At 37.5% G+C, this 72089-nt stretch overlaps 1 protein-coding gene across 8 annotated transcripts in view; it reads left to right on the plus strand.

Moving 5' to 3' along the window:
- Nucleotides 1-1904, plus strand: part of NXPH1 (neurexophilin 1) — a 464434-nt gene extending 462530 nt beyond the window's left edge. For all 8 annotated transcript variants that reach the window (XM_043462712.1, XM_043462711.1, XM_043462713.1 and 5 more), the window contains one exon: nt 1-1904. This exon is cut by the window's left edge and continues 61 nt beyond it. In XM_043462712.1, coding sequence (XP_043318647.1) covers nt 1-701 — 701 coding nt within the window. In that variant the 3' untranslated portion in view covers nt 702-1904.
- Nucleotides 1905-72089: the final 70185 nt, after the last annotated feature.

Consider the following 72089-nt stretch of genomic DNA (forward strand, 5'->3'; position numbering starts at 1 on the left):
AATCCACACTAAAGCACATATGGACAGAAAGCAGCAAAGACTTGTCTATCAGCCGACTCCTGTCACAGACTTTTCGTGGCAAAGAAAATGATACAGATTTAGACCTGCGATATGACACCCCAGAACCTTATTCTGAGCAAGACCTCTGGGACTGGTTGAGGAACTCCACAGACCTTCAAGAGCCCCGGCCTAGGGCCAAGCGAAGGCCCATTGTTAAGACGGGCAAGTTTAAGAAAATGTTTGGATGGGGTGATTTTCATTCCAACATCAAAACAGTGAAGCTAAACCTGTTGATAACTGGGAAAATTGTTGATCATGGCAATGGGACGTTTAGCGTTTATTTCAGGCACAATTCCACTGGTCAAGGGAACGTATCTGTCAGCTTGGTACCCCCTACGAAAATAGTGGAATTCGACTTGGCACAACAAACCGTGATTGATGCCAAAGATTCCAAGTCCTTTAACTGCCGCATTGAGTATGAAAAGGTTGACAAGGCTACCAAGAACACACTCTGCAACTATGACCCTTCAAAAACCTGTTACCAGGAGCAGACGCAAAGTCACGTGTCCTGGCTCTGCTCCAAGCCCTTTAAGGTGATCTGTATTTACATTTCCTTTTATAGTACAGATTATAAACTAGTACAGAAAGTGTGCCCCGACTACAACTACCACAGCGACACACCTTACTTCCCCTCCGGATGAGGACGAACGTGGGGGTGGGACTGAGACCCGAGGAATTCAAGGTCACATGACAGGGCTGTCACCTCGAGAAGAAGGTCCCATCTGTTGCCTGGAATGTGTCTACACTGCTGCTCTCGTCGACTGACTGCAAATACGCTCGTGGAAAACAACCTGATGTAATTTCTGCCCAGTCAGCTTCATCTCTTGGTATAGTCGCAAAATCACCACAGATTCTAAAGCCACACCTGAAGACACGCTCTCACACATAGATGTACACCAACACACTCGCATACACATTTCAGCCGGCGTCTGTCATGATTCCTGTTGAGAGGGCTTTCATTGTCTGCCTCATAATGGTTCAGGATAAACGATCGTCAAGCAAAAGGATTAACTAGACAGTGAATGGTTTTTAGCACTTGCTGTTATGGAAATCTCTCTTTAATGTCTTGAGTACATGCTAATCAATAGTCCCCACTCATGCATTTCTACTGCTTGGAGTAGCTGTACTGGTAAATACTACTGTAGGAGTATAATGCTTGTTAAAATGGAAAAAAAAATGTGTTTTTAGAGCTCAGTATTCTTTATTTTATGAACACAACAAGTGTAGTAATTTTTTCCAGCATTCAGTAGGCACATTCAAGGTGATCCAAGATAGCTCTTTTTTCTGTGGAGGGAGCCTGTTCTCAGTAAAGATGAGCAAACATTTGGAATTTACATGTGGGCAGACACTGGACTACAGCGTTCATCAATAGTCATTGGACTTTTGCAAGGTCGAGACCAGCTAAGGCTGCTTAAAACAAGTTCTGATCATTATATAAGAAGGGAAATGCCTGACAGACACCATGTAAGTTATAAGTGTCTGTCTTATCTTTACTAAACATATTGTAACAAATTCAATATCCTAGTCTTCATTTGTATGAATGGTTTGTATTGTACATAGTTTAACCAAGTGTAATTTGAGCTGCTTATTAATATTAACTTGTACTTGTCTCTCTGCTTGTTATTGGTTTAAAAAGAAAAAAAAAAGGATATGAGGAATCCATTCTATCGACGTAGCTGTGAACTCCATTAAAAAGACAAACAATGTACAAAGCATTTATTCAGCTCAAGTATTGTTGAAACCTATACATATACAACATTACAGTCTGTCTGTATTTAGATATTTTATTTCTGGACAAAATGAAATGTACATAAAAATAAAATGCTTAAAGTTGAGTTTCAATATGTACTTGTGTAAGATGGTGATTTAAATGGTTCTGACAAGAAGAATGTGCTGGAAGACAGTCATGGTTTTGCACCTCATGTCTCTGAATTTGTATAGGACTATCTAAATTGTTATTAGTTGCCTAGTCAAAACAACTTAGGAGTCTCAGTCTCAAGCCTGGGAAACAGTTGTGGCATTCAGTATCACACACATTTTTGGTTTGTTGTCATGCTAGTTGTTCAAGAATACCAAAAATATCAATGAACATAAAGAGATAATTGAGGTCTCTTGAATTAATTGTAGCTAGTCGTTTTTTAATTTTCCTGTACAGCATCTTTATTTAGTAGGATGTTGAGAAGGTATTTTTTTTCTTAAAAGAAAGCCAAAATGTCTGAAGATTGTGGCTGATTTCCCCTGATTCTACCATATCGACTCAACTGAGGAAATGACAATAGTAGTGGAGGGCTTCGATGCTCAATTTACATATAGCAAAAGGGATCAATTTATGTATAAAGCATTATTTTTGGACACTAAACTTTATTTTTAAAAAGTAATTATGGTGCATAATCCCAGCGTAATAAACAAGAAGAAATACATTAAGGTAATATCCCATATTTAAGGTCACAAACTGGGGATTGGGATATGAAAAGATTCAAAGGTTAACCAAAGAAGTCAAATTAAGAACATTCACTGATTCTCATCTTCCCATCATGCTGCAGAGGAATAAGTATGTTTCATATAGAAAATGATAGAAGTACTACAGGGAACCCCATACTATAGAGTTCTAAAGCAAGAACTCAGTAACTGGTTTGACTAAAGAGAACCTTCAATTGCCAATTAAAGGCAAATCATCCTGTTCAATGTTGACCTCTCAAATCCCTCCAATATAACTAGACAACCATTTATATCAATGTATCAATTAATTTGCCATGGGATTTAGAAGCTAATGTTAGAACAGACTTCCCTGGCATGATTGGCAAGAAGAGCTTCTTGAGTCCCAGTTGCATAATATATTTTCCACAGATAAATCTTACTATTCTGGGGTTTATTTGTCAAAATGGTCAATTAGGAGTTAATTCTCTCTTAACGAAAAGGAGAGTAAGTCAGAAAGCAAAAATCTTTTATTTTTTTATCATTTGATTAGTGGCCTGTGACTTTCATTATGTGGCCTAATCTGCCCTGTGATCCGACATTCAAGATGAGAAGAAAATATGCTTCAGTCTTCACCCGTCTGCCCTACTTTCAAAGTCCCTTTGAAATATTGCTTTTGTTTTTATGAACATATAGAATGCAGCAAATAAAGCATTGAATTATCTTTCTGTAGTTTTTCTTCAGAAGAAAAAAAGAGAAAACTCCTAATGAAGATTTCAATTTTTAAAAATCCAAACTTTGGGGATTCTTTTTGGGACCTGTACTCACATATCCCAAACTCCTATATCACTAACACCTCCACCTGTGATATACATAAGTCATGATGACATAGAAGTATGATTCAAAAGATAATTTACTTGTATCTAACATACTCTTTCTGTTTTAGATAAGGAACTGGATGATGGACTGTGATGAATATGAAGGTTCAAAGGTTCAGATGGAAAACTATTACTAGACCAACTTGTTGCTTCAACAAACTGGTTACTTAAGTTTTAATTATGCTAAAAATCATTTGTTATTTGGAAAAAATAAATTTTAAGCTATACTAAGGAAATTGCTTTTTCTTACATTTGCTAAGCTATAGAAAAAAACACATCAAGGTGGAAGTAGATAGCATCTGGTGCAAACATGGGTTTGTCGCCACCTATTGTTATTTTCAGAAGCATTTTAGTATGATTGAAATTATTATAAAGAAATGATTATTGCAGTGATATTGCCTCATGAAAGGAAAATGATACATTACCGGTTTATATAGTTATGATAAAAACAATGAATTGTCATGGTATGGTTTCAACTGGGCATTTTGGGGTCACTGACTCTTGTGAGAATTTCTCTGCATAAGTAGAAGGGGCATAACTGTTAAAAGTACAGTACTAAATTCTGGAAGTCATTATTCTGAAAGAAATAGAAATACTTGTTAAACTTAAAACTGTGGACAGGAATCTTCAGGTTCCTACATTTCAGCAATAAACTGTAAGCCATATTTTTGCACAGAATAGATTAAAACAATCATAAGAAGCCTGAGAAAGTGTTTGTCTTTTCCCTTTTCCCCACTGCTTTACATGTAAGAAGCAGCTTAACCAATATGAACAGTTGTTTGGAAAAACAATTTGCATCTCCACCATCGACTCTGAATGCCAAGTTTTAGCCTGAAGCAAAATCAAATGTCTGTGTTTATTAACTTCTGAGAGATTAGGTTGATGTACTAGTTTCAGACATTTATTGGTATTTATTCAATTGGTCTACCTATTTTATCTTTAAACTTTTATTCAAATGAAATTCAGTAGATGCATTCAAAAATTAAAAATTTGAAAACATTAATTTGCATAGAAATGTTTACTATTTACTTAGTTTGTAGGTGACAAAAATTGAGGATCTTAACAGTCAGAATTGAATCCTAAAAAACTGATTGCTAGGTCAGGTTTGCTCAGGTGTCCCATGCATATCAAAGAAGGATTTCAGGGCTTGGGAGCAAAGGAAACAATCCTTCTCAGTTTAAAATTGTGATGTATCATTAATTTTTATTTCCTATACCATCAAATAACAAATAACCAAATAACAAATAAACCAAATTTGTTTTATGTAACAAATTTACAATTATTTTTATTTTTCCTAGAATGGCAAAGAGCAGACATCCCATGAGAGTTTTAGTTTCAATGTTTGTGTAAACAAAGTCTAGAGGAATCACCTTCAGATAGGAGACTACTACTGCCAAGTAACTGGCCAAGTGTCCTGAGTTTGATGAAAAGCAGTTTCATGTTTATAATTCTGCATTTACAGGATCATGCTTTGTATTGCTGCTGGATTGCAGGATGACGCTAAAGGCCCTAAAAGTGACAGATGAGAAGGCTTAGAGACTTCCTTTCCTTGACTGTAGTGGTTGTCCCTGTTGGAGGTGCCAAGAGTACATTCTCCTGAGATTAGACATATAACCAAAGCTCTTCACATCCTCATCACCTAGCAGGTGCCGAGTTTCTGTTTGCTATTTCTACTAAGGGCTCTAAATAGATCACTGGAGTTACTTCTGATACACAAATTCCTTGATTCAAACATAGGAATAAATTTGGCCATGGAGATAGTGACTGTTTAAAGAAATACTGCTAGAAAGTTGTAGAAAGCCTCTATTGTCAAATAAGTATTAAATCTATCTATATATCTATCTATCTCTGAATCTACTATTGTTTGTTTTTACTGCCAAAATTCATTTTGCCAATTTTCTGCAATCCAGATTTATTACTATAGTGAATTTCTTTTCTGCATTTTATAAAAATTTCAGTAGAAGGCAAAAAAGAAGCTAATTGTGTTTAGTGTAAGATAGTAGTCCAGTTTTTATTCTTTCATATGTGGCTGTCCAGTTTTCCCAACACCATTTATTGAAGTTTTTTTAGTAAAACTAAATGCTGCTGCTGCTGTTGCTAAGTTGCTTCAGTTCTGTCCGACTCTGTGCGACCCCATAGACGGCAGCCCACCAGGCTCCCCTGTCCCTGGGATTCTCCAGGCAAGAACACTGGGTTCGATGGGGGGGGGTTGCCGTTTCCTTCTCCAAAGCATCATGCATGCTAAGTCACTTCAGTCGTGTCCGACTCTGTGCGACCCCATGGACAGCAGCCTACCAGGCTCCGCTGTCCACGGGATTCTCCAGGCAAGAATACTGGAGTGGGTTGCCATTTCCTTCTCCAAAACTAAATGTGAACTTATATAAATTCAAGTTTCCCCCAAGTGGTTGCTATAATTCCAAATTATCCAAAAGTTCATCCGTTTTCCAAAAAGTCACAAGATTCTGATCCACAGTGGGTATATGTGCAGAACTCAGGGGTTTTCTGAGGCGGGTGGAACCCATCTTTGCATTTAGATTCCCTGTGAGGTCATAACTTCAAGGGGACCTGTATTTCTTAAGAGCTGTTGCAAAATACAGGGACTCATTTTTCTCACTTTTAAACAGAATAGGGTACTTACCAAAAAGAGTTAACAAAGAAAATAGAGGTATGCACAATAAAGTGGGAGAGCTCTAAATACAAAGGTCGCGGAGCCTGGACCCAGGAGAGACTCACTCTCAAATCCCAGAGTGGGCAAGAAAGCAAGGAACTCAGTGGACACTGTAGGTACCAGCATGAGTTGGCTCACCAGCCTCCTCGGAGTCCTAACGCCACCTTCTCTCAATCCCACTCTTGATGCTACAAGCTGCCAAAAGTTCAGAAACAACAGAAGTAAAACCAATAAATCCTTAAAGTAGTGATTAATAAAAGTTTATTGTGTACACACCAAAAGGACAGTTTGCAAACTGGAAGCAGTCAACCCCAAACACAGACCAAGGCTCAGGAGTGCCTTATTATAAAGCAGCTTATGTAGTGAGACGGCAGTGATTGTGAATCTTTCCTAGTGACTGGCTATCGATTTGTATTTTCTTCAATGATGGGAAATTAGTTAGAGGTTACCTCATAGCAATATTGGGAAACAGTTTTTAAGTTTTGCCTACAATTCCTAGAGCCATAAGCATGAAATGACCCAGGACAAGGTAGTATTGCAAAATAAGCTAACATAAGCTTTGTTTGGATGACTTAAGTGGTTTTATCCTCTCACAGAATTTTCAAAGCTGGTCTCTATTGGGGTTTGATTTTAACAAGAAAAAAAAGATGGCTCCCACCTGCTTTAATGAAGACAGTACCTACCACCTCTATTGTGAGAGAGGATTCCAGCAGGCCCTTGCCCCTCAGTCGACCTGCTTTAAAATTAGCAAATGAGCTTGTTTCACACAAAGTCTGGCACTTTTCAAAGGGCTGCTTCTGCGCTGGGTGCCATGGCTGGTGAGCCCTTTAAGAGTGGTTTCTCAGTCACCACGGTCCGTAGGTTTTGTGCCTATGGGCTTGAGCTCCCTCCGGATTTTTCCAAGCGAGACCTTCTCAAAGCTTATCTCTCAGGTGCAAGTTTTCATCGTTAGCTCGCCCAAACTGGAGTAGAAGCCCTTCCTTCCTCAGAGAGACCTTTTAGGTTTTGAGCTCACTCAGATTGTAGGCTGCCATGGAAAGACCACATCTCAGCCTTTCCCACCACTGCTAATGTGGTTTCCATCTATCTGTTCATATTACCTACTGGAGGGGCTCTGCTAGCTTTGTTTTTCCTCCAGAGAAAACTGTTCCCTAGGTAGACTCAGTTTGTCCATGGCAGGGGTAGAGTTCAGGGTTTTTCTATGTTGCTGTCTGAGCTGCAGTGCCTCAAACCTTTTGTGGAAGGAGAATCATTGTTACTGTCTTACTTTCTTCACCCACAAGAGAAAGGAGCGTAAGTTTCTGGTAAGGAGTGTTTGTCCACCACTTAAGGATGAGCCACTGACTTGTCCGTGGGTCCCCTCAACCTCACAGCTTGTTGAGGATATAGAAACTCTTTTTTTGGGCATCATTACAGTTAAAAAGTCTTAGCTCGGAAACCTGAAGTAGCTTCACCCAAGCTAGTACAGACCCTAAGCTATACACCCAGGAGTCAAACCCCGGCTTCCTGACTCCAAGCCTGACTTGTAAACTAGTACTTCTCTCTGTTACTCCGAGTTCTTAGTTTTCAAATTGTAGGGAAAAAAAGTCTTGGTATTTGCAAAATTACCGTACCTATTATGAACATACAGCACGATTATATAAAAAAAGATGAAGAATTCATTGAATCTCTTTGTTTTTCTTCAGCTGCTTGCTGTTTCTCTTACTGCTTCAGGACCCTGGGACTCCTATGGCCGGTTCAGCCAGCTCCAAGGGCCAACTAACCTGCGGTGGGAGCCAGCGTGGCCCCCCAAAGCAGAGAGAGAGAGAGAGAGAGAGAGAGAGAGAGAGAGTGTGTGTGTGTGAAGTCATTTTGATTTGAAGGCAGGGAGTCTTTGAGCTTGCTGAGTAGGGAGGTGGAAGGTCAGGGATGAATGTAATTTTGAGTTACCCAATCCCTGCATCAGAATCTCATTTCAGGGAACTCCTATGATATGGTTAGGAAATTTCAGATCATGGCTTCCATCTTTCCTCAAAAATGAGTCAAGTAACTTTAATTTTTTTTTTTTTTAATATAAGCCACCTTGGTAAAGTTTACTTTTAGTTTTTGGCCGGCTGCGTGGCATAGGGGATCTTAGTTTCCCAACTGAGGATTGAACCCAGGCCCCAGCTGTGGATCATGGAATCTGACCCACTGGACCACTGGAGAAGTTCGTAATATGGGGTTTCAATCACCTTTCTGTGTCATTTCCTAATATGTCTTTTTGCCTTTCTGCTCTGGGCTTTAATTCCTCCCCCTCCACCCCCCCACACACACCCACAAAGGGAAAACTACACATTTCCTCTCTAAAGCTTAGTGGATGGGGAGATTGGGAAAAATCTGCTCAATCTACTTTTCTGACATAATTTTTCCTTTGCCACATCTTATTCTTGAAACAAACACATGACAACTTTGTAACCGTAACCATTTTCCCTGCTTTAATTCCTGGACCCAGCTGTAAACACGTAAACAGGGACTAGAATACTCTGTTCTACCCTGGCCCTCTGCCTGTTGCAGAAATATGTGTTCCGTTTTTTCCCCTCTTACTCATGTTTTGCTCATGTTCAAAATTAAGATTCTTTAAGAGAACCTGTAAGTATGAAGGCAAGTTATACTCCATGGGTGTGACTGGGCTCCAGCTGAAATTCTATCATGTCACAAATTTATGAGCCCCTCCTTCATTGTTAATTGAACCTTAGCTCTTACCTTTTCATTTTCCCAGGTTTTAGAGAAAAAAATCAAATATATCATTAACACTTGCTTAAGTCTGTAATATTTATGATATTTTACTCTGTATAAGTCATGAAAACTAAAGGATAAGTTGAGTTTGCAAATGTGGTTCTTCATTTTCTTTAGTTCACAGGTTTTTCCACTCCTTTCCTCCCTTCCTCCTGTCCTTGGTATTTGTCAGGTATTACTCATTCAGGACCTTTTGAAGTATGTGCTCCCAACCCCTTCATACACTCATTTGCTCCTTTGGCTCACGTGGGCTTTTCTTGACTTAGTCAACTATAGCTTTCCACATTTAGTACTCTGCTGCTCCTGCAAATTTATTTTTGAAAATTTATCAGAGCTAGTGGGTTTGACCAAAGAAAAGGAAATTTGTTTGTTGCTTTGTTTAAGCTGGAGTTATGTATATAAAAAGGGAGGCCTTGGAGCATTAGATCACAAATTTTCGTATAATAGAAAAAGTTGTTTACAAAGAAACTGTCCCTTCACACTCATTACTCACATTCAGAATAGGTGTTTCTTATACACACTATGAAGAAAAGGAATTTAGTAGTGGAAGGTCAAATTACAAATGCCAGTATGATTTTGGGAAGAGCTGTGTGCTCTCGGGGTTTGTTCTATAAGAACTTTTTTGGGATAGAATCTAGGGAAGTGGCAAGCCTTGCGGCAGAGTTGAGATAGCTGTGTGCAATATCTAAGTCCATGGTAATGGCGTATGAAAACAGCAGAAAAGTTTCCTTTTGTTATGTAAATGTGCTATAAACTTGGCAGGGGTCAGTGTACCGACGAGGCCTTGAGTTTGGGGCAGGATTTGCAGGAGCAATCGACCAGACCTGAGCCCAGATGGATGTGTGTCTCTGGGAGGCCAGTGTGGGCTGATAATGAATGATGATCAGGTAACATCTCCTGCCAGCACTGTGTGAAAGTTGTTTGTAACCTTTGGAAGGGGTTGGAGAACACTTCATTGTTGTTGTTCAGTCGCTAAGTTGTGTCCGACTCTTTGTGACCCCCTGGACTGCAGCACACCAGGCTTCCCTGTCCTTCACTATCTCCAGGAGTTTGCTCAAACGCATGTCCATTGAGTTGGCGATGCCATCCAACCATCAATATTTCTTCACATCAGGGTCTTTTCCAGTGAGTTGGCTCTTCACCTCAGGCGGCCAAAGTATTGGAGTTTCACCTTCCACTTCTAGAACCTCTAGATAGACTGAAATTGGCTTTACTTGGCTGAGATTTAGTGTTCTCCATATGGCAGAATTTGGGCTTAAGATAAGCAGTAAGTTGTAGAAAGGTAAAATTACATCCATTCCACAATTGATTATGCAACTTGAAATGAACATCTGTTGGTATTTATTTCATTCATTTGATATCTGTTTTGTGGAGGATGTAGTCCTAGCACACTGATTCTGAAACAAACACGTTTTAATATAGAGATTAAAACCTATATTGAAGGACAAAGTAATTTATTAAAATGCAGGGAGGATTTTGTGACCTTTATGATGATTTCCATCCAATATAAATTTTTAATTTTATATTGGCTTAAATAACCTTTATAAATAATGGTTTTGGATGAAAGGGATAATTAAAGATATGGAGGAGATGGAGAGAAGGTAAATAATCTTTTCAACTGACATCTTTAATCATTTTTTAAATCCTCCTTTTTTCAGTCATGTTTTTACAGGTTGTGAAAAATATAGAATTTATTTCTAGGCACTGGCACTAAAGAAATAGAATGTTTAGTCTATATTACAGAACCCTGTCAAGGGAAATGCCTGGTAGTGGGCATAGAACTCAATCTAACTCAGGCTTCAAGCTTAAAACTCTTTTCCTTATACTCCAATTATACTTTTCCCACTCCATGGGGTCACAAAGAGTTATACATGCTGCTGCTGCTAAGTCACTTCAGTTGTGTCCGACTGTGTGACCCCATGGACTGCAGCCTACAAGGCTCCTCCGTCCATGGGATTTTCTAGGCAAGGGTACTGGAGTGGGTTGCCATGGCCTTCTCCGGAGTTATACATGACTGAGCGACTAATATTGACTCACACTTACTCTTACTGGGAACTCTTGCTTGTGTATTTGTTAAAAAAAAAAATAAAGGTATTTCTAGACTAGAGTCATAGTTTATGTTATCTGAGAATCCCTAAATTTCCAAAGAGATGCCTCCTGAGCCTTAAGATTGGGATACAGTGGCCAAGGGTAGGTGGTACTGAGCCATCTGCTGAACTTTTCACTCAGGTGTTCACTCGTTCATTTGACAGATTTATGGAATGTCTACTATATGTCATGCAAGACATGACATATAGCATATACATGCAAGACATGTATAAGAGCTGAGCATACATCAGTGAACAACACAGACAAGGTCTTTGTCCTCATGCAGCTTAGAATCTAGCGGAAGAAGAAAATGAAAGTGAAGTCACTCAGTCGTGTCCAACTCTTTGGGACCCCATGGACTGCAGCCTCCCAGGTTCCACCTTCCATGGGATTTTCCAGGCAAGAATCCTGGAGTGGGTTGCCATTTCCTTTTCCAGGGGATCTTCCTGACTCAAGGATTGAACCCGGGTCTCCCGCATTGCAGTCAGACGCTTTACCCTCTAAGCCAGCAGGGAAGCCCCTCCCCTGGAAGGGAAGAAGAAAGCCCCTTTCCTAGAAGAAGAAAGCATTCACAAATTAATGCATGTCTAGTAGTAATAGATGCTAAAAAGGCAAATGAAGCTGAGAGAGGTGTAGAGTTTAATTTATTTACTTTTTAATATTGGTGGTTTGGAAAACTGGCTCCTTTATGATGACATTTGAAGAAAGTGATGGAGGTAGTCATATGGATTTCTAGGGCAATATAATTCCATAGTCAAGGAAAAGCAATCGTTAAATGTCTGAGTCAAGGCTGGCTTGGTGTGATTTTAATGAAAGGCAAAATGGCTAGAGTGATTGCAAGAGAGTGAGCACTTAGTGAATCTTTGAAGATGAACCAAGAAAGAAAGCATGAGTTTGCCCTTACCTCAGAGTGTGAAAGGTAACTTGAGAGGGCTTAGAGCAGACGAGTGGTTTGATGTGATTTATGCTTTAAAAGGACCACTCTGACTGCACTGTGGAGAATGGGATATAGGGGGCGTGGTTGAAGCAGGGAGGCCAGGTGTGCGGCTGTCGAGGTAACAGGTGGGAGATGACGGTCTCACATTTAGGCCATAGGGGTAGCAATATTGGCAGTGAGAAACCGTCAGATCCTGGATATAGAACCTAGGATTGTCTGGACTGGTTCTGATGTGTGAGAGAAATCAGTGATGCCTTCTCTATTTGGTATCTTCAGGTTACACATAAAGATAGATGCTTTGTAAAGACACATGCTTTAAAACCTGTTTTGAAATTAGCTGAAGATCCAGATAAGCATGAATTATCTGATCCTTATTAACGAATAAGGTTGTTATAGCTCTTTAGAACCTATGGAATGGAAAGGAATTCATTTTATATTTTGAAAAGTCCGTGTATCTTCTTTATCCATTCTGACCTTATTGCTCTTAAAAGCATTGTGAGATTTGAAACTTTTCTTTAGGTGTTGCATTTAAAAAATACATAAGTCATACTATATGAAAGAGTTCTTTATTTGTACTGATCCGTTGTGAAAATCTGAGACCAAAAAAACAGCTTTTATGTAAATTGGAGGGAACAAGTAAATAGAAAAATGTAATATGCAAATCTCTTCATGTTCATTTTGAAGCTCAGTTCATGTCTAAGCAGACCTACCTATAATCTGCATGTAGGGCATGGATACAGAGCTGATTTTTATGGAAGCCAAGAAATTTCCCAAATTGTGTGTATGTTCTTTTTTTCTTATAAGAGGGATCTAATTTTCCACCATAGTTACAAAACAGTTTTTAAAAGTAAAAAGTCAAGAACAACAAAATTGGGTGATAAGAAATTTATGAACAGATAGGTTGGACCAATGTTATCAACAAAAAGAAATTCTGAAAGATGTTATGAATACTTTATGAGTGATTCTATTTTATATTTAACTACCTTCAATTTGACTCATTTGAATTTAAATGACTCACTGGAAAAGACCCTGATGCTGGTAAAGATCGAAGGCGGGATGACAGAGGATGAGATGGTTGGATGGCTTCACTGACTCAATGGACATGGGTTTGACCAAACTCTGGGAGTTGGTGTTGGACAGGGAGGCCTGGCGTCCTGCAGTCCATGGGGTCGCAAAGAGCCGGACATGACTGAGAGACCAAACTGAATTGAAAAACTGAAAAAACAAAATAATAAAGTTTTAAGCTATTACTTTATCCTAAAATGTCTGGAAACATATTTGAAGCATACTTTAAAATCAAGTGTTGCCACCAGAATTATGTTAATCTACAAGCTTTTTCACAATCTGAGTACTAACATTAGCCATGAACTCAGTTTTTCCAGAAATGTTCCATCAAACCTTTGAAAACTGAGAATCTACAAGTCACAAAATGGAGAGGCTGTAATAATTCATATGTCTAGAAACAATAGCTTGTGTAATTATTTATGTCATTAAGTCCTGGCTAATATATTAAATCCATATAGATGTACTATCATGGGACAGTTGATTCAAAAGTATTGGGCCTGGAGATTGAATGCTTAGAATTTATATTCATTTAGAAATTTAAATATATGTGGTAGTTGAGTAGCTAGTTATAGCTATTGGTTGATGCTGACTCTTGTCATTAAAAAAACAAAGCAATAATAAAAACTCTAATTGTTTCACTTTGTATGTTGGAATTTATATTCTCTTAGACCTCTGGGATAATGTTCAGTGCTCTTTTGTTGTAGAATAATAATTGTTAGCTATAACACTCAAGTGTCTCAAATACTATATTTAGAAATACATTGCTGCTAATGATTGATCCGGGGGAGGTAGTAGGTTTATGCCATATAAAGACCATTGCAGGGAAAAAGAATAGTACATTCTCTTCACAGTGATGTGTATTTAATTTGATGGTGACTAAATTCAATGGTTTTTACATTTTCCAGCATAGTTGAAGAGCATATATCTCTCTTTGTGCTCAGTTCCTGTGGCTTAGCCTCCATAGTTGTAAAACATGTGTTAGTCTTGAAAACAAAGTGGAGATAAATGTATAAAGGATCCAAAATTGTCTTTAACTCATACCGTAGGGCTAACATTTCTGAATCAGAAGGTATTTTGAACTGCTGAGTGTTCTTTTCTGGTAACATGTAGCAGGCACTACCAGTGTCCTGCCCACGGCCCTATTCCCCTTCCCACTTCAGCCCACATCAGCTCAACTTCCCGCTGTCAGTACCTGCATTTTTTTCTTCTCCCAGAGGCTTCTCTGTCTGCTGGAGTCTGCTCTGCTACTTGTGCATCAGGTCAAGGTGCCCGGGACCTAACGCTCTGCGGGAGCGCAGGGAACAGGCTTCCAACAGTGACCGGAGCGGCCCTCAACCGCTGACCCTCGGGGGGATGATTTTTTCGGGGTCTGTTGTACACTGGTTCACCAAATCCCACAGTAGTAACTTACTGCATGGAGCACGCCTTACTGAATTCCCTTCTCTGTCTCACTTCTTTACTGATGCCTTCTACAATCACCTCCAGTATTAACTGCTTTCATTCAAATCTTTATCTCAGGAAATGCTCTGGGGAATCTGCATTAGGAAAAAGTAGATTTTACAGCTTCAGTTGCAATATTTTCTCCTGGTCATGAATGTACAGTAATACCTTTTAATGAATATAGATTTTTAAATCACATTAATTGAAGTATAAAGTGCAATCATTTTAGGTGCATAGTTCAGTAGGTTTGTATAGAACTGTAATGACCACCATCACAATCAAGATACAGACCATCTCCCTAAATTACTTAAAAATTTCCTTCATAACTCCTTGCGTAGTCAGTTCTCCACCATGTTCAACCTATCCTCTCACTACAAATTAGTTTTTCTTCTAGTTTCACCTAGAAAAAAATCTTCACCTGGCTTCCTTTGCTTTGAATTATTAATATGTTTTTGAGATTTACTTGTTGTGTGTTCTATGAATCAATAGTTTCATTTTCATTGCTAAGTAATATCCCATTGCATAGAAAAACTACAATTTATCTATTCACACTTGGGTTGCTTCCAGTTCCTGACTATAATGGAAAAACTTGCTTTTTATGGGCCTGTTTTCATTTCTGTCAGGTAAATGCCTAAATGTGGAATTGTTGGGTTGGAATTGCTGGATTTGATGACAAAATTATGTTTACTTTTACGAAAGAGGTCTAACTGGTTTACAAAGCGGCTTTATGCATTTTACATTTCTGCCAACAGTCTCTGAGTTACAGTTACAGTTGTTGTATGTCTTCCCCAATAGTAGATATTATCAGTCTTTAATCTTAGCAGTTCTAGTGGATATGTATTAGTATTGCAGGATGATTATGCTTTTAATTTGCATTTTTATGATTCCTCATGAAGTTGAGTGTCTTTTCCGATGCTTATTGGTTGTTTAGATAGCTTGTTTTTGTGAAGTGTCTATGAAATATTTGCCCATTTTTAAATGATTGAGTTTAAAAGTTTTTTAATATATATTGGACACTAGCTTTTTGTTATATGTAATACAAATAATTTCATTCAGTTTGCCTTTTCATTTTCTTATTAGTTTCTTTAGAAGAGCAGAGTTCAATTTACTGTATTTTTTTATGGTTAGTGTTTTGCCTAAAAAATCTTTGTTTACTTTCAAAAGCTTTAGAGTTTTCTTCTGAAATACCTTTACTAGCTGTGATGGTTTAGTGGTTTTAATAGTCTGCATTGTGAATCTCCTTTATTATTCCACCTGTGTTTAGATGCTTTCATTAAATTCTATAGAAAGTCAAACAATTATCTGCAAATGTTTAAGAATTTTGAGAGGCACTTGTGCTATTAAGCTTCCTATTTTACATTAATCAATGGACTCTGGCCTTTATGTGAGTGTCATGCTGTTTGGGAGCCAATCCTACGTATCAATCTAGGAAGGGTCTTATTTTCTGTAAAATAGACCAATTCTCTTAAGGAATTGACTTGTATGAAACAGAATCAAAATGTCAAGCCTTTCTGGCAAAATCTTGTGGTTGAATCTCAACAGCAGCCTCAAAACAGATGCACATTTAGTTTATTCCTTTATCCTCTGAAAGTGTCACCCCAGAATACTTACATAGCATATATGAATTGTTAATTTTCAAAGGTGATCAATTTCAAATTTGATAGCCAAATTGAAAAGGTCTGAAACATGAGTATATGCAATGTCTCAGTCACTGTCACAGGTATTTTACATCACAGGTATTTTACTGTCACAGGTATTTTATCTCTTTTAAATCTAAAGGTAATGCTTTGAGGTGACTATTTACTATAGCATTTGCTTATATATATAAGTAGAAATGTGTACATAGAATAGTTTGGTATTAAGGCATACTATGCAAAACAACTTAGTGATCTTTAATGCAATGAAAACCAGATAAACTATTTCTTTTTGCCTGAGTGAATAAACTGCTTGAAAATACATATGTTAAAAAGATGTGGATTTTCACATAAAAGCAATTCATTTATGTTATACCACAGAATAACCTGGCAAGGCAAATGCACAGTTATAATTTTGGCTTAATACTGTTTCTCAACCATAGCTTAGCTTTATTCTACCCAGAATATATTGATCTTTTTCCCTTTCATATTAATGATTATTCACTTTATGAGAAATATTTGAAGAAATCAAATAGTATTTAAAATTCTAAGCTCTTTATTTATTACAGTTGTATTTTTTTAAATTTTTAACTTTATTGACTATTTTTTGAAAGTTTACAGGAAAATTGAAGGGAAAATACAGAGATTTCTCATAACCTTATTTGTACACATGCAAAGCTTCCCCTGTTATCAACAGCCCCTATTGAGTGGTGGTGGTGGTTTAGTCGCTAAGTCATGTTCGCTTTTTGTGACCCCATGGACTGTAGCCCGCCAGGCTCCTCTGTTCATGGGATTCTCCAGGCAAGAATACTGGAGTGGGTTGCCATTTCCTTCTCCAGTAATCAGAGGGGTACATTTGTTAAAATTGATAAATAAGTATTGGCACATTATTATCACCCAAAGTCCATAGTTTACATTAATTAACTCCTGCTGTTATACATTCAATGGGTCTGGATAAATGTATAATGAAATGTATCTATCATTATGGTAGAATAAAGAATATTTTCACTGCTCTAAAAATCTTCTGGGCTCTGCCTATTCATCCCTCTCTCCTCCCCAATGCCTGGTGATAGTTAATATTTTTTACTGTTTTTACAGCTTTGGCTTTTTGTATTTAGCATTGCACTTAGCAAGTAATTACTGAGCATTTTTAATATTCTAGGCATCATGCTAGGTGCTGAGAACATGAAGTTCAATATTTTTAAGAGTTGATGTATTATAGAAGTGTAAAACCAATTTATATCTCATGATTGGTAATATAATAATAACATGATATGATATGTAAGATGTGTTGCATGTGTAACCATGATGAAGAAATAAAATAGTTTGCCTGCAGATAGCAAGGGAGGACATTTTAAGTTTAGTATTTATTTGGGAGGTAGAGAAGTAAGATAGAGAGAAAGAACAGCCAAGAAAAGGGGCTTACAGGTAAGCAGAGGTAATTATTACACATGGGACTGAAAATAGCATAGAAATAAGCTGAGCATCTTCTGCAAGCTGTAACACTTCCTTGGGAACCTTAACTAAAGCGCTGACCTTGGCTCTAAGACAAAGAACAAAGGATTTGTGGGTGGGGGCCCAAACTGAAGACATTACCACAGAAAAAAGTCAACTTTGTGAGCTCTTTCTCAAGACACAGTCATTTCAGAATTTTCCTAATCAGTCCAATGCACTTTGAAGAAGCAATTTGAAAATATCAGAGATCAGAGATCATACTGGTCTCTCCTACAAACATCCCATCTGTGGGATGGTCTATGAAACATGTGGATAACTTTCATCATTTTGGTTAGAATTTGATGAGAATTTATGAGACACATTGTTGGAATTGATAAGAGAGCTTCCCAAAATAGCAATATTCTTTTCTACCCAGATTCTATATAATTTTTGAAATTAAGTAAATAATAAATTTGGAGGTCAAAGCTCAATTCTCCTTAATAGTGGCTTTCTATAAGAGTGTAATTTATTGTGAGAGCCATATCCATCCAGATAGTCACACCCTAGAAAGAGGTTGTTAACCAATGGCTGAGGCAGTCCCCTTCTCCCCATGGTTGGCCTGCCCGGGAAGACTGAGCGAGGTGAGAATAATTCCTACTCTTGGACAGTAAGCCTGTTCTCTAGTTATTTGTCAGATCTACTACTCTGCTCTTCAGGGGTGAGTATAGGAAAGGAGCAGAGAGAGACCAGGAGTTATCTTCACAATAGATTTTTCCTTATAGAAATCGGGAATCAGGATTTATTTTGGAGTAGTGGCAGGGGAGAGATGTTTCCTCTTTACAGGGATTATATAAAGATCATTAGAGGTTAAAAAGATGAGAGAATTTGATCTAATATTTTTCCCATTAGAAAAAAAAATCTTTTAGGGGGTTATTGTTTATGACAAAATGAAAAACTATTTTATAGCCACTCATGATGATAGGAGGGAAATAACAGTGTCAAAATATTCCTTAAACTGAGGGTTTTATATTCTTTAAAATTTCATCATTGCATTTTGGGCACAGTGTTATTTTCTAATTAATAAATTAGAAACTGAAATTTAACTTTATTCCAAATTAAGCCTAATTGTATAATATCACTATACTTTGCAATTTAATGCACGTGAAAGAGGAGAGTGAAAAAGTTGGCTTAAAGCTTAATATTCAGAAAACTAAGATCATGGCGTCTGGTCCCATCACCTCATGGGAAATAGATGGGGAGACAGTGGAAACAGTGTCAGACTTTACTTTGGGGGGCTCAAAAATCACTGCAGATGGTGACTGCAGCCATGAAATTAAAAGACGCTTACTCCTTGGAAGGAAAGTTATGACCAACCTAGATAGCATATTAAAAAGCAGAGACATTACTTTGCCAACAAAGGTCTGTCTGGTCAAGGCTATGGTTTTTCCAGTGGTCATGTATGGATGTGAGAGTTGGACTGTGAAGAAAGCTGAGCACCAAAGAATTAATGCTTTTGAACTGTGGTGTTGGAGAGGACTCTTGAGAGTCCCTTGGACTGCAAAGAGATCCAACCATTCCATCCTAAAGGAGATGAGTCCTGGGTGATCATTGGAAGGACTGATGCTGAAGCTGAAACTCCAATACTTTGGCCACCTCATGGGAAGAGTTGACTCATTTGAAAAGACCCTGATGCTGGGAGGGATTGGGGGCAGGAGGAGAAGGGGACGACAGAGGATGAGATGGTTGGATGGCATCACCAACTCCATGGATATGAGTTTGAGTAAACTCCAGGAGTTGGTGATGGACAGGGAGGCCTGGAGTGCTGCAATTCATGGGGTCGCAGAGTCGGACACAACTGAGCGACTGAACTGAACTGATACCTTCCAAATTATACTGTACAGCACATCTAAGCAGCAAGATGCTCACAGTCAAAAAGTAGCATGGTCAAATTAGTTGGGGAAATACTGAGCAAAAGATCAAGTTTTACAGGTCTCCTCACTGTGACTATTGGACTTGTTAAAATCTTTTGACATTTTGATTATCAATTGCAAATTTCCTAGCGTTTTCCAAACTTACTTCACTGCTGTCCTTTCTTCCACAGACCACTTCACAGGACCAACTTTCTTTGCATCATGCTTTGGGAAGTAATGTTTTTAATTAAAAAATTTTTTTTTTCTGTATGTAATTTTATTTTGCTATCACAGTCATCCTCTCAACTGATACTGGGTTGTTTCTAATAGCAGAATAGGGGAGATGAGGAAATTGAGATGTTATGTTACTGGATCAAGGCACAAGTCTAGAGAAAACTGGGAGTCAAACTTGAGTTACCTGACTCTCACTCCTTTAGCCTTTACACTGTGTTGTTATTTCTTACTAGGGAAAATGCAAAGTCCATGTACATAAGTCGATAATTAATTGAAAAGTGAAAAGAAAAGAAACTAACTTAAACATGTTAATAAAAATAATATGACAAAATTGACATTATTCAAAATAAGTGTTATAGACATATTTTCTCTTACTGGACTGAGCTAGTTTGGAGTCGTGCAGAAAGAACTGAGTTACAAAGTTTTGTGCCAAACAGTGTCCTTGAATCTCAATCCAGTTCATTTCTTTGATTTTGAGATAGGGTTCTGAGGTGGTATCAATTTTCTAGAAAATCTCTTGTATGATATGAATAGAAGAATACTTTCCTATTAAAAAATGTTCTTTCACTTTCTATTTGAAGATAAAGTGTTCATTGATATATTTTCTCACTAGCCAGTGGATTAAAAGTGTAAGAAGTCTGATCTTTATTGAAGATTGCAAAGGAAGTAAACACGAATCCACTTCTGATTTATGAAAAGCAATATCACGTGACACAGGAAAGGTTTAACTTGATATTGCAACCTCTCTAACATGATTTTATAACTTCAGTGATATGGACTTTATTGTCTTCTCATTTGCTTGACAGTTAACAGGTCAAACATCCCTTTTAGCTGAAGCTAGGCCAATGAAACATTTAACCTGGAGGAAAGAATTTTTACCATATTACCAGGTGGGTAATCATCAAGACGGCAGAGTAGAAGGCTGTGCATTCATCTTCTCCCGCAAGAACTCCAAAATTATAAGTCACTGCTGAACAACCGTCGACAGAAGAATGTTGGATCCCATCAAAAAAAGATACCGCACATTCCAGGGCAAAGAAGAAGCCTCAGCAAGACAGTAGGAGGGGAAACTGGCATTTAGAATCAAACCACATACCTGCCAGAGATGCTCAGAGGGGTCAAACAAAGCCTTGTGCACACCAGGAGATGCCACAGAGATGAACCAGACCTGCCTTCGAATGTTTGAGTGTCTCCTGCGGAGGTACAGGTCAGCAGTGGTCTGCTGCAGAGGCAGGGGCTCTGGGTGCAGCAGACACAAACACAAATTTGTGCACCCCGGGACCCAGGAGAAAGGAGCAGTGACCCCGCAAGGGACTGACCCAGACTTGCCGTGAGTGTCCAGGAGCCTCTGCAGGGGTGTGGGTCGGAGGCGGCCTGCTGCAGGGTCGGCAGCACTGAGCGCGGCAGTGCCTGCATGGAACCTTCTGAAGGAGGTCCCCATTATCGTCACTACCTCCACCATACTTTGGCTTCAAGTCAAACAACAGGGAGGGAACCCAGCTGCACCCATCAGAAAACTGGATTAAAGATTTACTAAGCATGGCCCCACCCGTTAGAACAAGACCCAGTTTCCCCCACAGTCAGTCTCCCCCATCAGGAAGCTTCCTTAAGCCTCTTGTCCTTCTCCATCAGAGGGCAGACAGAATGAAAACCAGTCACAGAAAACTAACCAAGCTGATCACACGGACCACAGCCTTGTCTAACTCAATGAAACTATGAACTGTGCCATTTTGGGCCATCCAAGACAGATGGGTCATGGTGGAGAGTTCTGACAAAAAGTGGTCCACTGGAGAAGGGAATGGCAAACCACTTCAGTATTCTTGCCTTGAGAACCCCATGAACAATATGAAAAGGCAAAAAGATAAGACACTGAAAGATGAGCTCCCCAGGTCGGTAAGTGCCCAATATGCCACTGGAGAACAGTGGAGAAATAACTCCAGAAAGAATGAAGAGATGGAGCCAAAGCAAAAACAACACCAAGTTGTGGGTGTGACTGGTGATGGAAATAAGTCCCATGCTGTAAAGAGCAAGATTGAATAGGAACCTGGAATGTTAGGTTCATGAATCAAGGCAAATTAGAAGTGGTCAAACAGGAGATGGCAGAGTGAACATTGACATTTTAGGAATCAGTGAACTAAAATGGACTGGAATGGGCAAATTTAACTCAGATGACCATTATATCTACTACTGTGGGCAGGAATCCCTTAGAAGAAATGGAGTAGCCATCATTGAAAACAAAAGACTCTGAAATGCAGTACTTGGATGCAATCTCAAAAACGACAGAATGATCTCTGTCCATTTCTAAGGCAAACCATTCAATATCACAATAATCCAAGTCTATGCCCCAACCAGTAATACTAAAGAGGTTGAAGTTGAAAGCTTCTATGAAGACCTACAAGACCTTCTAGAACTAACATGCAAAAAAGATGTCCTTTTCATTATAGGGGACTGGAATACGAAAATAGGAAGTCAGGTGATACCTGGAGTAACAGGCAAACTTGGCCTTGGAGTACAAAATGAAGCAAGGCTAACAGAGATTTTCCAAAAGACACACTGGTCTTAGCAAAAACCATCTTCCAACAACACAGGAGAAGACTCTACACACGGACATCACCAAATGGTCAATACAGAAATCAGACTGATTATATTCTTTGCAGTCACAGATGGAAATTCTCTATGGGGTCAGCAAAAACAAGACGTGGAGCTGACTATGGCTAAGATCATGAATTCCTTATTGCCACATTCAGACTTAAATTGAAGAAAATAGGGAAAACCACTAGACCATTCAGGTATGACCTAAATCAAATCCCTTATGATTACACAGTGGAAGTGACAAATAGATTTAAAGGACTATAGATCTGATAGACAGAGTGTCTGATGAGCTATGGATGGAGGTTCGTGACATTGTACAGTAGACAGGGATCAAGACCATCTCCAAGAAAAATAAATGCAACAAAGAAAAATGGCTGTCTGAGGAGGCTTTACAAATAGCTGTGAAAAGAAGAGAAGCAAAAAGCAAAGGAGAAAAGGAAAGATATACCCATTTGAATGCAGAGTTCCAAAAAATAGCCAGGAGAGATAAGAAAGCCTTCCTCAGCCATCAATGCACAGAAATAGAGGAAAACAATAGAATGGGAGACTAGAGATCTCTTCAAGAAAATTAGAGATACCAAGGGAAATTTTCATGCAAAGATGGGCACAATAAAGGACAGAAATGGTATGGACCTAACAGAAGCAGAAGATATTAAGAAGATGTGGCAAGAATACACAGAAGAACTATACAAAAAAGATCTTCACGACCCATATAATAATGATGGTGTGATCACTCACACTCACCTAGAGCCAGACATCCTGGAATGTGAAGTCAAGTGGGCCTTAGGAAGCATCACTACGAACAAAGCTAGTGGAGGTTATGGAATTCCAGTTGAGCTATTTCATATCCTAAAAGATGATCCTTTCAAAGTGCTGTACTCAATATGCCAGCAAATTAGGAAAATGCAGCAGTGGCCAGAGAACTGGAAAATGTCAGTTTTCCTTCCAATCCCAAAGAAAGGCTCAATCTACCACACAATTGCACTCATCTCACACTCTAGTAAAGAAATGCCCAAAATTCTCCAACCCAGGCTTTAGCAATATGTGAACCTCAAACTTCCAGATGGTCAAGCAGGTTTTAGAAAAGGCAGAGGAACCAGAGATCAAATTCCCAACATCCACCGGGTCACTGAAAAAGCAAAAGAGTTCCAGGAAACCATCTATTTCTGCTTTACTGACTATGCCAAAGGCATTGACTGTGTGGGTCAAAATAAACTGTGGAAAATTCTGAAAGAGACGGGAATACCAGACCACCCGAACTGCCTCTTGAGAAATCTGTATGCAGGTCAGGAAGCAACAGTTAGAACTGGACATGGAACAACAGACTGGTTCCAAATAGGAAAAGGATTATGTCAAGGCTGTATATTGTCACCCTGCTTATTTAACTTATATGCAGAGTACTCATGAGAAATGCTGTGCTGGACGAAGCACAAGCTGGAATCAAGATTGCCGGGAGAAATATCAATAACCTCAGATATGCAGATGACATCACACTTATGGCAGAAAATGAAGAAGAACTAAAGAGCCTCTTGATGAAAGTGAAAGAGGAGAGTGAAAAAGTTGGCTTAAAGCTCAACATTCAGAAAACTAAGATCATGGCATCTGGTCACATCACTTCATGGCAAATATATGGGAAAACAGTGGAAACCATGGCTGACTTTATCTTTTTGGCCTCCAAAATCACTGCAGATGTTGACTGCAGCCAAGAAATTGAAAGATGCTTACTACTTGGAAGAAAAGTTATGACCAACTTAGACAGCATACTAAAAAGCAGAGACACATCTTTGCCAACAAAGGTTCGTCTAGTCAAGGCTATGATTTTTCCAGTAGTCATGTGTGGATGTGATAGTTGGACTATAAAGAAAGTTGAGCACCAAAGAATTGATGCTTTTGAACTGTGGTGTTGGAGAAGACTCTGGAGAGTACCTTGGACTGCAAGGAGATCCAACCAGTCCATCCTAAAGGAGATCAGTCCTGGGTGTTCATTGGAAGGACCTATGTTGAAGCTGAAACTCCAATACTTGGGCCACCTGATGTGAAGAGGTGACTCATTTGAAAACATCCCAATGCTGGGAAAGATTCAGGGCAAGAGGAGAAGGGGACGACAGAGGATGAGATGGTTGGATGGCGTCACTGACTCAATGAACATGATTTTGGGTAAACTCCAGGAGTTGGTGATGAACAGGGAGGCCTGGTACGCTGCAGTCCATGGGGTCGCAAAGAGTTGGACATGACTGAGCAACTCAACTGAACTGAACTGAGGGTAATATGGATTAAGTAAAGTTTATAAAGTAACCCAGTATGGTGCTTTACACATAGTAGACAGTTCATGAATGCCTGTTGCTATTACTGATTTTAACATTGGGTATCTCTCAACTCGTGAATCCAAATGTAATGTTAATGACAACACAATATTGTTTTAAATTTATCCTCAAAGCAAGCAAATAGGCTTTTAAAGATCCTTAATCCAAATTTATTCACAAAAAACTGTCCTTTTTAACCTATGTTTATGTGTCTAAAAATGCACTTTTAGTCTAAACCAGTAGTTCTTAGTCACTTGCTTATTAGATTTGACAAGTGAGCTAGGGAACTTAAAAAAAACACAAAAAACATACAGATTCATTCTCCCCCCTCACACCACTTAAATCTCTAGGATGGAGTCCATGTATTGGTAGTCTTCAAAGGCTCATCAAGTGAGTTGCAGTCATTGATGAAAACATTTGGCCTACTGTCCATCTGGCTTCAAGATTGATATCTGCAATGATCAATTTAGGGTAAGAATATAAGTGACAGTGTAGAATGTAAAGCCTAACCACTCTCTAAACCTTAAACACCTAGGCTGTGAGCAAGATTGTTGTTCTTCAGTCACTCAGTCATATCTGACCCTTTGTGACCCTGTGAATGGCAGCACACCAGGCCTCCCTGTCCCTCACCATTTCCTGGTGTTCTCCCAAGTTCATGTCCATTGAATCAATGATGCCACCCAACCATCTCATCCTCTGTTGCGCTCCTCTCTTTCTGCCTTCAATCTTTCCCAGCATCAGGGTCTTCCAATCAGTCAGCTCTTCAAATCAGGTGGCAAAAGTATTGGAGCTTCAGCTTCAGGATCAGTACTTCCAGTGAATATTCAGGGTTGATTTCCTTTAGGATTGACTGGTTTGATTTCCTTGCAGTCCAAGGGACTCTCAGGAGTCTTTTCCAGCATCACAGTTTGAAAGCACTAATTCTTTGGCACTTTGCCTTCTTTATGGCCCAACTCTCACATCCGTACATGACTACTGAGAAGAGCTTAGCTCAACTCTACTGACCCCTATCAGCAATTACATTAATCTGTAATACTCTGTTCAGTGAGAAATGAAGGTGTAAATGTCTAAAGGAAGGACATGGCATCCTCAGAGATAGTAGATAGACTGATACATGGACTGCTCTGAGGAGAATGAAAGACATAAAAATGAATGCTTGCTAGCATTATAAAGCATGGCATGAAAAACACTTCATTCTTGGACAGTTTGAATTGGCTAGCTACCTTGAACTAAAACTTACGTGAACTACCCAATTTCTTCTTTACTTGTTCTTTCTCTCTGACTCATTTCTTTTGACTCATGGGTTTATATTGTTGGGCCTTTTGTTTGTGCAGTCTTGTCACATCAGACTGCATATTTCTCTGACTTATAGTAGCCCTGTAGAATCAACTGCAATACTGAGACTATATCTTACGTGCCTAATGAATTTGGGTTGAATCAAGTATGCCATTCAGTGTTGCTCTAGATAAATAATAGTTTCCTTGGTGTCAACTTCTTTAAAAGTGTTTTTCTTGTTAAAATATGTTTTTTACATATAATTGTATCCTAGAGGTATTAATAGTATTTCACACATTTTGTAGATATGAGTGTGTACGCACGCTCATGGGGGCTCAGTTGCTTCATTCATGTCCAACTTTTGTGACCCTATATAGTAATCTTCCAGGTTACTGTCCATGGAATTCTTCAGGCAAGAATATTTTGATTTGCCATGCCCGCCTCCAGGGGATCTTCCCGACTCAGGGATCACGTCTCTTGGGTTTCCTCCATTGGAAACCCAACTAGTGCTACCTGGGAAGTACTGTTCCAACATGCCAGAGGCTGTTCACCTTGGAGACCTGCTGTGGATATGGGTACAGTGCGGTGGGATATTTACACACTCTCCCCTGGATTTTCAAGGGCCAGCGAGAGCTCACCAGACTCCACTGGAACCACGACGCTTTTTGAAGGTACAGTTATTACAATGGATTGTATTAAGTATCATAATTTAGTCCATGAAGATCAAGATAGCTTTATTGCATGAGCATTTTGTGAATAATTTTATGAAATAATGTTAGATACCACTTGGGAAAAAGTAGTATATACTGTAGGTTCCCTGTGTCCTTAATGGATTTCAAAATGAAAGAAAAATTTATAAGGAAGCATCTTTTGATCTAGTTTCATTTTAAAAGTTGAAGACATTGTTATTGCTTTTTAAAAAATTGTTTCAAATCACCTCATGAGCAGTCAGTTAAAATTATTGATTCATTGTGAATATTTTGTATATTTGCTAGTTTTTTGGTCATAGTAGGAAATTAATAAATATTAAATTACTTATAATCTTTTACCTACTCTTTCCATCATTGCCATCAGTTGTCCATCTCAGAAAAAGGAGAGTAAATTGGTATAATTCTTTTGAAGGACAGTTTGGATGTCTGTACTGAAAGCCTTTAAAAACGCCCATACACTTTGGCTCAGGAATTCATCAAAGAATTTATCCTTAGGGATAATAAAAATTCTGTACAAAAGATTAATGTCCAAGGACCTTCATTCCATCTTTTAACATATAAGAAGACCATGTAAAATGATACAAGAAAAAATAAGTTAAACTGTTAACTAAATTATTGTGTATCCATACCATGAGATGTGATTAGCTTTTCAAATTTGTATTTTCAAAAGGTATTTAGTGGCATGAGGAAGTCTCATAGTATGATGGAATCTGAAACACTCAGGATTGTAGGCTGATTTGTAGATGCGGTCCTTGTTGTTACGCGGCGGTCCTTGTTACGTGGTGGCAGCCACAATGAGTGGACATTGTATGTTTTAACACATTCAGAGGGAAATGTAATGAATGTTAAGAGATCATTACTAGCTGTTTACATGACAAGTAATTAAGCATTTCTTCCTTATTTTCTACATCTTTCCATCTTTTTACAGTAAATATGTATCATTTTGCTGTTAGAAAAATGTTATAAAGACCATCATTTAAAAGCATAATTTTGTTATTCCCCGGGGAAACACAGCCTGGAAGGTGACTGGTCAACCAAGAAAACAGATCATCCCAGTCACACAAAGGAAGATGAAAGATATTCATAAGCCCCCACTGACCTCAGGAGAAACTCAAAGACTTTGTGTCAACTCTGTTATTCTCAAGTTGAATAATGTTGTAGCAGCGAATATTTGGTTCGGATCAAACCATAAGAAAGTTGATGTAGTAAAGTTTTAAACATCATAATGTGAAAAATATAACTGTTTCAGAAGCAGCTGCCAGTAAATCATGTAAGCCATAGAAAGGTTCATACTTTGGAGTTTATTAATTTCCATTCTGAAGATGAATCCTAAAGAAAAGACTTAAACATTGAACTAATTTAACATAAACATATGTTTAGTGGAGTATTGGTTTCAATGGAAAATGTTAGATGTGAGCTAAATATCTACTGGGAGAATCACTAAGTTGATTATAGTCTGTTTACCAATGGATATTGCACAGATATTAAAAATATAACATTAAAAACATTGCTTAAGATGTTTTAAGTGTGTTGCTGCTGCTCAGTCACTTCAGTTGTTTCTGACTCTCTGTGACCCCATGGACCATGGCCTGCCAGGCTCCTCTGTCCGTGGGAGTCTCCAGGCAAGAACACTGGAGTGGGTTGCCATGTCCTTCTCCAGTGATAAAGTAACAAGTGAGCGAAGTGAGTGAGGTGAAGTTGCTCAGTCGTGTCCAACTCTGCAACCCCATGGACTGTAGCCTACCAGGCTCCTCCGTCCATGGGATTTTCCAGACAAGAAGACTGGAGTGGGTTGCCATTTCCTTCTCTAGTTTTAAGTGTAAAAGCATCTAAAATGAATCCACATAGAGTTTTAACAATTTTGCATGAGGAGCTCGGTATAGAAAAGAATGGGATGCTAGAAAGGTAGTTTTTCCTTGAATTTTCTCTGGATTTTAATTTATTTTTTGAGTATCTTTTTATAAGACAACACAGAAGTCCATAAAGAGAATGTCCAATTGGATGTGCTTTGTAGTGGGACAGCCAAAGGCATTTTAAGAGCAGAGCTAGTGTTCAATTCTTGTTTGCTTATTCTGCTGTGATGTCAACCTCATCCATTGATTCTGATCTCCAATAAAAGTCAGTTGCAGACATAGCCTTACATCAGTGGCTGTTTTGAGAAATAAAACAACCAGGATGCTTTCCAGGATAGAGCAACTCAATAAGGGAAAGGGACAATATGTATGGGACACCAGAGAAGCTGAACTAATTAAGAGAAAAGGACTTGAAAACAGTGATGAGTAGGAGGAAGGTAAGCTCCCAAGATTTCCAAGAGACATGGAGGTACTCCTTCACGTTTGAATTGCAAAAGCTAAATTTTTTTATTTCAAAGGGCAAGATAATACCACTTGGCTTATCACTTATAGTTGTAAAGGGAAGAGTTTATTATATAAAGCCTGGAATATCAGGAGTGATCCAACTGATGCAGAGTAAAATCAGAATAGCCCATCTTGTTGTTTCTGCCAACCTTCCTCTTACATCTGACAGAAGAAGGTTCTAACATCAGCAAGAGGGAGTTTGTTTTATAAAATTAATTCATTCTTCCAACAATATTTTATAGTGTCTAATAAATGCCAGAGCCTACTACAGGCACTTGAAATACATCAATTAACACAAAATATAAAAAGTCACCCCCTCTTAGGGTGTTATTGTTGTCGTTGTTCAGTTGCTAAGTCATGTCCGACTCTTGGTGACCCCATGAACTACGGCTCACCAGGCTTCTCTATCACTACCTCCCTGAGTTTGCTCAAACTCATGTCCATCGAGTTGGTGATGCCATCCAACCATCTCATTCTCTGTCGTCCCCTTCTCCTCTTGCCCTCATTTTTCCCAGCAACAGGGTCTTTTCCAATGAGTCAGTTCCTCGTATCAGGTGGCCAAATTATTAGAGCTTCAGCTGCAGTATCAGTCCTTCCAATGAATATTCAGGACTGATTTCCTTTAGGATGAGCTGGTTGGATCTCCTTGCAGTCCAAGGGACTCTCAAGAGTCTTCTCTAGCACTGCAGTTCAAAAGCATAAATTCTTCGGTGCTCACCTTCTTTATGGTCCAACTCTTTTATCAGAACATGACTACTGGAAAAACCATAGCTTTTACTATACAGACCTTTGTTGGCAACGTGATGTCTCTGCTTTTTAATACACTGTCTGGTTTTGTCATAGCTACTCTTCCAAGGAGCAGGCATCTTTTAATTTCATAGTTGCAGTCACCATTTGCGTTGATTTTGGAGCCTAAGGAAATCTGACATTATTTCCACATTTTCCCCATCTATTTGCCATGAAGTGATAGAACCAGATGCCATGATCTTAGTTTTTTGAATGTTGTTTTATGCCAGCTTTTCCACTCTCCTCTTTCACCTTCATCAAGAGAATCTTTAGTTCCTCTTCCCTTTCTACCATTAAAGTGGTATCATCTGCATATCTGAGGTTGTTGGTATTTCTCCCAGCAATCTTGGTTCCAGTTTGTGCTTCATCTAGCCCAGCATTTCACATAACAACTCTGCATATAAGTTAAATAAGCAGGGTGACAATATACAGCCTTGATGTACTCATTTCCCAATTTGGAACCAGTCTGTTGTTTCATGTCCATTTCTAACTGTTGCTTCTTGTCCCCTTCTCCAGGGGATCTTCCTGACCTAGAAACTGAACTGGGTTCTCCTGCATTTCAGGTGAATTCTTTACCAGCCTAGCTACCCGGGAGGCCGTCTTAGGACGTAAATTTGTTCTAAGGTTAAAATCTCAAAGGAAAAAAAGATCAGTAACAAAACCAGAAATACAGACATGTTACTGCATCTAAGTGCTGATCTAGTCACAGTTTAGAAGAAAAGAGTGGTTATTGTGTAGTGACATTACAGGGACTTTACCAAGTCTGGGAAGATGAGAATGTTATCTTCATGCGGCTTTGAGTTACGTTGAACTCTTGCTACCAACTGAATGATTTTAGTTTGAAAATTCTGGAGTCTTAAGGTTAAAATAGAGCCCTCTCAATTCTTCTAGTTTGAATAATCTATAGAGTGCCTGGAATGAGAATAATTATCCAGAAAGAATTTACTCCACTCTCTGATTAGAGAATCATGGAAATAGATGTGGGTTAGAGATGAGCTATGGAACTGAACAGTGAAAACACTGGTCATATATAACCTCAAAGTTGGCATTCCCTTCTAATATTATGGATTTTACTGATTTCCAAGCCAAATGATCAGACCATATGGTTAGAAGTCTCTTGACAGCATGTTGAGAACTGGCTCTTCCTGAATCACTGCAACATACTCTAGGAGCAACTGAAGTGAAACAAAGTGCAGAAACAGATGAAAAATCCAATGAAGTAACACAGAGGTTGTGTTTTTTTATTACTCTTTGGTTACAAATCCTTAATATGGCTTTTACTGGGGAAATTTAGAATCATAATCTCATGTGATATTCGTGGAAATAAGATTTAATGGTCATATGAGTTTAGAAAACCATTTCTTTCACAAAGAGGTTCACAAAGCATATTGGTTCAATTAAGTCTCTAAGATATCCAACAGTGAAGAAACCTCTTGACCTCTGCTTACTCAGAGTTTTCTGAAATTTTTGGACCACGAAATGTAGTTGCTTTTTTTCTTTTCATGTTTTCTTGTTTTAAGAAACATTATCATCCCATTAATACACTTCAAAAATGTTATTGTAAAATGGTTTGTTTTATAGTAAAAGGATAACTATGTTAAGAGAATGTACTTGAAGTTCATAAATGGTGCATAAAACTATATTGGGTAGGCACTGACAAATCTGAAAAAATATTTTTGAGGTCTTTGTGATTGTGTTTTTCTATTGAAAGTCAAAATGATTTGAAAGTAGCAAATAGGTTCCTAGGCCAGTACAAGGCTGATGGCAATTTGTTGCACAAATTTGCACTGGTAGATAATCAAATTTTTATCACTCATTTCAAACTGATTACACTCTTTGAAGATGTTCCACTTTTTCCCGACTTTGCATCTGAGGCACACATTAGCTGGGCAATTGCTCGCAGCTTTTGTTTTCCGTTCTTTAGCTTTTAATGCCACTTGAAGATCCAAAAACTTTCAAGAAGCAGCAAAGCACGAAAGTACTATTCTGCTTGCTAAAGAAAATAAAACCGTTTTCAAGGTATGCTTATTCCTCCAATTTCATGGATGCTAAAATCCATGAATGGGTTCCATCTCAAGGCCATCTTGAGCAGAATCACACTGCTTTGGCTCTATCCGTGGATTTCTCCACCTGGGAGTGTTTTTCCTAGGGGAGCATTTCCCAAGATGAGGAAAACTCTGTAATGACCTGGGTTTTAGACACCGGACAGGATATGCTAATACAATCAGAAGTGCCTCTCTGAAAGAACAGCATCCTATGGGAAAAATAAAACTAGGCTATGCTTTTCTTACTTTTGCTTCTAATTAAGATGTTATAATTATAAAGCTAATGAGTACATTTCTTGTCATGTATAAAGTTGTTATCTTTTCTGGTGAAAATATTGTTAATATTTTAAAACTATCTTTCATTTGTGCAGAGAGACCACTTTTTTTAGACTGACGTTTACAAGAGTGGCTGGATTTTGAAAGAAATTAATATCAATAATATACTTCATTATTTTAAAAAATAATCCAATAAAAGTGAACTTTGAAGACCCAAAGAGATTTTAAGTTTTAATCCTGTTAAATAGAAGACCCAAGTGAACTTGTTAGACATACCAGGTATCAAAACCAAGCAAATTAATATCTATCAAACTGACATGTATTAATCTTATATTATGGGAGAGGCATTATGACAGAAATTAGCAAGAAGGAAAGCAGTAACATAGTCCCTTGACTAAGAGGTTATAGTGAAGTAGAGGGGAAAGCACCTTCAACAGACACTAATGTCTTGCCCCATCTTGGAGAGCAGGGAGGGAATGGCAATTCATAAATGTTTCCAGAGGAAATGACTCTGAATTGAGTTTTTATAGGTGACTGACAGGCCTGGTGAGCTGAAGGGCCAGGACATTTCACGTAGAAGTTACAGTATGTGCAGTGGGGCGGGGTGAGAGGGACATGTTGTATTCTGACAATTGAGATTAATCAGAATGAGAGTATAAGAAATTGGCCTGGAGTGAGGCTGGAGAAGTGGGCAGGAGCATGGAAATTTGTATGCCAGGCTAAGGAGTTGAGATTTTATCCTGCAGGCAGTGAGGGTCATTGATAAATCTTATTATGGGTTCTCATGGCTGGGCTCAATCAGGCACAAGGCTACACTTAGGGTGGGTGGCATTCAACACAAGCGGTGGGAGAGGTGTTGGGGAGGAGGGAGCAGGTGAGGGAGATATTCTAGAGTTCAGAGTTGGAGGGATTTGTGGGGCTTGACAGTTGAGCATCATGGTAGTGGAGAGGGACTGGAGTGTGCGAGGCATGCTGCAATGCTAGTAGATGACACTCATTTTTGTTATTTTGTTATTTGGCTCCATTTGGAGCCAGAGGTTTAGAACAAGGAGAAATTGTTCAAGGGACTAGTGGTGATTCTGCCTGTGGTGAGGCAAGGAAGTGAATACCTTTGGATCTGGGTCTTGGTCTGGGTGGTAAAAATGACTCCTTTTCTGCTTATGACACTGTTTTCTCCTTCATAAATTAGTTTTACTTCTTCAATCATGTATCTCTTTTATATCTTTTTTTCTTGCCATGATGTGATTAACATTTTTTTTCCCCAAATGAAATGTACAGCTGATTATGAAATGAAAACTAAACTTGCCTTCTACTGGAAGGATATCAGCTTTATTAATCAAATGTTCAAACCCTCCCCCTTCCGTTTATCTTAAAAAGCTGTCAGATTCTTTTCTCTTAAAGCACTATTTTTCAACCTTCCATATATATACATTTTTTTCAACCTTTTATATATGTATAGAGAAGGGAATGGCAACCCACTCCAGTTTTTCTTGCCTGGAGAATTCCATGGACAGAGGAGCCTGGAAAACTACAGTCCATGGGGTCACAAAGAGTTAGACGTGACTGAGTAACACTTTCACTATATATATATATAAAACACTATATATCTATATCTATATATAACACTTTCACTATATATATAAAAAATACTATATATCTATATCTATATATAACACTTTCACTATATATATAAAACATATATATAATCTTTGGTGGCCCTTTAACTCAAATAGGATGCAGTATTATTTCCTGGCACAGGGCACTAGTTCATCTTTAAAAATCATTAATATTAATACTAGCTGGACCCCAAGTTTCCTTAATGTCCCAGTCATGACTTTTTTGGACACAAAGGATTCTTTTAGATATGAGGAAGTAAATTCAACTTACTTACAAAGACAAGGCAGAAATTGAGGGTAGTTTTGGGAAAGGTTCAGGAGTCAGACTTTTAAACTTAGGGTCAGGAATTCTTGGCAGGCATATGAGCAAGCAGAACCAGAAATCAGAGTTGTACCAGTTTTGTGCTGTGTGTTCTTCCAGACTTACGCAGTCTTTTAGCTCCGCTGTTCTCTAAGTACCTGTTTCAGTTCTTCTTTCTCTAAAGACTGGCTCTGTGTATGTCACAGCTCTATGCAATCTCTCCAGGTAAGACCCCAGTAAAAATAGCCATGTGTCGGTAATGCAATTCTAAAATTACAGAAAGGAAATACTAGTTAATTCATTTTGGTCAACTACTAGCCCACTCCCATCGTTTAAAGCCAGGGTACTAGGTCACATGGGTGAGCACCCACTCAGCGGGGATGTAGAGCTGAGGGCCTAAGAGAAAATGAAAAGATTCTTCAGGGAGGACATGTAGGGACAGCAAGAAAGTACCGGGTGTGGGTATCTCTGAATCACCAGCTGAGCCTCACCCCTAAACCTGCTGTTACTCTCCCACCTTTTTTTCCTCAGAGCATCTAACACATCTCAACTTAACCTAAGTTCCAACTCTTTAATTTAGATGCTAATGAGCAGCGAAGTGACCAAACCATGAACATGAATAAGGAAAAGATAGAGAACAAAGGTCTAAGGGGAAACTCATGAAGAAGATAATGAACCCTTGAATAATCCAGAGTTACCTGGCATGTCTGTGACCTACCGTCTGCAGGGCAAGAGGACTCACTCTTCTTCCCAAACTGTTGGTATGGTTACAGGGACCTGAATTTTCCTGCCAGAGTAGAACAAGCTGAATTAGTTCTATGAATCTTTCCTGGAAACTGCTTGGTACTTAACCTCTTCTCACCCTCTGCTAGCAATTCAGAAGTGGTTATTTGTCTTGTTTCTATTTGTGCTGTTTTATTCTTCTCTTTTCACAAACTGCACCCTTAGTATCAATATATTGCTTTGTTTCTGTAGTAATGAGAATACAAATGTCCCTAAGGGCAAGTCGTGTAAAGTTTAACCCTTTGTACATTTTCATGGGGACAAAAAACCTGGAGTTTTCTTTCTTCCCTTTAGCCTGTGTGGAGCAACGAGGTTGTAGAGTTACAGGAGCATTTTCTTGCCCCTGTGGGTAATCCAGGATTATAAATAACTAGGGACAAAGGACACTGGTCTTCTGTTCACACCACTTTTAGCTGTGGGTCAAATAGCAGTGGCGCTGGTACCATTTTGATGCTGAAGTAGTGGCTTAACAGTGAAAAGATACAACCTAGTTTTTAATGGATTTATGTAATTGTGGTTTGACATGTGTCATTTCAGGAGCTACTTCCCTAAATGAGACCTTTTCTGCTGAACAACTGTCTGCTCTGACATTGGCAGAAAAATAGGGAAATAGTTTATGTTATTTTTTAAAATAAGACCACTAACTTGAACCAATGTTTTCAAGTCGTTGATGCGAGGAGTTCCACAGAGGTATATGTAAATCGTTAGGGAATACAGGAGGGAGGCTAAGTGGCCAGTTGCCCTTGACCTAAAAGAGGTCCAGCCTTGAGTGTTTTATAATCTATGTGGAAAACAGACCACTAGCTTTCACTTGCTAATTTGTTGACCTCTTCTCTTCCAGTTACCACTTTTCTTTCACCTTGACAAACTGCAGTCAGATTTTGTCCCATAAATGCTCCATCATGTAGTTGCTAACTCAAGCATATAAGTTTCTAACCCAAATCTCCACTTTCTAACTTACTTGTTAATCACTCTCATGATGGTTGTTCTTGTATCTCGACAGATCCTTCCATCCCCTGACTCATTTCTCAGTTCATCAGTTCCTTCTTTCTTCACCACCCTCATACTCAGTTTAAATGACAAGGGTTATCACATCAAACAACTCTCACTTATATCATAATTTTTCTGTCCCTTTCCCTGTATCACAGAATCCCATTTCTGGATGAATCCAAATATCTGTTTTACTTTTACTTACGTGCAAGTAGCCCAAAGGAGAAAAATACTATAATACAACAGATTGCTGCTTCTATATATTCATGACTTTCAATTTCAGATTGACTCTTAGCATTTAGCAATCCTGGTCCACTTCTCTGGGCAATCCTCCCACACTTCCTGTTAATAGTTCAGCATTTTCCCACTCTTCTAAGAGCTTCTCTGTGGCTCAGATGGTAAACAATCTGCCTGCAATGCAGGAGACCTGGGTTTGATCCCTGGGTCTGGAAGATCCCAGGAGAAGGCAATGACTACCCACTTCAGTGTTCTTTCCTAGAGAATCCCATGGACAGAGGAGCCTGGCAGGTTACAGACTGTGGGGTCACAAAGAGTTGAACATGACTAAGTGATTAACACATACACAAAACAAACACAAGAATAAGTAAACAATCTTTTGTACCACATCTTCTTAAAGGAATTGTCCATAGTCACTGCCTAATGCTCAATGAGTACTTTTGCATAAATAAGTAATTTGAAAATATTTGATAATTTAGCAATATTTTTTAGCAATTTTAGCAAATTTAGCAATTTAGCAATTTTCAAAGTAAAGTGTCTTTACATGAAATTTTAAAATCACTGAATAAATGTTTGCAGAGGTCATACTATACTAAGTGTTGGAGATATAAAATGTGTGGCAAAGTCCTCTCTATTCTGATGGATTTAAAACAAGCAACGATGAACAACACAGTTTGATATATGTTGCATGGAGGTATATGTCTAAGACTATAGAAGTATGTCTAAAAGAAATTGAAATTTTAAAATGAAAGCACAGTACAGCTTTCATGAAGACAGAACAAAATAAGACAAGTTTTTAAATTAAAATTTAAAAAAACTAAAAAAACTCTAGTATAGTATATATTCTGTCCACAAATTTATATAAATTCCATTTTGTGAGATCTTTTAATTGAGGTCAGCAATTGCACAGGAATTATAAACACAGGCAAAACACTGAAATCCTGTTTGAGACCGTGAAATCTTTTCAATATTTCTGTTCATTCACTCAGTAGTGTCCGACTTTTTGGGATCCCATGGACTGCAGCATGCCAGGCTTCCTTGTTCATCACCAACTCCTAGAGCTTGCTCAAACTCATGTCCATCAAGTTGGTGATGTGATCCAACCATCTCAACCTTTATCGTCCTCTTCTCTTTCTGCCTTCAATCTTTCCCAGAATCAAGGTCTTTTCCAGTGAGTCAGTTCTCCACTTCAGGTGGCCAAAGTATTAGAGTTTCAGCTTCAGCATCAGTCCCTCCAATGAATATTCAGGACTGATTTCCTTTAGGATTGACTGGTTTGATCTCCTTGCACTCTAAGGGACTCTCAAGAGTCTTCTTCAAACCACAGTTCAAAAGCATCAATTCTTTGGTGCTCAGATTTCTTTATAGTTCAGCTCTCACATCCATACATGACTACTAGAAAAACCATAGCTTTGACTAAACAGACCTTTGTTGGCAAAGTAATGTCTCTGCTTTTTAATATGCTGTCTAGGTTGGTCATTGCTTTTCTTCTAAGGGACAAGGGTCTTTTAATTTCATGGCTGCAATCTCCATTTGCAGTGATTTTGGAGCCCCTCAAAATAAAGTCTGACACTGTTTCCATTGTTTCCCCCTCTATTTGCCATGAAGTGATGGGACTGGATGCCATGATCTTAGTTTTCTGAATGTTGAGTTTTAAGCCAAGTTTTCACTCTCCTCTTTCACTTTCATCAAGAGGCTCTTTAGTTCCTCTTCACTTTCTGCCATAAGGGTGGTGTCATCTGCGTATCTGAGGTTATTGATATTTCTCCCGGTAATCTTGATTTCAGTTTGTGCTTCATACAGCCCAGCATTTCACATGATGTACTCTGCATATAAGTTAAACAACAGGGTGACAATTTACATCCTTGACATACTCCTTTTCCTATTTGGAACCAGTCTGTTGTTCCATGTCTGGTTCTAACTGTTGCATCTTAATCTATATTTGTATCTAATAATATATTTTCAAAGCATAGGAAGCAATAATATAGGTTGAACTAATCAATTCCATAATCATAGTCTGAAATTTGAATGTGTTTCTTTCAATAACTAATAGAATAAGCCCATAAAAGATAGGTATGTGGAAAATTTAAAGACATTAATAAACAAGTATGTAATGGATATATTTTTATAATATATATAAGCTTTTTTGCTGTTATCTTTTAGTCATTAAGTCATGTCTGAACTTTTGACCCCATGGACTATAGTCTATCATCCTCCTCTATCCTTGGGATTTCCCAGGCAAGAATACTGGAGTGGGTTGCCATTTCCTCCTTCAGGATTGAACCCATTGCATTGGAAGGTGGATTCTTTACTACTCTGTCACCAGGGAAGCCCATATAGAAGCTTACTTGTATATTTTATACAAACATATGATTATATATTATCTGAAAGTGAAAGTCACTCAGTCATGTCTGACTCTTTGCGACCCCATGGACCATACAGTCCGTGGAATTCTCCAGGCCAGACTATTGGAGTGTGTAGCCTTTCCCTTCTCTAGGGGATCTTCCCAACCCAGGGATTGAACCCAAGTCTCCCACATTGCAGGCAGATTCTTTACCATCTGAGCCACAAGAGAAGCTGAAGAACACTGGAGTGGGTAGCCTATTCCTTCTCCAGCAAATCTTCCTGACCCAGGAATCGAACCAGGATCTCCTGCATTGCAGGCAGATTCTTTACCAACTGAGCTATATAGATATACACATGTGTGATGTGGTGGTTTAGTCACTAAGTCATGTCCAACTCTTTGTGACCCCGTGCACTGTAGCCTTCTGGCTCCCCTGTCCAAAATATACACATAAACACACAAAAAATGTGTATAAGTTACATAACCAACAGCAAAACATTTTATCTTTTCAGGGACACTTGGAAAATTTATCAGATTTTGCCAAATTCCAAATTTCAGAATTTGTAAAATCCCCAAATTTCCAGTCTCAAAATTGACCACATGATGCTACATATGGCAGGCTTTAACAAATCTTTTGAAATTCAAATATTACATACTGATTTCTGGTATTGAAATAAAATAGGAAGTTAAACAAAAACATACATTGAAATTTTAAATTAAGCAATACTCTTCTTAAAAATCTATTGGTTAAAGAAATAAATCATAAGTTTTATAAAATACTTTAGTTGAAGGATAATGAAAAGATACCATTTCAAAACTTGTGAGATGCAGCAACTCAGGGCTAGGAGAAAAATTATAGCCTTAAATTTATTAAAAGCAAGATTAAAAGTAAGTATTGATCCATTAATTCCATTCATTAGAAAAAGAACAGTGAATCAAATTTAAAGAAATTAGAAGGAAGAATTGATGCTTTTGAACTGTGGTGTTGGAAAAGACTCTTGAGAGTCCCTTGGATTGCAAGAAGATCAAACCAGTCAATCCTAAAGGCAATCAGTCCTGAATATTCATTGGAAGGATTAATGCTGAAGCTGAAACTCCAATACTCTGGCCACCTAATGTGAAGAATTGACTCATTGGAAAAGACCCTGATGCTGGGAGGGATTAGGGGCAGGAGGAGAAGGAGATGACAGAGGATGAGGTGGCTGGATGGCATCACTGACTTGATAGACATAAGTTTGAGCAAGCCCTGGGAGTTGATAATGGCCAGGGAAGCCTGGTATGCTGTGATTCATGGGGTCACAAAGAGTCGGATATGACTGAATGACTGAACTGAACTGAGAAGGAAGAATAATAAAGATAATGGCAAAAGCTCAATAAAATAATAATAATAAATATAATGGCAAAAGATCAATAAAATAATAAGAAGACCTAACAATAGAGAGGATCAATAAGACCAATAATTAATTCTTTATAAATGTAATAAAATTAGAGTTCTAGCAAGCTAGGTGGAGGGAGGTGAAGAAAGAAAGAGGGAAAGAGGAGAGGTATAAAATTTCAACATCAATATTAGTAATGAAAAATATCATTTAGAAATTCCACAAACTTTGTAATGATTATTAGGGAATGTTATGAACAACTTTGTAGTATTAAAATTGAAAATTTATTAATGAGATAACTCTTAGAAAATAATTAAAACAAAATAATAAATAGCAAACCTATTAAAGAAACTATACATAACTTTAATACTTGCCACAAAGAAAACTTTTAGGTTCAAGTGACTTTCCTGGTGAAATATTTCTGCCAGTAAATTTCAGGAAGAAATATCAGTTCTTTACAATATTTTCCAAAAAAAGAGAAAAGGGGAAACACCAACATTTCCGTATAACCTTGATAATGAAAGCTGACAAAGACTTTCAAAAAAGGGAAAATTATACATACTAAACTTTTCATGAACATATATATAAATTTTTTTAATACAACATTAGAAAACTGAGCATGGTGACATATGAAAAGGATATTATATCCAGGAATGTAAGCTTTTGAAAATTAATTTGATAGATTCAGGGCATCAAGAGAGTAATGGGTCTAGAACAGTCTTTTTATAATTTCTTAACTTAATCATGATAAGAACTTTTAGAAAATTACGAGTAGAAAAGATTAATATGATATAGAGTGTACAGAAAATAAAGGCTAAAGCAAAAATCATATTTAAGTGTAGAATCTTGACATTAAATCAAACAATAAATGGAGGAATATTATATATTCTTGGATTGAAAATCTCCATATTAAACAAATGCCAATTCTTCTCAAAGTGATTCATAGATTTAGTGCAATCCTAACCAAAACTTCAACATTTTTTATTTTGGTAAAATTGATGAGATTAGTCTAGAATTTATATGGTAATACATGTGAAAATAGCCAATGCAAACTGGACAGATATCAAAGCTATAAGACCTAATATAAGTTATCAAGACTTAGAAGTTATATTAATCAGAAGGTATTTATTCATTCAAGGAGAGAAAACCAATTTACCAGAAAAGCTACCCAGAATAAAGAACCACACAAGCACTAGATTTATGACAAGGGCAGAATTTCAGGGCATCAGGCAAAGGACAGTCTTTTTCCATATTGACACCGAGACAGGTGAAAATGTATATAAAAAGTATTCTAAAAATAATTAAAAGAGAACATATTCACGACCTTTGGATATACATGTATTTCTTAAATAGGACAGAAACATCCCAGTGAATATTAAGAAAAGGAAAGCCATATTACACTTAATAAAGATAAAATGTTTTTCACCAAAAGTCAACATTATGTAATAAAAAAATCCAGAGATTCAGAAATATTGTACAGTTTTACAACTTAAAATTTGAGCTCTTGTCTAGAATATATAATAGTTTCTTACAAGCCAAGAAGAAATAGAAAAAATTGGGCAACGTACTTGGATGAAATACAAAAAAGAGGCTAGCCAAATGGTCAAAACAACATGAAAAGAATCTCAACTTAAGTAGTCTTCAAATGAATGTAAATTAAATCCATGAGCCCCAGTTGCACATCTGCCATAATGGCTAAAACTGAGTGATATTACTCAGGATTGGAAAGGTTGATGGGTAATAGAAATTCCCGTGCATTGCTGGTGGGAGTACGTATTAGTACAACCACTTTGGAGAACTGTTTGATATTATCTGATGAAGCCAAACCTAGCCAAACCGTATGACTTTATACAAACATATCCAGGTGAGTAACCATCAGAAGGCATACATGTGTTCATTAAAATTAAAAAAGAGTGTTAATAGCATTAATAGTGATAGAAACTGCAATCTTCCCCAACATTCACTAAAGGTCAGATGCATAAATACACTGAGGCATATTAATATAAGGGAATACCATATAACAATGGATGTCAACGAACTATTTCTCCACCAATAGAAAGGTCATATCTTACAAAAGGAACATGTAGTGAAACAAGACTGAGACAAAAATGTTCAGACTGTATTATTCCATTTAAATAAAATTCAGATTTTGGTAGGATAAATCTCTTGTATTACATGCTCAGTCACTTCAGACATGCCATCTCTTGCAACCCCATGGATGGTAGCAGGCCAAGCTCTTCTGTTCATGGCATTTTCCAGGCAAGAATACTGGAGTGGGTTGCCATTTCCTCCTCCAAGGGATCTTCCTGACCCAAGGATTGAACCAGAGTCTCCTTTGCCTCCTGCATTGCAGGCAGATTTTTTTCAGCTGAGCCACCAGGAATCAGGAAATAAATTACTGCGCTGGGGAGGGGTCGTGTCTCAGAGGGGTACGAAGGAGGTTTTGACTTGATAGTGTGCTGTTTCTTGGCTGGCAGAATTAGGTGGATGTGTTCACCCTATGTACATTCATTGAACAGTACCTTTACAATGTGTGTGTTTCTCTATATAAATGTTGTACTTGAACATAGACCTTTATTAATAATTTTGGAAATGCCTGTAATTTGGAATATTTAGAGTTATAGAGAATTATGGTGGGGGGAAGTCTCTTATTGTTTTAAGCAAAGAAAAATAAAAACGCAAGATGATACAATAAAAGCATGGATTTTGGCAACAGGTAGTTTTGAGTTTGAATCCTAAATTTACTGCTCATTAGCCTTATGTCCTTGAATATATTACTTAATATGTCTAATCCTAAGCTTCTAAAAAATGACTTTAAGGAATATATATACATATGTATATATATATACACACACACACATATATGTGGATATATATATATCTCAATTGACTTAGAGTCTTTTTTCCCTAAAACTTTCTGTTTAGCACTGCTTAAAGAATAAAGCCACTATTATTCCAGGATGGCCTACTGCCAACAGATGTGTCTTGGGTGGTTTCTGTATCTCTGCTTTACCCATTTGGCTAAAGCCAACTTTGAAAAAATATAAAGTACTTCTTACACCCAAGCCATAACTACTTTCCTTTGCAGCACTTGCTCTTTCATGGCCAGCCTCCTAGACACGCAAAAGCATAGCAGCAGTACAAAGACTAATCATTTTCCTCTACTGAAGCCTCACTCAGGAAACACTTCTCTCATCTGTGCCAAAAGCGAATATCTCCACAGTCCTCCCAGCTTTGCCTTTTAGGTGACTCAGAACACCTGGCTGCCAATTGCTAGCTGATGATAATTAGCTCTCAATTATCACCAGTTACATTTTCACCTGTTCAATTTGCAAATTCCTTAATTTTTGGCTTGTCCTATTAACAAGTTCTGATCTCTTTTGTCTTCAGTACACCTGCTCTGTGTGTGTGTGTGTGTGTGCGTGTGTGTGTGGAAGGGGGAGGACTCCCACTGTGGAATTCCCCCTTCAGCTACCATCCTGTGCATTCTCATCCATCTGCTGTCAGACAGGTACATGGTCCCTAAGAGATATTTGGAGAGACCCAGATTCTTAGTCTCAGTATCTCATGGGCTGTCCTGCTTTTCCGGAATTGTTTCGTGGATTTTCTCACTAAAAGTGTTCAATAATCACTAGGCAATCCTTTATTTCTGTAAATGAGCTTTCTTAAAAGATAACCAAAAGAAGAGCTAGACAATATAACAAAAGTGAATTTTTAATCATGTAGGAGAGTCTCCTGGATTAGATAATGGATTAAGAATAAACCAGGCTATAAAATGAAGTTAAAGGAGATGTGGAGTAAGATTTTCAAGGGGAACAGAAAAAATTATTCTAGTGAAATTTGTTAGTGGTTACGTTTGAAGAAGGGTTTCTCTGGAGGCTCAGATGGTAAAGAATCTGAGACTTGCCTGCAATGTGGGAGACCCTGTTTCGAGCCCTGGGTCAGGAAGATCCCCTGGAGAAGGGAATGACTACCCCCTCCAGCATCCTTGCCTGGAGATCTCCATGGACAGAGGAGCCTGGTGGGCTGCAGACATGGAATCACAAAGTGTCTGACAAGACTTTCATATTTGAACACATGTCAATTAAACTGAATATATTCATTAAATGTCTGATAGGTAGTCTTGGAATTAACATGAATTAAAGTGGAATTCTCTAAATAATATAACATCATGAACACGGCAGTATCACAAGATATTAAACCTAGAATTAAGTGGACATGTGACATTGATTTATGCATTAAATAACATGAACATAGCTCATATATAATTTTTAAATGACATAAAAGGTACAGCACATAGAAAGTAATTTACTTGAATCATGTTCTTGCCTTCACTTCTATTTAAAGATGGTTGTTTAAATTTTGTTTTTTAAATTTATTGATTTTAACTGGAGGATGATGTTAAAAGTTTTAATAAAAAAAAGAACATAGCTTTTTTCTGTGACATGATGCTTTGTTTTTTATTTTTATCATTTGTTTTACATCATTGTAGTTATAAATTATAATAAATATTATGCTTTTAATTTAACAGTGTGTTTATAGTTTTTCTATGTTTTCATAGTTTTCATGACTGTAAAAAATGCAGATTAGTTTTCAAAATGATATTTTACAGTTGCGAAATCATCTACTTTGGGGGGAGATTTGTTTTGCATCTATTTTTTAAATTATTGTGAGTAAGACTACAATGGACACTTTTGTCTCTTTATTACTTTTAATATATTTGTGGGGAATTATGTGTTAAAGGATACAATTCTTGTATGTCTTGATATATTGCCAAATTGCCTTTATTTGGCAATTTTCTTTTCAATTTGTGCTTTCCATTTCCAAATCTGCAGTACTATTATGCTGTGCTTAGTTGCTTAGTCATGAGTGATCTTTGTGACCCCATGGGCTTTAGCCTGACAGGCTCCTCTGTTCATAGGGATTCTAGAGGCAACAATATTGGAGTGGGCTGCCATGCCCAGGGATTGAACCCAAGTCTCCCATATTGCAGGCAGATTCTTTACCGTCTGAGCCACCAGGGAAGAGGTACTATAATTCTAATATTTTTAACCCCTTTTATATTTTTATCAGGAAGAATATATTTTTGCACTTTTAATATTGGAAAAAATTCACACATAATGGAAAAAAACCTATAGAAACAGGAAATTGCAGAGAAAAATAAAAACAAAATTACCATAATTCTATGACCCAGGAAATTAATATTTTGAAATCTGTTTCAGTCTTTTATAGGAAAATATTTTTAAAACTCATTATAAAGCTTATGTTTTAGAACAGTGAAGAATAACCACTTGATAGTCTAATTCCCCTAATACATTTTGATTTTTTTAGGTATAAGCATCATATCTTATATTTATTTTGAATCTACACAGTGCAGATCATAGTTTTATCACCTGAAAGATACCCAAATTTATGAAAAATTGTTGTCCACTCTTTTCTGAGAGCAGGAATTCACATTTATTTTAATTCATTGTAGACTTTAATATTTAGTTCGTTCTTTCTCTCAAATATGAATTATTTATATATTTATTCATTCACTCAAGGGACAATTTTTAAGTAGTTAGTAAAACCCAAAGAAAGGGCTGGTCATTTTGTGAAGAGGAATCACAGGCTAGTCGGAAAAGTCTTTACTGCAAGATAAAAACTTTACCTGAATCTTGAATGACAAGTAGATCTTGAAGAGGCTTCAGCAGGCAAGAGAAAGAACAGTATTTCAAGAAGGCACAATATGATCAAGACTCAAGCGTACAACATCATATGATGCTGACAGTAGCCTGGTAGGAGAAAGTAGTCTTCAGAAAGGAGCTGGAGAAATCAAGGGGGCCATAGCCAAGTGGGCATGATGTGTCATGAGAAAGATAGTTACCCGAGACCCTGTAAAGCAGGTATTGGCGTAGTAATAGAAAAATAACTATAAGCAATTAAGTAAGCTAGATATGTATTACATCAAATCTCAAATTTTCTATATTCCCAAAAATATTTCATCTAAATTAGTCTAAACAAGTATATATGAGAATTACTTCTTAAACATCAATACTGCATAGTCACTGTTTCAAATACATGCTCAGACTCTAAGCAATGGAAACAGTATGTTTCATGGACATCTCTCTCATGGAAAATACGTGAAAAAACAGTTTTTTGCTTCATCTCAACTAAAGTGTAGGCTCCAGGTCTCTTTTGCTGTTCAGTCGCTAAGTCATGTCCAACACTTTGCGATCCCGTGGGCAGCAGCATACCAGGCTTCCCTGTCCTTCACCATCTCCCGGAGTTTGTTCAAACTCATGTCCATTGAGTTGATGATGCCATCCAAACATTTCATCCTCTGTCACCCTCTTCTCTTCCTGCCCTCATTCTTTCCCAGCATCAAAGTCTTTTCCGATGAATCAGCTCTTCACATCAGGTGACCAAAGTGTTGGAGCTTCAGCTTCAGCATCAGTCTTTCCAATGAGTATTCAGGGTTGATTTCCTTTAGGATTGACAGGTTTGATCTCCTTGCTGTCCAAGCAACTCTCAAGAGTCTTCTCCAGCACCATAGTTCAAAACCATCAGGTTTCTGAACAATAATAAATGCTATCACACCTCTTAAACAGCAGGCTCTAACTGTGAACATATAGTGCTAGAAGACAACCTAGTCCCGTTACAGATGATTTAACCTTGAAACTAATACTCTGATTATTTCCTAAATGGCCGTAAGTTTTAAAAAAATGAAGACTATATTACTTAGGGATGATAGCTAACTTGAGCATCCATGGGTGGTCAGAGACTGAAAATATACTCAGTATGTGGACAGCAACTTTAAGTGAAATGGGTTTTTTGAACCAAAGGATGTGACTCTGAGTACATACACAGATAATGTCATTTGACCCCAAACAAGCTTTAATGTTGACTCTGTACATGTGAGAGCAAATATAATGGAATAGAGTGTATTCCATTTGTATGTAAACATTTTGTGAGTATTACAAATGACATGTCTAAGGCTCAGTGGTGAAAACCCACCTGCCAATGCAGGAGATGCAGGTTCCATCCCTGGGTTGGGAAGATCTCCTACAGAAGGAAATGGAAACCCACTCAAGTATCTTGCCTGGGAAATCCCATGGAAAGAGGAGCCTGGTGGGCTACAATCCATGGGGTCTCAAAGAGTCGGTTATGACTTGGCAATTGAGCAAGAGGGTGACGGCCTCTGTAGGGGTTCTCCATCAATATTTGACTCATTTTATTTTAGCTGTCAGGGCATGTCTTGTACCAGTTAGTATAATGCTACTACTTTCTCATCCTTCAGACTTTTTTTTAGGAAATCTGTGCAGGATGGAGAAGAATTTAGAATAATTACTAATTTCTTGATTTTGGCTTCCAAGCCTAAGATCTGAAAATCTGTGTTTGTAATTGATTTAATTTCTTAATTCCCATTCTATTTTTTCCTGATTTCAAGATGTTCATTCTCATTGCAGAACCATAGTCTCTGAATTTGTATATGCACCTGTGCCCCACTGAAGTTTTTCATTATATATACTAAGATATAGTATAGCATAGTGAGGTCACTCAGTTGTGTCCAACTCTTTGAGACCCCATGGACTGTAGCCTACCAGGCTCCTCTGTCCATGGGACTTTCCAGGCAAGAGTACTGGAGTAGGTTGCCATTTCCTTTTCCAGGGGATCTTTCTGACCCAGGGATCGAACCTGGGTCTCCTACATTGTAGGCAGACACCTTACCATCTGAGCCACCAGGAAAGACGGGTACTAAGATATGTATATATATATGTATATAAACACATACACAGAATATTTAAAGATCTGACATATACCAAGGCATTTGCTGTCTCTATTTACTTGAATAATCATTAACTACATTCTGGTAGTCCACTAGAATATGGACTGCTGACTTCAGTGGCTCACCAAGTCTATGATTTATATTTGTGCAATTTGGCACATATTGTGTAGAAAATGTACTCTATTGTACTCTTAAAATGTTTTGAACTTTTAAAGTGATATGATTTTTTAAATCTTTATTTACTTGATGAGAATTAAGTATACTATTTTTATTCTTATGGTTATAATATTCTTTTTGAAATAAAATTATGACAGACAGATCTCATTTACATGCGGAAGCAGAGTGAGGAATGCTCCCCCATCCTGCATAATTGAGTTTATATAAATCATCTGTGCTTGTTGCTCTCAAAAACAAAGACTTTTGAACTGAAGTGGCATCTGAATGTTGAGTAGCAAGGAACCAATAATTAAAATTATAGTATTTCCATAATATGGAATACAGCCCATATATTGTAAATGTTGGGAAATATTTAATAAAATGTGGTTGCCAGATGTTTCCTTTTAAATGAATGCAAAGAGGATACACATACATTGAAATCAAATAGATTAAAACCAGTAATCAAGACAAAATGTTAAAAAGCAGAGGAGAAAAAGATGCATCACAAAGGAATAAGTATAAGAGAAATTAAATATATTTTGATCAGAAACTATGTAAGACCTAAGGCAATCAAATAACATCTTTACAATCTTCAAAAGAAAAAAAAAATAACTGTCAATTTAGAATTTCATCCAAAAATATTTCAAAAATGAATAAATAATGACTTTAAAAAATCTTTTAAAAAATTAAGACCTTAATTTTTAAAGAAGTTTTAGATTCACAGCAAGATTAATGGGGAGATAGAGATTTCCCATATATTCTCACCCCTTCTCCTCAGCCTCCCCATTCCCAACATCCCCCACCAGAGTGGTACATTTGTTACAATTGATGAACCTATGTTTCCCCTACCATGGCTTACTTTCAATGTTGTATAGTCTATGAGTTTGGACAAACATATAATAACATGCATCTATCATTATGGTGTCATACAGAGTATTTTCGACATTCTAAAATTCCACTTTGTTTTCCCTGTTCATCCCTCCCTCCACCCCAGCCTCTGACAGGCACTATCTTTTCATGTTTCTGTAGTTTTCTTTCCCCCCTTTCTAGAATGTTATATTGTTGGCAGCGTACTATATGTAACCTTTTCAGATTTGTTTCTTTCACTTAGTAATATGCATTTAAGATTCATTCGTGTCTTTTCATGGCTTGGTCACTCATTTATTTTTAGTGCTGAATAATATTCCACTGTCTGTTAAAGTCTTTGACCTATTTTTTAATTGGGTTGTTTTAATAGTGTTGAGTTTTAAGTGTTCTTTGTATATTTGGGTTAACAGTCCTTTATCACTTAAGCCTTTTGCAAATATTTTTGTTTTAATAATAATTACCATATTTTATTCTCAATATAATTACCCTTTATATACTTTTATAAATTATTTTGTCTTGATAAATAGAAGAAAATTAAAATAGAAAATAAACATTTTCTATTTGGGGTTTTCAGAGTTGAAATATGCACATTAGATTTTGACCTATTAGGTTTATCAGCATGAGTCCAAGCTATTGCCTCTGGCCTTTCATACAGACAGCATGCTCCCCTGGTGACTCAGACGGTAAAGCATCTGCCTGAGTGCAAGAGACCCGGGTTCAATCCCTGGATTGGGACGATCCCCTGGAGGAGGGCATGGCTATCCACTCCAGTATTCTTGCCAGAAAAATTGCATGGACAGAGGAGTCTGGTGGGTTACGGTCCATGGAGTCACAAAGAGTTGGGCCCAACTGAGGAACTAACACTTTATAAAGACATCATGATCATTTACAAAAATCAAGCTTTATTCCCTTAGCCCTAACCAATCTGTTAAAACATCAACTTTTGTAATGTCTAAATGACAGCATGAGTTTTCAATGGAAATATAAATAGGCCTTGATTTGATTTAACAAAATGATAGTGTTTAGCAAAATCTTACATTTATGTATCCTAAATCCGGTATCTAGTGTTTGCAGAAAACCATCTATAGAGAACATATTTTATTTCATTTCACACTGTGTTAATTGTGTAATACACTGTAACCATTACCTTTTACCAACTACAATTACTCTTCTAATGAAAACTGATGAATTTAACAAGAAATTATTAGATCTGTTTGATCTAAGCATGAACAAGTGGTTGATGGGAAATGATTCTTAATGAATATTTCATTCCCTTTACCACTCCCTTCTTCAATTTTATAACTGAATTACATGCCTCAATTTAGTTAAATAAAGAAATAATCATTTAAGACACTTAGTGTACAGAATACCATAATACATAACGTCAGCTATAAGGAATTTTCTGTTTCAGACCAGAAAAGTATTGCTTGCCGTTTGCTTTTTTTTTTACATAGTATATGAAAGCAAATCTAGTTTTTCTCATAAAATTTGTCCCTAAGTTTTCTGCCTCCTAAATATCTTCAAAATAATATATTCATATGTTCTCTTCTCTCTTTGTTGCTGTCAGCAGAAACCACCATTATTTTTGGCATCCCAATTTGCTGCTTTTCTTTTTCTCTCTCCCATTTTTTCTTCCAACTTCCTATAAGAAACTTCTTTTAAAGACGCTTAAATCTTGACTTAAATCTTTCAGAGGTCTCCCGTTGCCTTTAGAATAAGGTGCCGATGCCTGAATGGTGTAAGAACTCCTGTGGGGTGTGTCCCTATTAACTTCTCAGTGCCATCTTCCACGTGGCACCCAGTGCTTCAGGAATATTGGACAGATTGCTGTTCTTCAAACATTTCATGATATGCTTGTAGGCTCACCTCTTAATATTTAATTTTCTCTGCTTGAGTTGTTGTGTTCAGACTTTCTCTGCCCACCCATCTCAACACCGCTTAGTCAATTTCCATTCATCATTCAAGAAGCAAATTTAAACTTTTTCTCTCAGTAGAAGGGCAAGATGTTAAAGCATAAACTTTATCCTAAGAATGCTGTAAAATAATCTGTACTTTGAACCCATCCTCCATATCGATTTCTCATTTATTTCTCCCATGTTTACAAACAGAGCCTTCAAAGATCAGTATTCCACCCATATCCTCTCTGCCTGGTTTCTTTACTGGATACCAGAAATTCAGAGAATTAATAAAACTCTAGGAGCAGCCCTCTCAACCTGTTATGAGGAAATTTGATGTGTAAATGTTACAGTTCCTTTGCCCCTCGGTTGGGGTCTGTATGAGGTATTCCTCAAAGGAGTTAAGATCCTATAACTCACAGCAGTAACTTTCCAGATAATTCATCCTTTATGGGTTCTTCCCTTTCCTCTTAAATTTGCCTTGATTCATTTCTTGGGAACATTTCCAAAATAAGCTACTTGTACTAAAATCTTTGTTCAACAGTCTACTCCTGGGAGAACACACATTGAGAAAGACATTGGTAAATACGATTTACTCATTGAATTGTTCTTGTATGTTGTAATCTATTAATGGTAGGCTTAGATAATCAGAATGTTTTAGGAGTTTCAAAGTAAATAATTACAGCTTCTATGCAAGTATATCAACTTATGTATAGTTCATATATAAGGATATAAATTTGGAGCATGTTTTGCATTGGCCAAAATGTTTCTTGTGGTTTTCCCCTAAGATCTTAAACAAGAATAATCTCTTCACCTAGCCCAGTAAATTCCATTCAAGCTCAACTGAGGGCAGTTTGAAAACTAAACAATAGAACAAAATAAACCAAGGATGATGATATAAAGTTCATCACAATCTATGGGAGTCTGGCATTATCTGATGTATGGGATTCTTTTTTTAGCATTGGAAAAAAATTCCTGAGTCAATTTTAGCACCAAAATATTACTTAGATCTCCATGTATTCTTTCAACCTTACAACACAATGTTAGGCTTTGGCTAAATTTTGTATCTGATTTTCTTATTTCTGTCGTATTTGGAGACAAAATTATTATAAATTAATATAGAAAATCAAAATATAAAAGAAAATAAAAATTGTACTGCTCATCATTTCTCCCCGAAAGATACCACTATTAAAAGTATGGCATAGCTTTCTATACAAATTTCCATATGTATAGAATTATATAAATGTAGGTAAACACTATTCATATAATCTTGTGAACTTCCTTTCTCAGTAAATTGTCTGAATTTTTCAGTGCTATTAAATATTTTTCTACAAAATTATTTTTGCTGGCTATAGGAGATTTAACTTAAGGTGCTTAATTTTTGGTTTGATTGGCTATTTAAGTGACACATTTATAAATCCTTAAAGTCAAATTTTGTAAACTGATAGTTGTTACAGGGCCTACCCATAGTAGTCACATCCTGGCTCATAGAATCTTGGTAAATTTTATCATCTGGCATCAGAGAATCAAGTAATTCAAGTTTTAAAACTACTTCAAATGTCTCTACTTAAGTTTGGTTATTAGAGATACCTCTAATATATAAGACTCTCATGTTAGAACTAACCCATACCTCTTATTCTGCTTCTTATTCTTTCCGCATACACATATTACTACTTAACTTATTAGATAATTGGCCATTTTAAATGTTTTAATGTTTTAAATGTTTGTTGTATAACTCTTCAATAGATTTTAAGAACCATGAATGTGTGTCTTACACATGGTGGGTATTTTTTTTTTCCCATGGTGGGTATTTAATAAACTTTTGAGAAATAAGTGCAACTTGAAAAAGGCTTTTTCTACATTGTATAATCTCTAATTCGAGTAATTTCAAGTCATTATGATAAGAACCAACATCCCCAAGTAATCTTTAGATTATATCATTTCTTCACTTTGTCCACAGGTTGCTCAGTTGTTAATTTTCTTGTGGGTTCTTGAGCTATTTTGATGTATGTTGCCTGTTCATCTGGACTAGAAAAATTTCAGAATTAAACTGGATGCTTTGAACACAGAGGAGGAAAGGACTGACCTCCAAATGTGTGTATAAAATCTGAGATCTACATGTTATATCAAAACGCAGCATCAAAGTTAGATTGTATCAATACATGCAGATGTTACAACTATTACAACAGTAAATATAAACGATCACTTGATATGTATCTAAAAATCTAATATGTGTTGAAAGTCTATACTAAAGTCATATTTTCCCATGGGATATCTTTCTAGTAGAAATAAGTGCATGAATATTTTAAGGCTGTTACACGTTTCTTTTCAGTTAGATTTTGGTATGTTAAAGATGTTCATATGACTTAAATTAGGTGAATAAAAGAAATCTTCATTTACTTATATTTTGCCTCATCTTCTAAAGTTTTATTTCCCCTTGCCTGCTTCTTCTTGCAGCAATGCTAGGTGTTTGGGGAGGAGGAATTTCCCCTCCTCCCTGCTGAGCTCAGGCAGCAGAAGAGGTACCACAAGGCAGGGAATTCCATAGTGACACTACTGCTTATCAGCTCAGGTTGTGTCATATGAGATTTGATTATTATCTTAACTCAACAATTGAAACTTTTTTATTTACCAAGAAATTATTCATCTCCCATTAGAACCAGCTTTGGTAGTCGACTCCGCAGTCTCTAGAGTTGAGTCAGTGCACCAGGTAGATTTATTAGATTCTACAGAAAAAGGAAGTCCCTTGATTATAATTAGTTTGTTATAATGCAACCAAATCCCTTTCTTGCCCCAGAAAATATAATTTTTAAAAGTTATATAACATTCAGAAAGAAAAATAAAACACATAAGCATTTAGGTTACAAAAAACTGAGAGAAATTCTTTGTTACACTGTGAAAATGATTTTTTAGCACCTTTGTGATGCCAGCACAACTCAAACTCTACACCTATACTTCTCTACACCAGTACTTGGAGAACTGATGACTCAGATTACCCAACCTCAATAAACACAAGGCAACAGACAAAAAATAAAGAAAAACACTGATAATTTGTTTTATTACAAATTGAGTAATTTACATTCAAGCCAAAAAAAAAAAAAAAAAAAGAAACACATACACAAACTTCAAAGGTAAGCCAGAGGGTAGAAATTTGCAATGCATGGGACCCCCAAAATACCAGTGTCTAGGATATATAATGATTCTGACATTCAGCAGAAGACAATCTCCAAGAAAACTGGGCAAAAGATATAAAGACACAATCTGAAGAAAAAGAAACCTGAATGTCCAGTGAACATATGGAAAAGCAGGTATTTTTAATAGTAAACAGAAAAGTAAAAATAAGATATCAATGAGATACTGCTTCAATTCCAATAAAAGTATGAGAGCTTCATAGCTTTCATATATGATATCAATACAAATTGATATAACCTCCTAAAAAGCTATTTGGCAATATCTAATAAAATTGAGGGTGCAGATATATGCAATCCAGTAATCTACCCCTAACCGTATATTCAGAAAACTAAGATCATGGCATCTGGTCCCATCACTTCATGGCAAATAGATGGAGAAACAGTGGAAACATTGACAGACTTTATTTTGGGGGGCTCCAAAATCAGTGCAGATGATGACTGTAGCCATGAAATTAAAAGACGCTTGCTCCTTGGAAGAAAAGCTATGATCAACCTAGACAGCATATTAAAAAGCAGAGACATTACTTTGCTAACAAAGGTCCATTTAGTCAAAGCTATGGTTTTTCCAGTAGTCATGTGTGGATGCGAGAGTTGGACTATAAAGTAAGCTGAGCACCCAAGAATAGATGCTTGTGAACTGTGGTGTTGGAGAAGACTCTTGAGAGTCCCTTTGACTGCATGGAGATCCAACCAGTCCATCCTAAAGGAAATCAGTCCTGAATATTCCTTGGAAGGACTGGCGCTGAAGCTGAAACTCCAATGCTTAGGCCACCTGATGCGAAGAACTGACTCATTTGAAAAGGTCCTGATGCCGGGAAAGCTTGAAGGCAAGAGGAGAAGAGGACAACAGAGAATGTGATGGTTGGATGGCATCACCAATTCAATGGACAGGAGTTTGAGTAAACTCCGGGAGTTGGTGATAGACAGGGAGACCTGGTATGCTGCAGTCCACAGGGTTGCAAAGAGTTGGACATGACTGAGTCACTGAACTGAACTGAACTGAATATTCCATTGTGTATATTGGCCACAACTTTTTCATCCATTCATCTGTTGATGGGCATCTAGGGTGCTTCCAAGTTCTAGCTATTGTAAATAGTGCTGCAATGAACAATGGGATACATGTGTCTTTTATAATTTTGATTTCCTCAGGGTATGTGCCTAGGACTGGGATTGCTGGGTCATACAGTGGTTTTATTCCTAGTTTTTGGAGGAATCTCCATACTGTCTTCTATAGTGGCTGTATTAATTTACATTCCCATGAACAGTGCAAGAGTGTTCCCTTTTCTCGACACCTTCTCCAGCATTTATTGTTTGTAGACTTTTTGGTGATGGCCATTCTGACAGGTGTGAGGTGATAGCTCATTGTAGTTTTGATTTGCATTTCTTTAATAATGAGCAATGTTGAGCATCTTTTCATGTGTTTGTTAGCCATCTGTATGTCTTCTTTGGAGAAATGTCTGTTTAGGTCTTTCCCCCACTTTTTGATTGGGTTGTTTGTTTTTCTGGTATTGAGTTGAATGAGCTGCTTGTATATTTTAAAAATTGATCTTTTGTTGTTTCATTTGCTATTATTTTCTCCCATTCTGAGAGTTGTCTTTTCACCTTGCTTATAGTTTCCTTTGCTGTGCAAAAGATTTTAAGTTTAATCATATCCCACTTGTTTCCTTTTGTTTTTTTTTTTTTTTTTACAATTTTTTTTTCCTTTTTTTTTTTTTTTTTTTTTTTTTTTTCCTTTTTTTTTTTTTTATTATTATTTTTTTTTCCCAGTGGGTTTTGTCATACATTGATATGAATTAGCCATGGATTTACATGTATTCCCAATCCCGATCCCCCCTCCCACCTCCCTCTCCACCCGATTCCTCTGGGTCTTCCCTCTAGCAGGCAGGTCATAGAGGATCTTGCTTTGATTTATGTCATCGAGTGTTCTGCCTCTGTTTTCCTCTAAGAGTTTTATAGTTTCTGGTCTTATATTTAGGTCTTTAGTCCATTTTGTGTTTTTTCTTTGTGTATGATGTTAGGAAGTGTTCTAATTTCAATCTTTTACATGTAGCTGTCCAGATTTTCCCAGCACCATTTATTGAAGAGGCTGTCTTTGCCCCATTGTATATTCTTGCCTCCTTTGTCAAAAAAGAAGCTAACCGTAGGTGCATGAGTTTATTTCTGGGCTTTCTATCTTGTTCCATTGGTCTGTATTTCTGTTTTTGTGCCAGTACCATACTGTCTTGATGACTGTAGCTTTGTAGTATAATCTGAAGTCAGGAATGTTGATTCCTCCAGCTCCATTCTTCATTCTCAAGACTGCTTTAACTATTTGGGGTCTTTTGTGTTTCCATGTGAATTGTGAAATTTTTTGTTCTAGTTCTGTGAAAAATGCCATTGGTAATTTGATAGGGATCACATTGAATCTGTAGACTGTGTTTGGTAGTATAGTCATTTTCACAATATTAATTCTTCCTACCCAGGGACTTGGAATATCTCTTCATCTGTTTATGCCATCTTTGATTTCTTTAATTAGTGTCTTATAATTTTCTGTGTAGAGCTTTTTTGTCTCCTTAGGTATGTTTATTCCTAAATATTTAATTCTTTTTGTTGCAATGGTGAATGGGATTGATTCCTTAATTTCTCTTTCTGATTTTTCATTGTTAGTGTATAGAAATGCAAATGATTTCTGTGTCTTGATTTTGTATCCTGCATCTTTGCTTGATTCACTGATTAGCTCTATTAATTTTTAATACTATCTTTAGGATTTTCTTTGTATAGTATCATGTCATCCAAAAACAGGGAGAGATTTACTTCTTTTCTGATCTGGATTCCTTTTCTTTCTTTTTCTTCTCTGATTGCTGTAGCTAGGACTTCCAGACCTATGTCAAATAATAGTGGTGAAAGTGGACACCCTTGTCTAGTTCCTGATCTTAGGGGGAATGCTTTCAGTTCCTCATCATTGAGAATAATGTTTGCTGTAGGCTTATCATATATGGCCTTTACTATGTTGAGATAGGCTTCTTCTATGCCCATTTTTTGAAGAGTTTTAAACATAAATGGGTGCTGAATTTTGTCAAAGGCTTTTTCTGCATCTATTGAGATTATCATATGGTTTTTATCTTTCAATTTGTTAATATGATGTATCAGATTAATTTATTTGTGTTTATTGAAAAATCCCTGCATCCCTGGAATAAGGTAGGACACTTTACCGCTTGAGCTACCAGAGAAGCCAACATCCCTGGAATAAACTCAACTTGATTATGGTGTATGAGCTTTTTGATGTGTTGCTGATTTCTGTTTGCTAAAATTTTGTTGAGTATTTTTGCATCTATGTTCATCAGTGTTATTGGCCTGTAGTTTTCTTTTTTTGTGTTGTCTTTGTCTGGTTTTGGTATCAGGGTGATGGCGGCATTGTAGAATGTGTTTGGAAGTGTTCCTTCCTCTGGAATATTTTGAAAGAGTTTTAGAAGAATAGGCATTAACTCTTCTCTAAATGTTTGATAGAATTCTCCTCTGAAGCCATCTGGTCCTCGGCTTTTGTTTTTTGGGAGATTTTTGATCACAGCATCAATTTCAGTGCTTGTAATTGGGTTGTTCATAATTTCTATTTCTTCCTGGTTCAGTCTTGGAAGATTGAACTTTTTAAAGAATCTCTCCATTTTATCCAGGTTATCCATTTTATTACCATATAGTTGTTCATAATAGTCTCTTATAATGCTTTGTATTTCTGCATTGTCTGTTGTAACCTCTCATTTTTAATTTCTAATTTTGTTGATTTGATTCGTCTCTCTTTTTTTTCTTGATGAGCCTGGCTAAAGGTTTGTCAATTTTGTTTATCTTCTCAAAGAATGAGCTTTTCATTTTATTAATCTTTACTATTGTTTCTTTCATTTCTTTTTCATTTATTTCTGCTCAGATGTTTATGATTTCTTTCCTTCTACTAATTTTTTTCTTTTGTTCTTCTTTGTCCAGTTGTTTTAAGTGTAAAATTAAGTTGTCTATTCGATATTTTTCTTGTTTCTGGAGATAGGATTGTATTGCTATAAACTTCCCTCTTAGAACTGCTTTTGCTGCATTGCATAGGTTTTGAGTTGTCATGGTTTCATTGTTATTTCTTTCTAGAAATTTTTTTATTTCTTTTTGACTTCTTCAGTAACCTGTTGGTTATTTAGAATCATGTTGTTTAATCTCCATGTGTTTGTGTTTCTTACAGTTTTTTTTTCTTGTAATTGATATCTAGTCTCATAGCATTGTGGTCCAAGAAGATGCTTGATATGATGTCAATTTTCTTAAATTTCCTGAGGTTTGCTTTGTGACCCAAGATATGGTCTATCCTGGAGAATGTTCCATGTGCACTTGAGAAGGTGTATTCTTCTGCATTTGGATGGAATGTCCTGACAATATCAATGAGATCCATCTCATCTAATGTATCATTTAAGACTTATGTTTCCTTATTAATTTTCTGTTTTGATGATCTTACCATTGGTGTGAGTGGGGGTGTTAAAGTCGCCAACTGTGTGTGTGAGTGTATTGTGTTCCTGTCAATTTCTCCTTTTATGTCTGTTAGTGTTTGTCTTATGTATTGAGGTGCTCCTATGTTGGGTGCATAGATACTTACAATTGTTATGTCTTCCTCTTGGATCGACCCCTTGATCACTATGTAGTGTCCTTCCTTAGCTCTTGTAATCGTTTTTATTTTAAGGTCTATTTTGTCTGATATGAGGACTGCTACTCCAGCTTTCTTTTGCTCCCCATTTGCATGGAGTATATATTTCCATCCTCTTGCTTTCAATCTATATGTGTCTTTATGTCTGAAGTAGGTTTCTTTTAGACAGCATATATATGGGTCTTGCTTTTATATCCATTCAGTCATTCTGTGTCTTTTGGTTGGAGCATTTAATCTGTTTACATTTAAAGTAACTATTGATATATATGTTCCTGTTGCCATTTTCTTGTTTGGCATTGATTTTGTAGTCTTTCTTCTTTTCTTGTATTTCTTGACTATATAAGTCCCTTTACCATTTGTTGTAAAGGTAGTTGGTGGTACTGAATTCTCTTAACTTTTTCTTGTCTGAAAAGCTTTTGACTTCTCCATCAATTTTGAATGAGATCCTTGCCAGGTACAGTAATCTTGGTTGTAGATTTTTCCCTTTCAGTACTTTAAATATATCCTGCCATTCCCTTCTGGCCTGCAGGGTTTCTGCTGAAAGATCAGCTGTGAAGCATATGGGGTTTCCCTTGTATGCTACTTGTTGCTTCCCCCTTGATGCTTTCAGTAGTCTTTCTTTGTGTTTACTCTTTGTTAGTGTGATTAGTATGTGTCTTGGTGTGTTTCTCTGTGGGTTTATTCCTTATGGGACTCTTTGTGCCTCTTGGACTTGACTGACTATTTCCTTTTCCTTTTTGGGAAAAATTTCAACTATAATCTCTTGAAAAATTTTCTCATACCCTTTCTTTTTCTCTTCTTCTTCTGGGACCCACATAATTCGAACGTTGGTGCATTTGATATTGTCAACTGAGACTGTCCTCAGTTCTTTTCATTCTTTTTACTTTATTCTGCTCTTCAGAAATTTTTTCCAAATTTTTACCTTCCTGCTCACTGATTCATTCCTCTTCTTCAGATATTCTGCAATTGTTCCTTTTAGAATATTTTTAATTTCAGTAACTGTGTTGTTTGTCTCTGTACGATTATTGTTTACTTCTTCTAGATCTTTGTTAATGGATTCTTGGATTTCCTCCATTTTGTTTTTGAGGCTTTCGGCCATCTTTGCTGTCATTATTCTGAATTCTTTCCCAGGTGGTTCACCTGTTTCCTCTTCATTTATTTCAACCTCTGTGTTTCCAGTTTGTTCCTTCAGTTCTGTAGTATTTCTCTGCCTTTTCATTATTTTCTTTTAACTTATTGTGTTTGAGGTCTCCTTTTCTCAGGCTTCAAGGTTGAATTCTTCCTTCTTTTTGGTTTCTGCCTTCCTAAGGTTTGTCCAGTGGTTTGTGTAAGCTTCACAGAGAGTGAGATTTGGGCTGAGATTTTTTGTTTGTTTTTCCTCTGTTGGGCAATGCCGAGTGAGGTGGTAATCCTGTCTGCTGATGATTGGGTTTGTACTTTTGTTTTGTTTGTTGTTTAGTTGAGATGTCCTGCACAGGGTAGTTCTGGTGATTGGGTGATTCCAGGTCTTGTATTCAAGCGGTTTCCTTTGTTCTCACTCTTTGATACTCTCTAGGGTTAGTTCTCCGGTGGTCTAGGGTGTTGGAGTCAGTGCTCCCACTCCAAAGGCTCAGGGCTTGATCTGTCATCAGGAGCAAAGATTCCACAAGTGGTTTGCTATGGCTCTAAGTGAGATTAAAACAAATACCCCCAAACAAGAAACCAAAGAGGAACCTCAGACAAGTGGCAGTTACAATATCAGGCAAGTAATAATTAAAATTTTGGAATATATACATATACATATATATGCATAGGCAAAGTCAAAATGGTCCAACAAAAATAAAGTACAGTAGACTGATCTGGCAAATAAAGGCAATCAAAAATTATATTTACCAGTTAAGAACAAAGCTAACTAAAGCACAAACTGGAAAGCAAAAGTAAAGCAAGGAGCCAAGTGGGGAAAAAAGCAGCGAAAACAAAACTAATAAATATGTTGAGAGGTAAGGAAAGAAATAAGAGAAAGAAAGAATAGATATGCAAAGTTAAATGGAGGTAAATGAAGATTTATATGCATTAAAGATTAACTGCAAGGGGAAAAGAACAGTAGGAATGGCAAACAAAGGAATAAATGTAGAAAAAACATAATAAGTTAAAAAAATTAAAATTATAAAAAAGAGAAAAGAAAAAATAAAGGAAGAAGAAAAAAAAAAAAAAAAAAAAAAAAAGGAAAATGCCACAGAACTGCAAAAGCCCAAAATAGAGACAGAGGTTTATAACAACAATAAAAAGTGTGACTGAATATACACATATACATATACACCCATAAACAAAACCAAGTCAGTCCAACAAAAATAAAGTACAATAGATTGACACGGTGAACAAAGGAAACCAAAAATTACATCTAACAGCTAAGGACAAAATTAACTAAAGCACAAACTGGAAAACAAAACTAAAACAAGGTGCCAATTGAGGAATAAAGCTATGAAAAGAGAACTAGCAAATATGTTGAGAGGAAAGGAAAGAAAGAAAAGAAAGAAAGAATAGATGTGCAAAGTTAAGTAGAGGTAGGGAAAGATTTATATGTATTAAAGATTAACTGCAAGGGGAAAAGCAAACAAAGGAATAAATGTAGAAATAAGAATAACAGGTTTAAAAAGTTAAAAATTAAAAAAAAAGAGAAAAGAAAAATGTAAAAGAAAAACTCCAGAGAACTGCAAAATCCCAATGTAGAGATTTCAACGTGCCAATAAATTCAACAACTACAACAGAGAGGGGACCAAAAGGACGAAAAAAGAAAACAAAAATCCAAAAAAATCTACAGAACAAGTCAAAACAGATGTATAGAACAGAATTTTGGACTCTATGGGAGAAGGCGAGGGTGGGATGATCTGAGAGAACAGCATCGAAACATGTATATTATCAAGTGTGAAACAGATCGCCAGTCCAGGTTGGATGCACTGAGATGATTCAGAGGGATGGGATGGGGAGAGAGTTGGGAGGGGGGTTCAGGATGGGGAACACATGTAAATCCATGGCTGATTCATGTCAGTGTATGGCAAAAACCACTACAATATTGTAAAGTAATTAACCTCCAACTAATAAAAATAAATGAAAAAAAAAAATAAATGTTTTTCTTGAGTCACTGCTGTCAGAGCCCTTTCCCAGCTGGGAGTCACAGTCCCCCTCACCTCCCTAGGATGCCCTCCAACACTGCTGATCTCTGGCCCTGTGTGGGGGCAGCTCAAATTCTAATCTGGTCCTACTCCTATGTGTTCTCACCTCCACTGTCCACAGCTATCAGAGCTAGTGCGTTTTCTTTTGTGGGAGCTCTCAGCATCCTTTTATACATTCCACAGACAGAGTTTGCCTAGTGATCGTGTGGATTTAATCTGCTGCTTGTACAGCTGGTGGGAAGGTTTTGGGTCTTCTTTCCTGGCCATGCTGCCCTTGGGTTTCAATTGTGGTTTTATTTCTACCTCTGCATGTGGGTCCTCCACTGGGGTTTGCTCCTGAGGCTGCCCTGGAGGACTTGGGTTTGCCCCTGTGAGGGCCAGGTGCGGAGGGGGTGCAGCTGCTGGGGTCACAGGGGCTCTGGCAGCAGCAGGTCCTCAGGGGGGTTGGCAGCTAGGGCAGCAGGAAATACAGTGCTCTAGAAGGGCATGGCAACCAGTATTGGCCAATATGCTCCAGCATTCTTGCCTGGAGAACCCGCCTCCCTGACAGAGAAGTCTGGCAGGCCAGTCTACAGGGTCGCAAAGAGTTCAACGTGACCGAAGTGACCCTGCATTAATGGATGCAAGACTTTTTTTTGCCTGTGGCAGCTCTGCCCCAGTGAGAGTTGAGCGTGAAGGTGGCACAGCTGCTGGGCTTGTGGGGACCCTGGCGGTGCCAACTGTGCAGGGACATGGCTACCTCTGCCACAGGACTTACGGCCCTATCAGAGTCTTTTCTTGAGCCTCTTGTATCTGGCGATTAGAAGGCCTCTGTGGCCAGTCTTTCTCCGTAGCTCTGCCCATTCGGGCACTTAGAGGGCTCCTTCACCTGGGGTCCTTCTCTGTTGTTCCGCGCATCAGGCACATAGAGGGGCCCCCTGGCTGGGGTCCTACTCCACAGATGGACGCATCAGGCACTTAAAGGGGCACCCTGGGTGGGGTCCTACTCTGTAGTTCAGTGCTTCAGGTGTTTGATGGGCCAGCCTCTCTGTTGTTCAGCTGCCCGAGGCTGGCAGTGGGGAGAGAGAGGTTATGGCGATGGCTCCACCCCCTATGCATGACTCAGCAGTATCTCTTTGCTTTCATGCCTGCCTGGCTTTCCTCCACAGGCATTTCCCGCCACAATCTCCTCGCTCACATCCCTCGATCTGTCTCTCTGCAGTCAACAGCAGCCCTCCTCCTGGGATTGCTCCGCAATCCTTAAACTCCAGCTTCCAGCCACTGCACCATCTAGGGTATGTATGGCTTCAGCAAAGACTGTCTGATTCTCATTCCATTTAGGCTGCCACAGATCAGCTGTTTCCCTCTCAGCCTGAAATGTTTCTCCTCTGACTCAGCAAGTCGCCCCAATGTGGGGATCGGACCCCTACTTCAGTTCCCCCACCCTCAGAGGGCAGGTCCAGTCCTACTAACACTCCTTTTTTCCCCCCTAGTTCCTTCATCCTACCTAGTTTTGCGTGGGTCTGTATATTCTTTTCTGCTGGTCACCTACTCCTGTCCGTTCTCAGCTGGTGTTCTGCATGCGTTTCTATGTCTGAAGGTATATTCCAGATGTATTCATGGAGAGAGATGTACTCCATTTCTGCCTACTCCTCCACCATCTTGTTCTCTCCCAATAGGAGAGATTGGATTTTCTTAATCCAAGCCATCATAGCTTTTCTTCAGGCCAGGATTGCAAAATTAACTGCCTGCCAGCTTATCTGAGCAAAGTACCTCGGTACCCTTGCAAAATAGTATCCATAACTGACTGAGAAGTTTTTCTTCTGTCTCATTTTATTTGCAGGTTATATATGTAGTGCTAGTCTTTACTCCTGAGAAGTGTATATGTACTTTTCCAGTATTCTTGAATGCCATGGTCCTCTTGGTAATATTATATTTTATTTTAAAATTTTGATAGAAAGATGAGTCTAACAAATACTTAATTTTAAACTTTGTTTTAAGAAAACTGTAGAGATGTGAGAAGTGGCAGCTTATAATTGCAGTGTAGAGGTACAAAGACTCAGTATTCTGGGTCTAACATATTTTTTCCCAAGAGGGCTCCATATTCTTAAGAGATGGAAATACATTTATATGAGAAACTAAAAACATTTTTAAGAGGTGGAAGTTGCTTTTACAAATTGAAACTATACTGTTTGTCTACACAGTTTGGGCCAATCAAAATACATCTATGGGATAAAATGTGGCTCATCTTGTACCTTCCAGTATGCTCCATTCAAGACCGTTACTTCAAACGTACTAAATAGCCATGGATACTGGCATTAACTCATAGCGATGATGTGCTCCTTTCATTACTCTTAATTTTTCTCTCGGAATTCCTGAAGAATGAACTTGTCTTGAGTCTTGTTTTGGTATCTTTACTTTGCCTTTCCCAGCACGTTTATAATAACTAGCATATTCTAGATTATTTTCCAATAGAATTCAGATCTTCTAACTCAACCATATTTGGGAATTAGCTGATGATAATGCAGCTACTTAATTTCTGTTCAGAATCTGCTATTTCTTGGTGCTGAAAGATGCAGCCCAAATCCCATTTCCAGCATTTATTACTTCTCAGAATCTGTGAGCAAGCATCTCTCCTGGTCTTTTACTTGTCTGTCTTGTCTATTGGCTATTCATTTTCCATTGTTGTCCCAGCTTGGCTGCCAGTGGTACATTTCTCAGCCACTTAATAACTTCACTTAGACAGATTTATAAGAATCCAAGTGCTGTCAAGTCCCTGAGATGTATAGATTGAGGCTTTCTTCCTCTCTTCCACCCCTTCCAACTTTACAGTATAAGTCTGTCTCCTTAATAGCACTTTGGTCTTAATAGAGTGTGTCTCTCAGGGTCCAGCGTCAGCTCTATTGTTGCAGCATGGCTTATGCTCATCTCTTCTGCGGTGGACTGCAGTTAAATAGGAGCAATTTATTTCTGCTGTTGTCAATATCACATTTCATGAACCTGAAACTCATTACATTTTTTTCCCCCCAAATTACCTTCCCCCGGCTTTGTAAGGGCATTTTGTATTTGTCACGGATCATTCCTTTAGATTTGGAAAGAAGTGAAACTTTGTTACACTTCTGATTGGTATAATAGGGTGCCATTTAGGTTAAGGTTGGTCAGGAGAAGAAAAGCACGCCTTTTAACTACAGAGACTGCACTTGCTATACTAAATCACAAGGACAGTGGTTTTGGAGCTTCCAGCTCACTATGCAAAGGAAGAAAAAGAAAAAGTTCTCATATAATGATATATTACTATAAACTTAAAGACTGGAAAAAATTTTTCTAAAGGAATTTAAGAACCCTATCCGAGGGGCAGTTATAAGTACTGTTAAGGACAATGTCTTAGTGGACCTTGCCATACAAGACCCAGTTAAAGTAATTTGCTTTTTTTTTTCTGTACACATTTTGTACTGCAATTAGATCCTCTGCCAATCTCTGTTCTAAAGCATGGTGCTAAGTAATTAGGCATATTTTTTTCTTTTCTTCTCCATACTGCTACTTGGAGGAAACACTGATACAGGAGCTGCAGAGTCAGGGCTGGCTCTCTGCCCAGATGGAGTTGTGTAAATGAAATGATTTAAGAATGCAACAAAGTTTCCTCTGCTCACCAATATCTCAATCAGTTTCTGGTCAAGATTCAACTCTTCTGTTGACTAATTGGAGTCATTCCTTGAGTTCAAGGATTCCAAGGTGATGGGGAGGGTCATTATTCATAGAAGACTATAGAAAACGTTGTACTATGGAAAAAGTCCTAATCTGAGGCTCAAGAAACCTGGGATCTAGTTAGCATTTACCAATGAAAGATTTCAGCTACATGCACTTGAGTGAGGTGTTTGAGCTTTTTGCAGTTTTCTCAACTGCATGGAAGATGAACATCTGTTTTAATTTGCTAGTCCCCATTCTTGTATTTTCCAATATCGAGAGGGAGGTCTAGTGCATTATTTGGACACCCTCCATTACTGTGATTGGATTTCCTACTGAAATGAATTGTTATTATGGAAAAAGTAGTTCTTTTGTCCCTTAGTGCACATTATTCACTGTCCTATCCCCAACACCTAGCACAAAGAGGGTGCTTAATCATCAATTTTGAATTAATGGATAACTAAATGCATGAATGAAATAATCTAATCATAACATACTTAGTCTATCTTTTTAAAAATGGATTCTATCTTTGTGATTTGTCTTCTTACTTATCTATAATTTCATCTTACACTTACGAACTGGGAATGAGCACACCCTTTTGCCAGTCTTCTTAGAACCATGGCAGAGCCTTAGACAGCTTTATATAGGCTTTTCTTACCCAGAACAATCAAATCAGTTGATTCATCTGGTACATTAATAGACTCTTGGAAGACTGAATTTAGACCCAGACAGGCTGATTTCCATGAGTGGAAGCTAAAAACCTTTGGGGACTGAGAAGAAGCCATAGAATGCTAGTTTTGGGGATTAATCCAACAATTAGACAACTGTCAATAATGAACTTTTATATATCTCAAAATTTCCTGGAACCAGTGTTTCATGAGATGTCAAAATACTGATGAGTGTATGTTGGTTTTGTAAGTTTTTGTGTTTGGAAGCCCCTATAGCTGTAGCTTTTTCTACTTTCAAAGAGCTTATTTTTAAACAGTAGATAACCCTACTTAAGGGAGCAAAATACATAGGCTTTGTCATTAAGAAGTCCATAATTTTGTTTTAAAACTTAAAAAATTGGAAGTACTTAGAAATGGACTTTGCAAACTTTCCCATGTTTGCCTTGGGAAAGGAGCTAGTGTAAAGGAGTCTTTTTTTTTATTAAAGTATTTTTTTTGTCACTTTTGTAGAGTATGATCTTTAAATATCAGTTTTCTATGATCTACAGGGATAGAAAAAGTTATTAATATATGTTGATCTAAGAATCATTGACTCATGAGAATTTAGTAAAGATGCTTCTTGGCCAAGCAAATGCAGCATCTCATAAATACAGTGAAGTAAACACACATATTTGCAAGGATATGCCTATTTATCCTCACTACCATACGGTTTGGCTTCCCCAATGGCTTAGTGGGTAAAGAATCCACCTGCAATGGAGGAGACACAGGAGATGTGGGTTTGATCCCTGGGTTGGGCAGATCCCCTGGAGGAGGAAATGGCAATTCACTCCAGTGTTCTTGCCTGGACAGTTCCAGGGACAGAGGAGCCTGGTGGGTTACAGTCCATGGAGTCACAGAGTTGGACAGGACTGTGGCACATGACACCACTACCACCCCATGGTTTAAAAGACAGTGCTGTGAGAAGATGGCAGTTATTACAAGAGAAGAATGGGAAAAAATACACAACAAAAGCGAAATTTAAAAAATTTGTAATTATTGTCTTTTAAGCTGAATATCAACATGATCTATATGTGTATCATACTACAAAATGTCAAAAATTATTATCAATTACTGATCAGAATAAATAGCCAATTATTATTTTCTTATCATTGTGTACCTACAGTGTGAAATTCAATCACTGTAAAGCTGAAGGACAACTTTGGGTCTCCCTGTGACTAGCAATCCAGTTTCTAGGATGCATTTGGAAGGGTTGAAGTGCAGATAAAAAGGGAAAAAGTGTATCTCATCCAGGTGGCTATTTCTTTATCTACTCTGGTTTTCTATACCCAAATTGAAATAGGTCAATATGTACCTTCCTATCTTGTAAAAGCCAAGATAGGAAGACCTAGTTGCCTTTCTAAGTCAACCTTTGTTAGGTATCATTTTAAAGATTTCTATTGGAGAAATTTCTTAACTTTCTCCATAACATTTCTGTGTCAGCAGTCTTTAAGTAACCTTTTCTCTTTCCATATTTAAAGGTTCCACATTTAAAGGTACCTAATTCAAGTTTATAGCAAATGTGGAGTGAAATAGTATGATGTCACCTTTGGATTTGATATTGTGTTGATATTAACATAATTATGTTTCTTATGGGCACATTGACATCACAGTGAATGGTAAATAAAAGACCTTGCCAAAGAACAGCAGATTATAAAAATGGTTAGTATTTATTGAGAACTTCAATATACCAACAATAGTTCTAAATAATTTATAAAGTATAATATTTATTTTCAAACTAATCCTGTGGGATAGTTACTCATAATGTCTTACATTTGCAGCTGCCAAGACTGAGCATTTAGGCAACTTGCCAAAAGTAACAGAATTTGAACCCAGGTAGTCCGATATCAATGCCTATGTACTACCTACTTAGTTTCTTTTTAGATTATATTTCTGAGCTTACTGTATTTGTCACAAAAGTGATATTGTTTATTAAATTCAACTTCCATAGTCACATTTTCCAAACTCTACTCCTTGGAATAAAATTTCCATGTGGTACTAATTCATGGTGTGGTGGTGGCACCGGGGGGGCTGGGGAGGGAGGTCCTTGCCTGAATATGTTTGGAAAGTGGTGGGTTAATTAATCAAATGGGTTTCTTTTCCTAGGCCCTCTCAGGGCTTTTATCATGTTAATATACATTGTAGTGCCCCTAAAACTAGGAGAGTATGCAGTGTTTTCCTTTTTGGTCACACTTTGGGAAAGAATTATTTTCCTACTGATTAGAGTCTGTAGACGTGCATTGTGTAATATGATAGCCACTAGCCAAATGTGGCTATTAAAATGAAAAGTGAAAGTGAAAGTGAAGTCGCTCAGTCGTGTCCGACTCTTTGCAACCCCGTGGACTGTAGCCTACCAGGCTCTTCCATCCATGGGATTCTCCAGGCAAGAATACTGAAGTGGGTTACCATTTCCTTTTCCAGGGGTTCTTCCCAACCCAGGGATCGAGCCTGGGTCTCCCGCATTGGAGGCAGACGCTTTAACCTCCAAGCCACCAGGGAAAGTTAGTTTAATTAAAAATTCAATTAGTTGCATTACTCACATGTTAAGTGTTTAATAATCACATGTGGCTAATGGCTACTACCTTACACAGTGCAGACTGGAAACATTTCCACCTTCACAGATATTTCTGTTAGCATTGCTATTGACTTCCATGCTTGCATTTTGGCCTAGAGAGAAATAATGCTTTGTAGCTTACAAACGATATGGAGCTGAACGATATGGATAGACAACTGTGCCACTGAAGGTGAATCTTGAGATAGAAACAATGCCTTTTCACTGATTCCATTTAGTTTTTCCTGCTAAAATGATTCTTTTGATTAAAATATAATTGTATCTATAAATCACTAATTCCTTATATCTATGGAAAAACTCAAAAGATTTATATGACTTGGAGTTCAGTATTTAAATAGATGTAAACCACAAAATAGAGGAAAAAGCATGAAGAAGGGATAGATTAGTAATTGATCTTGAGAGCAAGAAGCCGGATGCAGGGATTCCCCTTTCTGTGTGCTGGATATATAAATAAAATATAACTGTACGATGTAACTGGCATAGTTAATGCTCTATACTCCAGAGAAACAACAGTTGTGATACCTAGCTTGAAAAAGCTAGTGATTTAAAAACAGACTCTCCCTTCAAATGGCATTAATGGGGGAAAGGACTAGACATAGGGTTACTTTTTGATACTTAGCAAGGAATTCTAAGAGCAATGATCTTTAGGAACCAGGAAGGTTGAGGTAAATACATAAAGAAAGAGGGGAATGGTGGTTGAGTAGGGCAAGGACTGATAGGGTGAGTATGACACAAGCAGGGACTTTTCCCCAAATTAATACTTCTGATGCTGTTTGCCAATATGGGACATCTGAATCCTAATTGTCTTAGAATAAATGGAAACCAAAGTCCCACATTCATTAAAGTAAATAGGGAAATGATTTTAAATCAGGGAACAAAGAATATATTAATATTGCCATACCTAGGAGAACTAAAAAGCAAGACATCACCACCATCTGGAGGTGTCTGCTCTGAATTACAGGTACACCGTCTCAGAGGCAGACTAAGATTGGAAACTTCCTTAATTGAATATCTGGAATCATCATGTTTCATGTTAAACATTATTCACATTAATGGGACTCTAAATTGTTGTGAAGACTGAGATTTCAGAGGTATTTATAAAATTGTAGTCAACTTGAAAGTTGTTCAGATCAGTTCAGTTCAGCTCAGTAGCTCAGTCATGTCCGACTCTTTGCGACCCCATGAACCGCAGAACGCCGGGCCTCCCTGTCCATCACCAACTCCAGTAGTCCACCCAAACCCACGTCTATTGAGTCAATGATACCATCCAGCCATCTCATCCTCTGTTGTCCCCTTCTCTTCCTGCCCTCAATCTTTCCCAGCATCAGGGTCTTTTTAAATGAGTCAGTTCTTTGCATCAGGTGGCCAAAGCATTGGAGTTTCAGCTTCAGCATCAGTCCTTCCAATGAACACCTGGGACTGACATCCTTTAGGATGGACTGGTTGGATCTCCTTGCAGTCAAAGGGACTCTCAAGAGTCTTCTCCAACACCACAGTTCAAAAGCATCAATTCTTAAGTGCTCAGCTTTCTTCATAGTCCAACTCTCACATCCATACATGACCACTGGAAAAATCATAGCCTTGACTAGATGGACCTTTGTTGACAAAGTAATGTCTCTACTTTTTAATATGCTATCTAGGTTGGTCATAACTTTTCTTCCAAGGAGTAAGCATCTTTTAATTTCATGGCTGCAATCACCATCTGCAGTGATTTTGGAGCCCAGAAAAATAAAGTCAGCCACTGTTCCCACTGTTTCCCCTTCTATTTCCCATGAAGTGATGGGACCAGATGCCATGATCTTAGTTTTCTGAATGCTGAGCTTTAAGCCAACTTTTTCGCTCTCCTCTTTCACTTTCATCAAGAGGCCCTTTAGTTCTTCTTCACTTTCTGTCATAAGGGTGGTGTCATCTGCATGTCTGAGGTTATTGAAAGTAGAGACAATGCCTTATTTTAAAGTTATCATTTGTATCAAAGTAATACATGTATATTTTATAATGTATATATCTATAAATATACACATATAGATACCACCTGATGCACCTATTTTCCTTTATAGGACAATAAATTATTTGATCCAGTCATCAATATTTCTAAGACCTCATTCCCAAATTTGTCATTTCCTGTGGCTAAGTAATATGCTTCTACTGATACTAGTTATGAATCAATTTTATTTGAAAAATTGACTTCCTCTTAGAGAAGGTAAGATAACCCTCTTGCATCCAGTTATTTAAATCAATATTCAGCATTCACATCATATAGCTATATAAGTATATTTCCTGCCCAAATATTAATACACATCAAGTGCATTTCTGGTTTTTTGCTGTTTTCCTGTAATGATTGCTTTTTTTCCTTGCTTAGGTTTGTATGTTATCATCACTTATTTTTACCACATTTTCAATCCATATTGTAAATATTTTATGTAAATCCAAATGTATTAAAATCCTACCCCCTGCCTTCCCCCATACCCACTTCCTTGGAGACCTCTCCCTGGAATCCCCCCATTTATCTACTCCAGTCTGGATTGGATGTTCTCTAGTTGTCATTCTGGGATTTCCTTATTCTGTTTCCCCGGTTGGAGCATGTGTGTTCTGTGTCTGGTATTCAGTTTTCCTCCTTACTGCTATACGCTCTCATTCTGCACAAGCTGCTCATCTTTCTATAGTTTTTAGAGAAAGAGGAGATGGAATTCTGTGTGTGCGTGTATATGTGCTCAGTTGCTTCTCAGCGTGCTCTCTGTGGCCCCAGAGACCACAGCCCGCCAGGCTCTATCCATGGGATTTCCCAGGCAAGAATACTGGAGTGTGTTGGAGTGTGTTGGCATGCTCTCCTCCAGAGGATCTTCTGACTAGGGATTGAAATTGTGTCTCCTGCATCACCTGCATTGCAGGCAGATTCTATACTACTGAGCCACAGGGGAAGCCCTTAAAAATCGATATTACCCCATTTATTGAGAATTTTATTTTTTCATTAATGTTTCATAATTTTACTCAAATCTTGCACATTCTTTATCAGATTTATTGCTTTGTTTTTAATGATATGTTTTAAGTGGTATGTTAATTAAATTTTATTTTTCTTAATATTGCTTGACAGTATTTAGAAATACTATTGACTTTTTAAAAACTGAATCTGAATTCAGTGGCTTTTAAAAATTTATTAATTAATACTAATAATTCAACTAGAGCTTTTGAGGGGATTTAAAATATAGTTTATATTGCCTGTGGATAATAGTAATCTTATTTCTTCCTTTCCAATTCTGTAAACTTTTTCTTTTCACTTGCTATACTATATATTTCAGTTATAAATCAATCCTCTAATTTTGAATTCTACACCTCACCCATCTGCTGATCTTTTAGTGTTTCCAACATGAATTAACTGCCTTTTACAGTGGGGGTATGGAAAAACAGATAATATTGAATAAAACTGGTGATAGTGGAATGGAATGGGATGTATAAAACAGATAAATTAATGTATTTAATAGAACAAATTTCGCTGGAATTCAACTGTGTCTTTGTTATTTTTGTGTGTTCACTATCTAACCCAGTGCTTGTTATCAATCAGATAATTTATTTTGTTGACTAAATGATTCTTAAAAATAATTCTTTGGAAGAGGTATTTAAAATTTTTTTGAATATTTTAAATAAGAATAAAATTAATTAAAATCATGTATTTGAATAAGTGCTTGTAATTATCCTACATAACAGATATTGTAAGGTTAACTTTAGGGACTATTTAAGTTATAACTATTTCACTGGATACACTATGTTTTCACTACCACTGAACAGAATTTCATTGAGAAAGAATTCTGGACTCTGAAAAAATGAATGTAAGCAAATCCTGGAAAGTATTGATGTAGGCAGATATTTGGCAGCTTAATGAAGCAAAAATACATTCTACCGACAGTCATGTGAGCCCTACATAGTAGAGTTGCAGAGGAATTACATATGGAGGAAATGGAGCCAGG

Source organism: Cervus canadensis, chromosome 3 (assembly GCF_019320065.1).
Source record: "Cervus canadensis isolate Bull #8, Minnesota chromosome 3, ASM1932006v1, whole genome shotgun sequence".
Classification (NCBI taxonomy): Eukaryota; Metazoa; Chordata; class Mammalia; order Artiodactyla; family Cervidae; genus Cervus; species Cervus canadensis.